At 32.2% G+C, this 72,089-nt stretch overlaps 4 protein-coding genes and 1 long non-coding RNA gene across 7 annotated transcripts; 4 read left to right on the top strand and 1 right to left on the bottom strand.

Moving 5' to 3' along the window:
- Nucleotides 1-6,732: 6,732 nt before the first annotated feature.
- On the bottom strand, nt 6,733-7,693 carry LOC108482632 (uncharacterized). Its single transcript, XR_001870912.2, has 2 exons — nt 7,334-7,693; nt 6,733-7,045 (listed from the first exon to the last, which is right to left on the bottom strand). It is a non-coding gene; the product is annotated as an uncharacterized LOC108482632 (long non-coding RNA).
- Nucleotides 7,694-31,413: 23,720 nt separating this feature from the next.
- LOC108483398 (ATP-dependent DNA helicase 2 subunit KU70) lies at nt 31,414-45,096 on the top strand. The gene is made up of 19 exons (XM_017786771.2): nt 31,414-31,656; nt 31,752-31,829; nt 32,056-32,172; nt 33,059-33,173; nt 33,408-33,513; nt 33,627-33,744; nt 33,870-33,953; nt 34,046-34,104; nt 34,764-34,897; nt 34,985-35,028; nt 39,766-39,842; nt 40,608-40,755; nt 41,877-41,938; nt 42,065-42,125; nt 43,012-43,104; nt 43,183-43,303; nt 43,803-43,905; nt 44,011-44,185; nt 44,632-45,096. Exons 1-19 carry the CDS (start codon nt 31,591-31,593, stop codon nt 44,743-44,745), a joined length of 1,875 nt encoding a protein of 624 aa, XP_017642260.1. The 5' UTR covers nt 31,414-31,590; the 3' UTR covers nt 44,746-45,096.
- A 1,072-nt stretch (nt 45,097-46,168) lies between these two features.
- LOC108481046 (LEAF RUST 10 DISEASE-RESISTANCE LOCUS RECEPTOR-LIKE PROTEIN KINASE-like 2.1) lies at nt 46,169-49,280 on the top strand. Its single transcript, XM_017784220.2, has 3 exons — nt 46,169-47,198; nt 47,814-47,855; nt 47,947-49,280. The coding sequence occupies exons 1-3, from the start codon at nt 46,391-46,393 to the stop codon at nt 49,098-49,100; spliced, it is 2,004 nt and encodes a 667-aa protein (XP_017639709.1). The 5' UTR covers nt 46,169-46,390; the 3' UTR covers nt 49,101-49,280.
- A 5,604-nt stretch (nt 49,281-54,884) lies between these two features.
- LOC108481246 (LEAF RUST 10 DISEASE-RESISTANCE LOCUS RECEPTOR-LIKE PROTEIN KINASE-like 2.1) lies at nt 54,885-59,942 on the top strand. The gene is made up of 3 exons (XM_017784405.2): nt 54,885-55,868; nt 58,567-58,608; nt 58,690-59,942. Exons 1-3 carry the CDS (start codon nt 55,007-55,009, stop codon nt 59,841-59,843), a joined length of 2,058 nt encoding a protein of 685 aa, XP_017639894.2. The 5' UTR covers nt 54,885-55,006; the 3' UTR covers nt 59,844-59,942.
- Nucleotides 59,943-62,350: 2,408 nt separating this feature from the next.
- Nucleotides 62,351-66,251, top strand: LOC108483461 (BES1/BZR1 homolog protein 4-like). 3 transcript variants are annotated; one of them, XM_053031012.1, is made up of 4 exons: nt 62,356-63,148; nt 64,965-65,722; nt 65,794-65,892; nt 66,111-66,251. In XM_053031012.1, exons 1-3 carry the CDS (start codon nt 62,933-62,935, stop codon nt 65,795-65,797), a joined length of 978 nt encoding a protein of 325 aa, XP_052886972.1. In that variant the 5' UTR covers nt 62,356-62,932; the 3' UTR covers nt 65,798-65,892; nt 66,111-66,251. The 3 variants fall into 3 exon arrangements, with proteins under 3 accessions (XP_017642363.1, XP_052886972.1, XP_052886970.1); XM_053031010.1 differs by having other exon boundaries at nt 65,985-66,251; XM_017786874.2 differs by lacking the exons at nt 65,794-65,892; nt 66,111-66,251 and having other exon boundaries at nt 62,351-63,148; nt 64,965-65,726.
- The last annotated feature ends 5,838 nt before the right edge of the window (nt 66,252-72,089 follow it).

Here is a 72,089-nt window from a genome sequence, read left to right as displayed (position 1 = left end):
ATGACACATTGTGTAGCCACGACTTATCACCCACAAATAAACGGTCTAGCAGAAGTTTCAAACCTCGAAATAAAGTCAATTCTGGATAAGACCGTGAAACCAAATAGGAAAGACTGAAGCTTACGTTTAAACAATGTATTGTGGGCATACCATACTGTTTACAACGGACCCATAGGAATGTCCCCTTACCAACTTATATTCGATAAACTATGTCACCTTCTAGTGGAGTTAGAACATAAGACATTTTGGGCAGTAAAAAGATGCAACATGGAGTTGGGCGCCGCAGGTAATTATCGAAAATTAGACATTCAAGAACTCGAAGAGATTTGGTGACACGCATATGAAAATGCCCAAATTTATAAAAACAAAACCAAGGCATTCCATGACCAGAAAATATCTCGTAAACAATTTTCAATTGACCAGAAAGTGTTACTTTATGATCCTACATTGAGAATTTTTTCGGGTAAGCTTCAAACCAAATGGCTTGGTCCATTTTTTATTACTAAAATATTTCTCATGGTGTAGTTGAAACTAAAAGTGAGGAATCCGGGAAATGTTTTAAATTCAATGATCAAATGTTAAAACCCATTTACGAGAACTTTCAAGTACACATGGCAGAGGAATTGTAACACCCTTAACCTGTATCTGTCACCGGAATAGGGTTACGAGGCATTTCTGAACTTATACATTAGCATTTGTACAAAATTGAGTCATAAATTTGCATTCCAAATCAAATCTTTTCAAATTTCATCAAAAAGTCCCTAATATGGGCCTACAGGGCCCAATACATGCTTTGGAAGTGGTTCAGACTAAACTGGCAATTTTGGAAATTTATCCTTGAAGATAGGGGCACACGCCCGTGTGGCTTGGGACATGGCTGTATGGCCAGCCATTGGGGATCCCATGGTCGTGTGGCCAACCCGTGTGGAATTCTGACTTGCAATTTCTTAAGTATCAAATGGGCACACGGCCTGGGCACACGCCCATGTGGCTAGGCCGTGTAGTACATTGATTTTTCACCATTTTTAAGCCATTTTCACATGATTTTGACACACGACCATGCTTGAAACCCGTGTCCTTCACACGACCAAGACACACGGCTGTGTCTTTTGCCCGTGTACTATCCTGACTTCACATTTAAGGATGCAGGGGACACATGTTCATTTCACACGCCCGTTGGCTTACCATGTGTCACACACGGCCTAGACACACGCTCGTGTGTCATACCCGTGTAGATGAAATAAGGCCATTCCTAGCCTCATTTCTCACCCTAAGCCAAATCATTTACCTGCATGAAATCTTACAAGTAGATACCAACCAATTCAACCAATTACCAATATTCAAATAAACATGTTTCTATTATAATTCACAACATATCCATCTCAAAAATGCATTACTAACCACTTTTATGACTTAATTACAACCCAAAATATTAATTTATCATTTGTCCACAAAAGTTTATACATGCCATTATATCAAAATAGGTTTATCATTTTTACCAAAATGAAAATATTGATAGTGTGATGATAGCTCCGACCCAATTCCAAGATTCACGAACCTTGAGCACTATAAAACAGGGAAAATAAACCTTGTAAGCATTAATGCTTAGTAAGTTTATATAACCAAAATACACTTACCATTTATGTTCATCAAGTAATTCATACATTAAGTAGTATGTTTATTAACTTATTCAATTAGCAAATAAGGCCTATACACAATCATTCAACCAATTGATTAATTTCAAAAATATTAAAATGCATAGATGAGCTCATCATACCATTTCTCTTCATATAACTATGTATGTCGTTACCGCTGAATTATTGAATTTCCGGTAGACCTTTCCTTTTCCAGTTGTACACTTAAGGTGTACATTCCTTTCCAATTGGTACACACAAATTATACCTTTCCTTTTTCATATGGTATACACAAAGTATACCTAACCTTTCCGAGTGTACACACAAAGTGTACATAACCTTTTCAAGTTGTACTACTTGGGTACATAAGTCCTTTTCAAGTATTACCTTTTCGAGATATGTTTCCTTTTCATAATGAGATCAAAAGATTATCCTTTCGGAACAACCTTTACTGCAACATATGCAGGATCTCATATACACGGTAATCACCTGTTCAATCGGAAATCATTATTCAAACGGATTCTTGTAATATTTCATCATTTACATGTAAAGCACAAATCATTATTGGTTTATTACTTGTACATACCAATTACAAATCATGATGTACATAATTCAACAATCAATTCAACACATCTACATGCTTAATTTAGTTATACGAACTTACCTTGACAATTGATCGTATTTACTAGTCCGAGACTTTTTCTTTCCCTCGATCTTTTTCTTTGTTCCACACTTCCAGATCTATATAAATAAATTCAATCATCAATTCTATGATTTTTACATTCAATCAAGCCCATTTCACATTTTAGGCAAAAGTACCATTTTGCCCCTAAACTTTTAATTAATTCCAATTTCGTCCTTAGGCTCGGAAATTGAAATTCATGCAAATTAATCCTTATTCCAAGCTTATTTAAAATTCCAATATAACTTTTACAGCACATGTATTTCATAAATTTAAGAATTTTTTCTAAGAATTTCACTACTTTGCAATTTAGTCCCTACACAAGTTTTCACTAAAAATCACTTTGTAAAAGTGGTTTATATATCAATAATCTTTCATTTTCTATCAAAAACTTTCAATTTACAGCATATTCATCCATGGGTAATTTTATAAATTTTGGTTTTCTTTTAATTTAATCACTCAAATAAAGAAATTAAGCTTTCCCGATCTCAAAAATATAAAAATTACTAAAAACGGGACATAGAACTTACCGATTCAAGCTTGAAAAGTTTCCTTTCTCTCTCCTAGGGTTTCCATGTATTTTATGAAGAAGAAGAAGATGATATAAAATGAGTTTTAATTCTATTTAATCATTTATCATACTTTATTTAATTCAATTCCCAATTTAATCCTTAACCATTTTCAATTTTTCCATGGATGACTCATTAAAAATATCTACATATTTTTCATCAATGGTCTAATTCCCATATAAGGACTTCTCACTTTTAATTCTATAGCTATTTAATCCTTATAACTACTAGAATTCAACTTTGACATTTTATTCAATTTAGTCCTTTTTACAATTAGACACATAATTGATAAAATTTTTCGATAAAAATTTTCATGCAATATTCCTATCATAATACCTATCATTTTATGAAATTTAAATAATTTCATTTTTCGGACTCAGATTTGTGGTCGCGAAACCACCATTCCAATTTCACTAAAATTGGGCTGTTACAGGAATTATTTTTCGTGGAGCCGAATGATTAAATTTTCCAAGTCATCGAGCTAACGACGTTAAAAAAAGCACTTTATGAGAGGCAACCCATATTTATTTTTATTTATTTTCATTTATTTAATTTAATTTTGAATTCTAGTTTAGTTTGAAAATTAAATAAATATTATTTTAATCATTCGATCGTGCTATTTTCCAGGAGCAACCAACTTTTACTATAGATAAACGACTTCATTGCATTGAAGCTCACCTCGAAACAGTGGAAGCCAACATCTCAAGCAGCCTCAACATACTACAAAGCGATCACTTCCACCGCCCTCCGGCCCATTAAATATAAACGGGGATTACACTTTCTCCACTTATATTATTCTTTTTGCACATTAGAGGCAATGTAGGCTAAGTAGGGGGAATATTGGATCATACCATACTTTCTTTTTGCATGTGTTTTGCTAAGAATAATTTCTTAATTCATTTAAAAAATAAACCTCTAATTCTTTTATTTAGTTTACTTAAATAAGTGGGTGAATCATGTATTACTATTGGAACAAAAAGTAAAGAGGAGGGCTTGACTGAAAGATTGAAGATTCAATGATTACTGGATAAAGATTGAAGGGTTGCTGGATAAAGATTGAAGGATTTTTATATTGTTACAACACCGTAATTAGTTTAAATTCTAGTTTAAATTTAATTTTTGAATTTTGAATTATTTAATGATAATATTTAGAATTATTTAGTGATAATATTTAGAATTATTTAGCGATAATATTTAGGAAAAATCTAACTAAATTTTAGCACTAAAAGTGTATATAAATACCTAGTAGCTACAACCAATTGAACACAAATTAATAAAAAAATTCCTTTATTTTTCTTTCCTTTCCAGCGTCAATTCCTATACCGTTTCATTCCTTTACTTTCAGCCTTTTTAGTTCAATTACCTTTCAAGGCCCTTTTCCATTCCATTTTCCATAATTCCAATTAAACCATTTATTATGATTCTTTTCATGATTAACTAAACCCTTTTTAGTTTTAGCCCAGTAATTGCTCCAATAAAACAATCGTGAGATACGAGTCTGCTCAAAAAACCTCTCAATGTAGTATTTTCTATCTCTTCGGTATATGGGATAGTACAAGTTCGTCCTTTAAAGTTAATTCAACTTCGATTCAAAAAGTGCACATTGGGTTGGAGTTGTTTGGCATACAGTTGGGAAGACGAATCGGCCGTGCTGTATTCGAATTCTCGCGAACAAATTGGCGTGTCTAAAAGCCAGTTAGATTCTATCAAGGGAGATAGAGATCAAATTTAAACAACTCACGCGGTTGAGGCCGTTGATTCAAGTTGGGCTTTTCAAATCGCAAAAGTGTTGAAATCTTAAATTGCAAACACATGTATCGCAGTTAGAAATTTGTCAAAAGTCAATTTGCAGGTCGTATAGGGATTGACTACATAAGGAAAAGTTAGCGATTAGGACATTCTTGGTCGGTATAACCAGCTTATTGCTTGGAAGGGAAAATCTATTTCAAGAATTGATTCAAGATTTGAGTACATCGAGGCTAAGGCTAAGGCTAAGCTAAAAAAAATATTTTATTTATCCATTTATTTTATTTTCTTAAATTTATTTTTGCATTTTCAAATATGTTTTTATTTTATTTTTCGTATTTATTTATTTTATTATCTTAATCAATTTAAGCCACTCATTTTTATTTTTATTTTTATTTTCAGCGTTTCTACACACAGGTCGTGGGCACGACTGTGACCGCGACAACGATTCTGGTCATGGAAAAAGGCAAAATTAGATAGCCAATCCCTGTGGATTCAACCCTACTGCTCTATACTACTAATTACTGTTATTTTGTCGTAGAAATTTATATTTGGTGCTTTAGACTCCTATTAGGGATATATAGGCAAGAATAAGGTCTTGAAGACCCAAGAGGCGGAAGACCATGTTTCGAACTCTACAACCAATTCCTAGTTCGATGGCGCAATGATGGAGGTGTGAAAATTGATGAGCTCAAAGTAAGGGGTATTGGTGCTGATGGTGTGGGCGAAGGTGATGCCCAATGCTTGACAAATTTGATAAGAAGTAAGGTCAAACATATAAGAAAATTTATTATTTATAAAATAAACTAAAAAAAGAGAAAAGTTTGAATATGATTTAAGTATTGTTTGTGAGGTTTTTTTAAATATTTTATTTATAAAAATATTGTTTTAATAAATAAATTTTATGTTAGAAAAAGAGAAAATGGGTATTCATTTATTTATAATTGTGTTATGTATTTTTATAAAACTTTATGTGTTTTTATAAAAAAATGAACTTTTAAATATTTTAAATTTTTATCTTTGAATTTTTAAGAAGTAAAACTACAATGACAAAATATATAAAGTTGAGAGCTAAATTTATTGATTTTTAGATTTAAAGTTAAATTGATAGAATCTATCAATATTGGAAGGTTAAATTTGTTATTATATTAATAAAAAGGCTACCATTAGTGACATAACATAGGAGCAACCAAAATATTAAATTTCAATAATGTTAGTGATTGAAATAGAAAATTTTAAACTTAAGTGACCAAAATAAAAACACACAATAATTAGATGACTATTTTTATAGTTTGCCCTAGATTTAATAATGGTTACCCAATTTTCCATGATTCTTCCATTTTCTTACCCCTTTCGTGGGGTTGGGACCAGGCGGCAAGACTTTATTTGTCCAATCTAAAAGCCTTTCAACTATGTCATCAATTGCTTATGGCCTTATAATGTGGAACCTTCTAAGCAATTAGAAAACGAAGCTAAGCTATCACTTTTCTTCTTCAAGGATAATTAAGATGGGTCCGGTATGGTCACCAAATTTCCATCACTTTTTGGCCATTTTCTTTTCAATGTTTTGCCCATTTTTCAATCTCTATACATTCAATAATGCTCCCCAGTTGACGGTTATTCTTTTTCTAACCCCTTTTTTTTCTCTTGGACTTTGTTGTGGAATTTAAAGTCTTTCTTTGGATAATTATAAAAATAGTCACTCAATTTTAGTTAAACTTATGTTTTTGTCATTGAATTATGAAAATATTACAATTTGGTCACTAACCGTATCGAGTTATAACGTTTTGGTCACCCGTCCATTAATAGTCGTTACATCCTTAGCGGAAAAGTGACATGGCATGTTAACTCAAGGGTTAATATTTAAATTGACTCTAAATTATAGTTAAAATATTATATTTGGTCCTTTACAATTTTTAACAATAATTCTAAAAGTATTTCATTTTTACAGAAAATGATAATTATGTAATTTTTAAACTATAAAATATATTTTTTTAAAAATGATAATTATGTAATTTCATCCTAGCAATTGGACATCTAAGTTGGCATTTAAAATCGATTTGCACTGTAACATAGGACTGTCGTTAGGGAGGTAACAAAGTTTAACGGCAGAGTGATCACTTCATAACAAAACGATAATGTAAGTGACTAAAATGTAACATTTTAAACATAAGTAACTAAAATGTTGTAAAAGCCCAAATTTGACCGGGCCTTAATACCAACAAGCCCAAATCAAACCAAACACTACCCTAGCCCAAAATTTTACAAGCCCATAACCCAAAAAAGAAAAAAAAAAGCAGAAATAGAAAAAAAAAACCTAGCAGCAGTATGCGCCGCTCCCCACGTGCCTGGTCAGCGCATTCAACGCTCGAGGCTCAACCACTCCCTGGCTTCGTCCCATCGCTTCCAAAGACCTGCAAATAGCGAGAAAAGAGGAGAGATAGCAGCAAAGAAACATAAAAAGGGAAACAATAACCTAGCAATAAAAAGTAGCATGAACAGTAGCAAGAAAGATTCTAAAAATTGGCTATAAAGCCACCCAAAACGGATTGTAAAAGGGAGTTTTTTTGGAGAAATCAAAGAACAAAAAAAATATTTCAATAGCGATCAAAAAGTCAGACTCAAAGTAAAAAGGTGTATTTTCGTTCATTTCTTTATTTATTCGAAATACAAAAAGGCAATAATAACATTAGAAATCCTACCTTGACGCGTATTCGGTCGTCGATGGGGGGTCTCCGGCAACCCAAACGTCGTGGAACCCATTTGGGTTCCGACAAGGTCAGAAAAGGCCACGAAAACGAAGGCGTTTCCTCCATGATTCACACATTTTCCCCTTAATCCCGTTTTAAACTCTCTAGATCTAGTTTTCCTTTTAGATTTTTTTTTAACAAAAAAATGAGGGGAAAAGGTTTGAAAAGGGCATAAAAGGGAGTCGGATCTGTGCGCCCTCAACCACCACTCACGGCGGTATCGCAATGGTGTCGGCGGTGATGGGTTTCAAACCCTAGCTGAAAAGAAAAGTGGGAAAAAGGAAGTTTCTTCTTTGACTTGTTTTCTTTTTTTAAGAGAAAAAATGGCAAAGAAAGAAATGAAACTCATTTAAATGGCAAAGCAAAACGGCATTGTTTTGCTTCAAGGAGATCGGTGAGCTATTTGTCACTTTGATCCTTCTGTTTCTCTGCGACTATCGATTAGATCCCTTCTCCCCTGTATTTTTTTTTTAATTTTGCCCCAGGATTCTTATGTCTGATCCATTTTAGTCCTACATAAAATGGTGCGCAAAGAAATTAAGGGATAATTTCCGGATCAGTCCTCAATTTATTGCGCGCATTTAATTCTAGTCCCTATTTCTTTTCTTTATTTAATTTATTATGAGTTATATTCTAATTTTGTTTAACCTTCAATTCAATCCTTTTATGGTCTCATTTATTATTATTTAAGATTTTAAATTTCATTTTAATTTCAATTTACCTTTTTAATTTCATTTAAGTTTCAATTACGTCCTTTGATTATTTATGTTCGTTTTCTTTATATTTTTTATTGTTTATTATCCTTTTAAATACCTAGGTTTAATATTATTTATATTCTTTTACTTTTAAAATACTTAATATTACTGTTATGTATATTTGTTTTATTTTTGTACAAAATTTTATCATTTGTCATTATTCTTATTTTTTTTCTCGTTGCTTATTTATTTCTTTACTTATTTTTATACCTTCATATTTTATTTATTTTCTCCATCACGCATGTTCCATTTTTATTTTAATCATTTATTATTACTATTACTTTTATTATTATTACTGTTTCTATTATTGCTTTTCTATTACTATTTATGTTATTGTTGGCACTATTCTTTATTTTATTATTATTATTATTTATTATTTTATCATTCCTTTCTATTATTGTTATTATTAGTATACTATTATTATTCTTATTAACGTATTATTATTATTATTTTCTACTTTATTATTATATTATTACTATTGTTATCATCATCTTATTAAACTAATTAATTTTATATTGATTTTGTCACATTATATATTTTCTTTTTGTATTTATTTACATTATTATTGCTATTACATTTATTATTATTATTATTATTATTATTATTATTATTCTCTTAAAATATAATTGTTCATAATCTCTCATTCACGTAAAATTTTACTATTATCATCCTTACATTATTTTAATCCTTCTTTGTTACTTTTTTGTTTTTTGGTACTTTCATGTTTATTTTTATGCATATTCCACTTTCTTTCATTATTATTTTTATGTATATCATGGTTTAATTAATATTAGATTTAATTGATAATTGTCATCGCATACTCGTTGTTTTATTATTATAGATATGTCGTTATGTTATTTATTCATGTTATCATTCTATTATTATTCAAATCACATCATGAGCCATGTTAAAGGTTCATTCTTTACACTAAAATCCAAATGATACGCATGGTTTTAAATATTGCATACATATTTATTTAAATATACAAAAATAAAAATAAGGCAATATTCCGTTCTTGGAAATTCGAGAAAATCGTGCCCTAACTTACTGGGTTTCGATTTTTCTCATTTAATCTAAATAATTGAATATCCTTTTAAAATTTAAATACGTTTATTTTTTAAATCAAAAGGCAAGCTTATTTTCGAGGGTTTAAACTGTTGTGTCCTAACGTACTAGATGTGACATTTAATTACTTCGAGATAAGAAGGCCTTTAGCATCCGCTTCGATTTATTCAAATATTTTTGTAAAACGAACATTCATAAGAAGGGATCGTAAAAATTAAAAACAAGGCAATATTTTGTGTTTGGAAATTTCGAGAAATCGTGCCCTACGTGCTGGGTTTCGATTTATCGTTTGACCGAACAACCGAATATCCTTTTTAAAAGTTCAATGCATGAGTTTTGTAAATCATGAGATGATTTTGGTATCGAAGGTTCGAAATGTCGTGTTCTACGTGCTGGATGTGATATTTTATTTCTTCAAAACAAGAGAATCTTAATATCCATCTCGAGTTATCCAAACATTCATAAAAGGGATCATATTTTAAGATTTATTTTAAAATCTTTTTAACTTTCGACATCAAGACATTGATTAATCAATTAGGTACCAATTTTGGGCTTTACGAGGGTGCTAATCCTTCCTCGTACGTAACTAACTCCCAAACCAATTTTCTCAAATTTCGTAGACCAAAATCGTTGTTTTAGTAAACTAAAATATTTTATTAAAATGACCAAATTTCTAGGTGATCCGATCACACCTAAATAAAAAAGATTGGTGGCGACTCCTAATTTTCGTTTTCTTTTCAAAATATAAAATCGACCCTGTTTTTTAAAAAAAATGGTTTCGACAAATGTAATATAAGCAAACCAAAGTAATTATTTTATAGTTTACCCTTATAAATAAGTAGATATAGATATAGGTTATATTTAGTGTGAAATTATTATCACTTTCTTTTTGTGCGATATAGCTGTTCTATAACTTTTATTTTAATACAAAATTAATGACACTCAGGTTAAAAATAATATTTTTCAAAATAATTAAAATGAAAAATAATTTCAACGCCAAAAGAAAATTATAAATATGGAAAATTGAAGGGCGATAAACTAGAAAGATGAAAAATATGAATTTTATTTTCATAAGTATGCTACGCAAGAAATATGAAAAAATTTAACGAAATTTAATTTTCTTTCCACCTATTGCTTGGTAGTATTGAAAAATGCATAATTTTAAATTACCATACACATCTCTTTCATTTTCTTTCGGTTTATCACTCCAATTTTGAAAGATTGATTTTAATGTATTATGATGAAAAATTATTATCTTTCCTATTTTATTCTCTTTCACTTTTCTTTCCTATCAAGGATATTAAAAAAAAATATTTCTTTCCACTTTTCCATTTCTCCTTTCCCTCCTTCAATTTTCCACTTGTAGAACCCATATTTTGCCCGGGCCTTAAAATAAATAAACCAAATTTTAAAAAATCAAAGTGTCCATTTATACAGTCCTTTTACAAACCAAAATACAAACCCAATAAATAACCAACCCAATCCTAAGCCTACCCAAACCCAATAAGCAGCAACTCAATAGGGCCCAAATTCGAAACACCAGGGCAGAAACCCTAGCGATCCTTAGCGCTGCAAACAGCAGACAAGAGCCCCGCCTAGCACAACCTTCAATCGTGCTGCAATCATCGCAATCGGCGCACCAATCCACCGGAGATCTCGCCACAGACCAGCAAAAAAAGGAAAGAAAGACCGAGTAGAATAAGAAAGAAATCAAAGATTGTACTTTCTATATATGTATTCAGGCTCTAAAATCAAGAATCAAAAACATTGTAAGGGGGGATATACACAAAGATCATACAATAAAATACATCATTTTAAGTCAGAACGGAGGTGATTTATTTTGTCATTCAAATGTTCTTCAACTTTAATCATTTCATTTCCTTCTCTTTTATACATGCAAAACATAGTAGACAAAAACTGATTTGAAAATCAAGAGAAAAACAGTCCACTTTTTAAAATTTCATACGCGAATATTTAAAAAATAAAAATAAAAGATTTTACCTATGATTTTCCTGGAAAGGGGAGGAATTTTGAACCTCCGACCACCGTGTACGGTGGCGCGTGAGGCGCTGCAGCGGTGGCCGACAATTGTCGCCAGAGTTCAGGCCGAGGAGGGGAAGAGCATTCTAGGCTCGTGTCTCTTGTTTTTTTTTAAATGATTTAGAAATGAAATTTTTAGTGTTTTTTTTAGCTTATATAGCTTTATTAAAACGGTGTCGTTTTGTTTAATTCGATAAGCATTAAAACGGCATCGTTTAAACAAAAGGACCCGCACGTCGACCCGACTCGGCCAAAGGATCTGCGTGTTTTCTGTTATTGGGCTAATTGCTCAATTGGTCCTTCCGCATTTTTATCCTTTAAAATTAGGTTTATTTTATCTTTTAATTTTGCTCAAATATTTTGTTTCTATTTTAATTTGGTCCTTGGGCTCTTTTAAAAAAGAAAGCGCATAAACGATGTCGTTCTAAAAGGGGATATTTTTCGTTTCAATCCCTCTCCTTGTGCGCACATTTTAATTTGACCCTTTTTTATTTTTAAATTCCGAATTTTCATCTCGTATTTTATTTCTATTCTAACTTAATCCTTTCTAAATTTTTTTTATTCTAACTTTATTTCTTTTTAGATTATTACTATTTATTTCAATATTTTGTATATATATATATATATATATATTTATCTTAAACCTTTTTATATTAAATTATTTTAATAATATTGTTTCATTCATTATTTTTCAGATATATTATTTATTTTATTCTAAATCTTTTATAAATATCAAAATTGTTTTATTTTTCTATATTATTACTTTTCATATATTATTTTATGTATTATAAGTATTATTTTAAAACTTGTATATTATTATCATATATTATTTTAAAAATTTTATCAAAAATTATGTATTATTTTACATTTATATATACATATTGTATGATATTTCAAAATTTTTTTTATATAAAGTTTTGTTTCATTACTTTTATATATATTATTTTATTATATTTCATAAATTACTTTTTCTTTATCTATTTACAAAGCATTAATTATTTTTAATCATTTCTTTATATCCATATTATTTTAATATCCATTTTTAAAATATCGTATTTATTTTAATTGTTATTTAAACATTTTACTTCTTAACTTACTTTGTATATTTTTTAAGTTTTGCTAGTTTCTTTTTGTATTTTCTTCTATATTTACTTATCATTGTTTTAGTATGTTAATTTTATCATATCAATTATCCATCATTCTATGTTATTGTTTTTTAATCAATTATATTTGCATGAAATATTGGTATGTATTATGTAATTTATATTGCTTTAATTTTGATATCTTGTAACATATTACTTGCATCATTATTTTAAAAGAATTTCAAATAAAAGGTTTTTTCTTTAAAATAAGGCAATATTTTTGTATTTAAAAATTCGGGAAATAGTATCCTAACATGCTGGGTTGCGATTTCTCGTTTGTCTAAATACCTAAAATACCCTTTTAAACAAATTTTCCAAATCACGAGATGATCTTAGCTACGAGAATTTAAAAATATTATGTCCTAACATGCTGGATGTGATGATAGTATTCTTTTGAAACAAAAGAATCTCGATTTTCAATTCAATTTATTCAGATTTTAAAAAAGAGATCATACTTTTAAATCTTTTCAAGGTTTCGACATTAGGACAGAAAATCAATCAATTGGTACCAATTTTGGGTGTTACGAGGGTGTTAATCCTTCCTCATACGTAACCAACTCTCGAACCTGTTTTCTTAATTTTCGTATACCAAAATGTTTTATAAGGTGATCCAATCACACCTAAAAAGGTTGGTGCCGACTCCTATTTTCATCTTTCTTAATGTCGATCCCGTTTTTCCAAAACCCTCTAAAAAATGGTTTCGATAGCTTGGCGACTCCGCTTGGGATTTAAGAGAGTCGAGCCAAAAAATTGATTATTTTATGTCTTAATGTCGGAAGTTTGGAAAATTTAAAATATGGTCCTATTTTTGCTGCATATGTTTGTTATCTTATTGCTGTACATTGCATTTGCACGACCGTTGTGGTCACACCCTTAAGTGGGAGTGAGAAGCTACGTTTTCGTGAGGTTTTCACCTTCGTATGAGCTAGTGGATTGCTGTCGGGATACTGTACCTATGTCTTCGTGAGATTTTCATCTCCGTAGGGCCATAAGAAAATGTGTCCCCCTGAACTGAACTTGGTCTATATGAGCCTATAATGGGTAAAGACCGAGGAATCTGCTGGTTTAGGTACCCTTGCTTTAGAACCAAACTACATATAGTGAACTTTAAGTGCTTGCCCTAGGTAATATGGTGATGACCTTTAGTACCTACCTTTATAAGTGCTTGTTTATTACATCTTTTTATATGATACTGACTTGTTTTTTTTTATTTTGTCATCATCGCATGTCATTCATCATTAAAAGGTGTCGATTCAAGGTTTGATTTCTGAGTTAGGAAGCTTTGTAATGAGGAATAAATATCTTAATAAAGTGGAGGACAACTCTTCCATTTGTGTGTGGTCAGAGAAAACCCAGTTAGAGAAAGGAGATAGTGTCATCGAGGGATATACATTGGAGTTGTGGGACTTTACTCGTATCAGTTCGACATAGAATGATTTTCGGGAGATGAAGGACATTTGGGCCCAGTGGGATAACAAGGTTATGCAGCTGTTCTATCAGAACTATGGAGATCTTCCTTATTTGCTAGATCATTGGAGGAAAGCTTACGAGTAGTTCTATCAAAATTAGATGTCATGAAACAAGAGTTCGAGAGAAAGAATTTGGAGCTTGGGAAGAAGATCGAGAAACTAGAAGAGGAAAAGATGTATTTGAGTCTAGACGTTAACGTCAAAATATTGAGGTTGAAAAAGTAAGGAAGGAAAAGAGGAAAGTCAAAGAAGACCGAGATGATCTGAAAGAGAACTATAAGAAGATACAGTTGTCAATGAAAAAGCTGGGTTGGGAAAGACTTCGGAGCAATGGCAGCAAGAGATTTAGGAAGAGAGAACCAGAGCTCATCATTGAGAGAAAAAGTTTCAAGAGATGCAAGCACAGAATCAAGCCTTAGAAAGGAGTTTGGTAGAAAGCCAGAAAGAGAAGCATGGATTAAAGATTAAAGTAGTTGAACTTGGACGGTCTCTTCATCATTACTGAAGTCATAACTCTGCGATCGAATTAAAGGCAAGCTTGGATAAGATCGAGGAAATAAAGCACAATATTGAAGGGTTAGAAGCAGCAATACAGGACTGTGAGCTACGAATTGCGCAGTTCGAGGTGAAAGAAGAACAATGGAAGAGAGAACTTCAACATCTTCGGGATCAAGTGAGAGATAGAGATCATGTCATGGAACAGGCCTTAGTTCAGATTCAAGAGGTTGCTGAACACTTGCAGGATTTGGCAATACAAGCTAGAACGCTGAGTATAATGTATGAGTCATCATTAGACAAAGGACGAGAGTTAGCATTATTATTGGATAGCGTTAAGACTCTAGGCCTACGGGCGAAAGTATATTTGTAACCCGTTTTATGAAAAGATTTTTGTTCCTTAAATAACGTTTTCTAAAATGAAACTGAATCAGAATCGATACCTTTTTGCATTTATGCATTTGCATTGCATCACACCGCATCATATGCATTTAAATCCATAAAAAGACCCTAATTAGGCAAAAATTATTTCAGAGGGTTAATCGGGGATATGGAACAAAGGTTGGAGAGATTGGAGCAAAGGCAAATACAGATGTAAGAATAGTTAACCAAGATTTAACAAGATATACGTGATCAAATGTTAGAGCTCTAAAGAAATGTAATTAGCTAGCTGGGGCAATTACTAGCCAAAGGGCTTGAAAAGAAGAAAAGCCCAGTGGTCAACATTGAGGATGATATTGAGGACATCGTTTATTCCCCAAGTTTTACTCCAATAAGCGTCCAAACTCGACCAGACGAGGTACCTGTTACTATCAGTCTCCAATAGCATCAGGCCGGTATGGTGGCATCAGTAAATTACTCAGTAGGCTCAGGTTCCAATTTGAGGGGCAATTCAGCCAATCTTATTGCCATTGAAGAAGCAAAGAAGACATGTGTGGAGTTTCTGAAACAGCACGAAGTTTTCAAAAGACGAGAGTGGAGCTCCCAAAGTAATACTTCGAAGGCAACGAAGAAAAAGGAAAAAGAGGTGAAAACGATTACCATAAGCCAGCCAAGAGTTACTAGCCATTAGGAATCCAATTCGAGATTGAGTTCTGAAAAACTCACATCTACGCCAATCCCGATGTTGTATAATGAGCTATATCAAAGATTATTTGACGCACACGTAGTAGCCCCTTTTCATTTAAAACCGTTGTAGCCCTCATACCCTAAATGGTATGATTCAAGCACTCAATGCGAATACCATGCGGGAATCACAGGACATTCGATTGAGAATTACACTGCCTTTAAAAAGGCAATCGAGGGGTTCATTAAGATGGGTATTGTAAACTTTGGTGGTCCCTCTGGAGCAGAAAATCTGTTACCCTATCATCGAGATAAAAGGGTAAATTCCATAAGAGAAGAGGGCATGGGATCCAAGAATGCACCAAGTTCAGGGATTTTAAACAAAACTTGATGTTGGAGGATTTGAATGACGTATCCAAGAAACAAAAATTGTTGAGCCTTTGCACATTTAGGGATGTTTTGAACAACGAAATTGTGGAAGTGATCCTTGTATTTAAAGATTAATCTAGAGTAATGTTTAGAACACACTTATTGTTTTAAAGCCTAGAAACAATAAGGTTTCATTTGTGAAATAGGCTCATGTTCGGACATCATTGTTTCAATAAAACATATCTTTAATGATCAATGCGAACAAATATTCTTTCATTCTTTTACAGATAAATATTCTTTTGACCTTTAAAATTCTTTCTAAATTGCATTCATAACATGTAAATAGTCATGCTTGAATCCATTTATTCCTTGTATGTTCTTTTGTGCCTATCATGGGTCCCTAAATATCAATGACATGGGCAACTATACTACAGATTCAGAGTTCCTTTTTGAGTGTGACATGTGTTTAGAGGAATCTTAGTACTTTGAAGATGACAAAGATTGTAATCTATCTTCTGATTTGTTGGAAATAGTAAAGCAAGAAGAGCAGAAAATTTTACCCTATAAAGAGGTGGTAGAGAATTTAGCCTTAGAGGAAGGAAAGGTTGAGAAATTGGAATGTGCATAACCAGAGAGACAAAACAAGACCTTGTTGGGACTATTATAGGAATAGGAATGTCAGAAGAACACATGCAAGAGGATTTATAATGACTAGGATAAACAAGAGCCTTGGGCACTGTTGGTTCACCATGGAAGGGGACCGCATCAGTTATACCAAAAATGTCGAATTTAATGAGCCAAGACTTATAGGGCGTGTATGTTATGGGCCCGTCAAAAGTTTTAAGTTGACAATGGTTCATCTTTGTGGTTGTCGACTGCTCCGTTAAGAGGGTAGAGATAGCTTCATATGCCAATATTACAAAGTCAATAGTCATCGAATTTCAAAAAAAAAAAACATCATATCCAACTGCACAATGCCAAAAGTTTGCAGTCTTTTCAAAGATAAGGTGTCATACTACAGCACAACAAAGGTTGCCAAAAGAAAAGAAAAAGAAGAAAAATAAATTACAGAAGATGACCGAGACTGGTAAAAATTGGCATAAAAAACTACTGCTTACTCTCTATGCTTACGCTGGGGCAAACACCTTCAATTCCAGTTGTTTCAAAGGTTCCAACCATCATCCTTGGAATGGGTGCATTGTTTGGCTTTCTTGAGCAGTCTAATGTGCCGTCAATAGCTGCGATGGTTACCTCCAAGCGATGGCCATTGATTTCCAACTATGGGGCATCAAGCCGTACAAACTTAAAATGATAGATTCTTTCTTCAAAACCAGTTTCTGACAAAGTGGATGACGGTATCATGAAGGAAGCTCTCTTAGACTTCTATACAAGTTCAAGGAAGAGGAAACCTGATCAAATCATTATTTTCAGGGATGGGGTTAGCGAGTCTTAATTTAATCAAGTTTTGATCAAGTTGTTGAGGTTTGCAAGTTCCTTGATGAGAAGTGGAACCCTAAAGATTATGGTTATTGTTGTACGAAAAACCATCATACCAAGTTTTTTCAACAGGGATCTCCTGACAATGTGCTACATGGTACTGTCATTGACAATAAAGTATGTCATCCAAAGAACAATGATTTTTACCTTGGTACCCATACTGGAATGATTGGAATCACGAGGCAGACCCACTATCATGTTCTCTTAGACCAGGCTAGGTTTTCGGCTGATGATCTGCAAGAGTTTGTTCATTCTCTATCGTATATGTATCAAAGGAACACCACATCCATATTTGTTGTGGCTCCTATTTGCTACGCTCATTTGGCAGCTTCACAGTTGGGGGCAATTTATGAATATTAGGGATATTTCAGAAATATCATCGAGTCATGGTGGGATGTATACTCTGGGAGTAATCTCTGTACCTTAGCTTTCCAGGTTGAAGGATAAAGTCAGTAACTTCATTCTTGTCTGCTGAGAATCATTGAACCATCTTTTTGTAGGGATTGACAAACAATAGCCAAGACTACTGCTGGGGCAATCCCTTTCTTATGGGTTTATGAATCAAGATTTTTCCTCCAAGCTTAGATGGAGTCAAGAATTGAATACCTCTAGTAAACTTAACCTGAAAGTATTCATCTTAAGTAAATGTACCAAAAACGGATGACACAGACTTATGACAAAGAAGGTTCGTCCAAAAGAATTTCATGAAGGAAACCTTGTGCTGAAAGAGATCCTTCCCATGCAAAAGGATGCCGAATTGAGAAGGGTCATATGTTGCGAAGAGGGTTTTCTCTAGAGGTGCACTGATTTTGACAAGAAATGGATAGGAAGAATTTATCTGATCCAGCGAATTCGGACTAGGTCAAGGAGTACTTTGTCTGAAGGAGAAGGGAAGCCAAGGTGAAAACCCGCAAAGGGCACTTTGGGACTTTTATTTAGAAAAAAAAAAGAAAAAACAAAAGAAAAAGAGAAAAAACATATGGAGAGGCCAAGGTGAAAACCCGCAAAGTGCGCCTTGAGACCAAAGGGTTTTTGAGTTGAAAACCCGAAAGGGCAGCTCAAATTTGGAAAGTCATGTAGTGACCTTGCTATACCGGATTCAACGAGAAGTGAAGTATGTTACATATCGAGGCATCAACGAATTACTTTGGATCTTTTAAACACATGTTGAACTCAAGAAAGTCTTCATGGAGCTGGTGTATAGATGCTCAAGCGGCGATATCTGGGGCATCTGATTTCTGTCCTATTTACTATCTTTGGATTCTTTTTCTTGACAAAGATATGTTCTCAGTTTAACCTTTTTGCGTTCCTTCCAATAATTTGTCCAAATCTAATTATCCTCAGGATCAATTTATTTGTCTCTCATTATTCATAAAGCATGTTGCATTGAAATAATGATAGATGAACTAAAATATCTTCACAAACAAAATTTTGCTTCTTACTTTGGAAATTTCTAGATAATACAAGAAACTGAAACAAGACAATTGTTTAAGGAATTCTCATATGTATGGGTTAGAGATACTCGAGAAATTTTCTTCTTCAATCCAAAAGGTGGTTGGACGTTTTAAGCAATATTGATCTTAAGAAAGGAACATTTCATAAACATCTTCAGTGGGTCGTAACATTAGGGGAATGGTACGGTAGACCAAATTGATGGAGAATATTCGAGGCATACGAGCAGAGTATGATTGATATGTCGAGAAGAACGAGGTGGAAAGATCGATAGATAAATGAGTGATGACGTCCGAAATAAGAGTTATTTTTATAAACATTTTGCATTATAACAGGTTTAATTAGGAGCACTTGATTCATTTCGATCATAGCATCCTAATCATTAGGCATGAACTCATACGCATTATACAAGTTATGTTCTTCAAGGGACAATTAAGATTGATGTGCCTTAATTCCCTAAGCAGTAGGGTAATAGGCTAAAGCATAGCAGATCTGACCTTCATTGAAGCAGATCCAATATGATTTGGCATCTCTGTATTAGACGGGGAGCAGATCGAAAACAGCAGATCTGACCTTCATTGAAACAGATCCAAGATGATTTGGCATCTCTGTATTAGACGGGGAGCAGATCGAAGACAGCAGATCTGACCTTCATTAAAGCAGATCCAAGATGATTTGGCATCTCTGTATTAGACGGGAAGCAGATCGAAGACAGCAGATCTGACCTTCATTGAAGCAGATCCAAGATGATTTGGCATCTCTGTATTAGACGGTGAGCAGATCAAATACATAGCAGATCTGACCTTTATTGAAGTAGATCCAAGATGATTTGGCATCTCTGTATTAGACGGGGAGCAAATCGAAGACAACAGATCTGACCTTCATTGAAGCAGATCTAAGATGATTTGGCATCTCTGTATTAGACGGGGAGCAGATCGAAGACATAGCAGATCTAACCTTCATTTAAGCAGATCCAAGATGATTTGGCATCTCTATATTAGACGGACAGCAGATCTGACCTTAATTGAAGCAGATCCAAGATGATTTGGCATCTCTGTATTAGACGGAGAGCAGATCGAAGACAGCAGATCTGACCTTCATTGAAACAGATCCAAGATGATTTGGCATCTCTAAATTAGACGGGGAGCAGATCAAGACATAACATATCCGACCTTCATTGAACAGATCCAAGATGATTTGGCATCTCAGATTAGACGGAAGCGATTGAAGACATCGACCTTCATTGAAACAAATCTAAGATGATTTAGCATCTCTGTATTAGACGGGGAGCAGATCGAAAACAGTAGACCTGACCTTCATTGAAGCAGATCCAAGATAATTTGGCATCTCTGTATTAGACGGGGAGCAAATCGAAGACAACAGATCTGACCTTCATTGAAGCAGATCTAAGATGATTTGGCATCTCAGATAGACGGGAGCAGATCGAAGACATAGCAGATCTAACCTTCATTTAAGCAGATCCAAGATGATTTGGCATCTCTATATTAGACGGACAGCAGATCTGACCTTAATTGAAGCAGATCCAAGATGATTTGGCATCTCTGTATTAGACGGAGAGCAGATCGAAGACAGCAGATCTGACCTTCATTGAAACAGATCCAAGATGATTTGGCATCTCTAAATTAGACGGGGAGCAGATCGAAGACATAACATATCTGACCTTCATTGAACAGATCCAAGATGATTTGGCATCTCTGTATTAGACGGGAAGCAGATCGAAGACATCTGACCTTCATTGAAACAAATCTAAGATGATTTAGCATCTCTGTATTAGACGGGGAGCAGATCGAAAACAGTAGACCTGACCTTCATTGAAGCAGATCCAAGATAATTTGGCATCTCTGTATTAGACGGGGAGCAAATCGAAGACAGCAGATCTGACCTTCATTGAAGTAGCTCCAAGATGATTTGGCATCTCTGTATTGTCAGAGAGCAGATCGAAGATAGCAGATTTGGCATCTCTGTATTAGACGGGGAGCAGATTAAAGACGCAGCAGATCTTACCTTCATTGAAGCAGATCCAAGATGATTTGGCATTTCTGTATTAGACGGGGAGCAGATCGAAGACAGCAGATCTGACCTTCATTGAAACAGATCCAAGATGATTTGGCATCTCTGTATTAGACGGAGAGCAGATTGAAGACAGCAGATCTGACCTTCATTGAAGCAGATCAAAGACATAACAGATTGGACCTTTATTGAAGCAGATCCAAAATGACAGATCTTATCCTTCTGTATTCGACAGAGAGCAGATCGAAGAACTCAAAACTCGGCAAGCCCGAGCAAAATTGGGTCTTTTTTTAGTCTTTGCTCTATTCCTGTTAACACAGCAATGAGCAAAGAGGGGCAACTGTAGAACTCATATTTTGCCCGAGCCTTAAAATAAATAAACCAAATTTTAAAAAATCAAAGTGTCCATTTATACAGTCCTTTTACAAACCAAAATACAAACCCAATAAATAACCAACCCAATCCTAAGCCTACCCAAACCCAATAAGCAGCAACCCAACAGGGCTCAAATTCGAAACACCAGGGTAGAAACCCTAGCGATCCTTAGCGCCGCAAATAGCAGACAAGAGCCCCGCCTAGTACGACCTTCAATCTCGTTACAATCATCGCAATCGGCGCACCAATCCACCGGAGATCTCACCACAGACCTGCAAAAAAGGAAAGAAAGACCGAGCAGAATAAGAAAGAAATCAAATATTATACTTTCTATATATGTATTCAGGCTATAAAATCAAGAATCAAAAACATTGTAAGGGGGGATATATACAAAGATCATACAATAAAATACAGAATTTTAAGTCAGAACGGAGGTGATTTATTTTGTCATTCAAACGTTCTTCAACTTTATTCATTTCATTTCATTTCCTTCTCTTTTATACATGCAAAACATAGTAGACAAAAACAGATTTGAAAATCAAGAGAAAAGTAGTCCACTTTTTAAAATTTCATACACGAATATTTAAAAAATAAAAATAAAAGATTTTACCTGTGATTTGCCTAGAAAGGGGAGGAATTTTGAACCTCCGACCACCATGTACGGTGGCGCGTGAGGCGCGTGCAGCGGTGGTCGACAATCATCGCTAGAGTTCAGGCCGAGGAGGGGAAGAGCATTCTAGGCTTGTCTCTTTTGTTTTTTTTTTTTTAAAATGATTTAGAAATGAAATTTTTGGTGTCTTTTTTAGCTTATATAGCTTTATTAAAACGGCGTCGTTTTGCTTAATTCAATAAGCATTAAAACGGCGTCGTTTAAACAAAAGGACCCGCGCGTTGACCCGACTCTGCCAAAGGATCCGCGTGTTTTCTGTTATTGGGCTAATTGCCCAATTGGTCCTTCCGCATTTTTATCCTTTAAAATTAGGTTTATTTTATCTTTTAATTTTGCTCAAATATTTTGTTTCTATTTTAATTTGGTCATTGGGCTCTTTTAAAAAAGAAAGCACATAAACGATGTCGTTCTAAAAGGGGATATTTTCCGTTTTAATCCCTCTCCTGCTCACATTTTAATTTGACCCTTTTTTATTTTTAAATTTCGAATTTTCATCTGTATTTTTATTTCTATTCTAATTTAATCCTTTCTAAATTTTATTTTTTTATTCTAACTTTATTTCTTTTTAGATTATTATTATTTATTTCAATATTTTGTATATATATATATATATATATATTTATCTTAAACCTTTTTTATATTAAATTATTTTAATAATATTGTTTCATTCATTATTTTTCAGTATATATTATTTATTTTATTCTAAATCTTTTATAAATATCAAAATTTTTTATTTTTCTATATTATTACTTTTCATATATTATTTTATGTATTATAAGTATTATTTTAAAACTTGTATATTATTATCATATATTATTTTAAAATTTTTCATCAAAAATTATGTATTATTTTACATTTATATATACATATTGTATGATATTTCAAAATATTTTTTATATAAAGTTTTGTTTCATTACTTTTATATATATTATTTTATTATATTTCATAAATTACTTTTTCTTTATCTATTTACAAAGCATTAATTATTTTTAATCATTTCTTTATATCCATATTATTTTAATATATATTTTTAAAATATCGTATTTATTTTAATTGTTATTTAAACATTTTACTTCTTAACTTACTTTGTATGTTTTTTAAGTTTTGCTAGTTTCTTTTTGTATTTTCTTCTATATTTACTTATCATTGTTTTAGTATGTTAATTTTATCATATCAATTATCCATCATTCTATGTTATTGTTTTTTAATCAATTATATTTGCATGAAATATTGTTATGTATTATGTAATTTATATTGCTTTAATTTTGATATCTTGTAACATATTACTTGCATCATTATTTTAAAAGAATTTCAAATAAAAGGTTTTTTTTCTTTAAAATAAGGCAATATTTTTGTATTTGAAAATTCGGGAAATAGTACCCTAACATGCTGTGTTGCGATTTCTCATTTGTCTAAATATCTAAAATACCCTTTTAAACAAATTTTCCAAATCACGAGATGATCTTAGCTACGAGAATTTAAAAATATTGTGTCCTAACATGCTGAATGTGATGATAGTATTCTTTTGAAACAAAAGAATCTCGATTTTCAATTCAATTTATTTAGATTTTAAAAAAGAGATCATACTTTTAAATCTTTTCAAGGTTTCGACATTAGGACAGAAAATCAATCAATTGGTACCAATTTTGGGCGTTACGAGGGTGCTAATCCTTCCTCGTACGTAACCGACTCCCGAACCTGTTTTCTTAATTTTCGTAGACCAAAACGTTTTATAAGGTGATCCAATCACACCTAAAAAAGTTGGTGGCGACTCCCGTTTTCGTCTTTCTTAAAGTCGATCCCGTTTTTCCAAAACCCTCTAAAAAATGGTTTCGACACCACTCAACCAAATAAATCCTAAAATCTTGTGATTCAATTCCCTCGTCACCCTTCCACACCCTACTGGACCTGAATACCCTCTCACTGTGCCATTCACATTAAGGGTGAATTTAAATGGATGATTAGGTGCGGTACGTTTAGTTTACTTTTAGTTTCATAATACAATATCGCTACAATAAATATACTATCCATCCAAACCCACCCTAAATTTAATAGAATGAAAGCAAAATCAAGTACAATCCCACCATAAAGATTCAATCACTGCACCTTGAACATTGTTCTCAGTTTAGTCAGAAAAAAGAACCTCATCCATTGAAACAATCTTATAATTAGAAACCACCTTGTTTCTAGCTTACCATAAGGACCACAACACAGTTGAAATACAAATAAGCCACCAACATTCAACAGATTTATGAAAATTAATGTCCAAACATTCTAACAGGAAGCTTCTCAATTGATTTCAATTGGAGTATGTACTGTAACACCCCCTAACCCTAAGCCGTCACCGGAATAGGGTTACGAGGTATTATCGAACTTATACACTAGAAATTATACAAAACCGAGTCATAAACCTATAATTCAATTAAAAATTTCTCAAATTCCATCTTTAAGTCCCTAATGTTAACCTACGAGGCCCAAAATATGTTTAGGGAGTGATTTGGGGCTAGGCCGGGAACTTTGGAAACTTTTTCTTGAAAATAGGGGCACGCGCCCGTGTGGCTTGGGACATGCCCGTGTGGCTCGCCCATGGGGCTCAACATGGCCGTGGGGCCAGCTCGTGGGCAGATCTATTTTTCTCGCACGGCCGTGAGACTAACCTGTGGGCAAATCTGACTGTGCCACACGGCCTGGGCACACGCCCATGTGACTTGGCCGTGTGAAAACATGATTTTTGACCATTTTTGAGCTATTTTCACATACTAAACACACCTAATTCATGCCCAAAACATTTACTTATAAATCTTGATCAAGTAACATTCATCAAACCTTTCAAACTTAGCAAATATTCATTCATTCATTTCATTACCACTTAAAGATTATGCACCACATTTACATTAAAAATATAAAACATTTACAAGAGACAAACACCAAACCTAGTACATGCCACATTACTAAAAGATAGATGCATCACTAAAATTGAGCTGAGGTCGGGATTGACTTGGATGCTTGACTGAACTTCAACTTTACCTACCTTGCGCACGGGAAACAACCATAGCTGAGTATTGAAAATACTCAGTGGTATTATCATAACTCAAATTATAACAACAATAAAATATCATAACAAACATAAATAATTAACAAATCATTCATTCAAAGCATACATATAAATTCATACCAAACTATCATATTTCCATTATATAATTTCCAATAATAGATCCAATAAGTCATCAATGAGATTTCAAATTGTTAGAATTAAGTGACCCAAATTCTTATTTAAATAAAATACGATGGAAAATAAAATAAAAGTAAAATCCATATAGAACTAGACTTCTTTTATTTTATTTTAGAATAAGGTTTTTAAACCTTATTAAACTTCATCTATTTTATATTGATTAGGATAGGGTGTTTCAATCCTACTAGAATATGGCTTTACAAGCCTATAAATAGACATAGTCTATTCCTCTTGTATTGATTAAAATTTTCGACATAGTGAATTTTCTTCTCCTCTGCCCGTATTTTTTCCCGAAAGGGTTTCCACGTAAAATTTGTGTGATCTTCTTATTTTATTTTCATTTTTTTCCCAAATTGGTATCAGAGCTTCCGGGTTATTCATCTCGATCATGGTAATGGCGTCTTTGAAGTACGAAATTCCGCTATTGGATCGCAACACTAGATTTGCGTTGTGGCAAATTAAGTTACAAGCAGTTCTTGCACAGATGGATCTAGAAGATGCCCTGCTAGGGATAGATAAGATGCCTTCGACATTAACAGATGAAGAGAAGAAGCGTAAGGATCGAAAGGTATTAACACAATTACATCTGCATTTGTCCAACGAAATTTTGCAGGATGTGATGAAAGAAAAGACTGCCGTTGCATTATGGAAGAGGTTAGAACAAATATGTATGTCGAAAACTCTAACAAGCAAGTTGCATATGAAGTAGCGTCTTTATGCTCATCGTTTGGAGGAAGGTGCGTCTGTACACGAACACTTAACAGTGTTTAAAGAAATTCTCTCAAACTTGGAGGCCATGGAGGTTCAGTATGATAAGGAAGATCTAGGGTTGATTCTACTTTGTTCGTTGCCCCCGTCTTATTCAACCTTTAGAGACACGATTTTATATAGCCGCAAGTCTCTCACAGTTGATGGGGTTTATGATTCTTTAACCTCGTATGATAAGATGAAGCATCTTGTGGTTAAACCCGACTCACGAGGAGAGGGTCTCATTGTTCGTGGGAGACAAGATCGAATGTCGATGATGATTGTGGTAGGACACAGGAACAGAATCCTCGTGGTAAATCTAAGGGTAGATCGAAGTCTTCAAACAGAGGTAAAACTTGTAACTTCAGTAAGAAGAAAGGGCACATTAAATCTGAAAGTGCTATAAGCTACAAAATAAGATTAAAAGGAGGTCATGAATCAAAGGAAAACAACCAGAAAATTCTGGTAAAGCTGATATTGTAGAAGACTACAGCGATGGTGAACTTCTAGTCGCTTCTGTCAAAGATTCTAAAATAAGCGATGAGTGGATACTTGATTCAGGCTGCACCTTCCACATGAGTCCCAATCGGGATTGGTTTATAACTTACTAAACAAAGGTTCAAGGTGTTGTTTTGATAGGAAATAATGCTTCGTGTAAAATCGCAGTGTTGGAACAATTAAAGTTAAGATGTTTGATGAAGTTGTCGAACACTTAGTGACGTCTGGCATGTTCCGAATTGAAAAGAAATTTAATTTCGTTGAGTACTCTTGATTCAAAAGTGCAGATATACGGTGAAAGTGGGGTTTTAAAGATTTCAAAAGGGTCCCTTGTTGTCTTTGAAAGGGCGAGAAAGATTGCCAAGTTATATGTTTTGCAAGGTTCTACTGTTACTGGTGATGCAGCTGTCGCTTCCTCTTCTTTGTCAGATGATGATATTACTAAACTTTGGCATATGCGCCTAGGGCATATGAGTGAGAATGGCATGGCAGAATTGAGCAAAAGAGGACTTCTTGATGGGCAAGGAATTTGCAAACTAAATTTCTGTGAGCACTGTGTTTTGGGGAAGCAAAAGAGAGTTCGATTCACTAGAGGAATCCATAACATAAAGGAAACGTTGGAGTATATTCATTCTGATCTGTGGGGGCCATCCAGAGTGCCTTCGAGAGGTGGAGCTAATTATATGCTAACCTTTATTGATGATTTTTCCAGAAAAGTTTGGGCGTTCTTCCTGAAGCAGAAAAGTGATGTGTTTTCCGCATTTAAGTCTTGGAAAATTATGATTGAAAAATAGACGGAAAAATAGATAAAATACCTCAGCACAGACAATGGCTTAGAGTTCTGTTCTGATGAGTTTAATAGATTGTGCAAGTCAGAAGGAATCATGAGACACTTGACAGTTCGTCATACTCCACAACAAAACGGCGTTGCAGAACGAATGAATAGAACGATCATGGAGAAGGTTTGATGTATGTTGTCAAATGCCAACTTACCAAAGTCATTTTGGGTAGAAGCAGCGTCTACTGCATGTTTTTTGATCAACCTATCTCCATCCGTTGCCATTGAGAAAAAGACTCCACAAGAGGTATGGTCTGGTAATCCTGCTAATTATTCTGATTTAAAGATCTTTGGGTGTCCTGCATATGCTCACGTTGATAATGGAAAATTGGAACCGAGATCCATTAAATGTGTTTTTCTTGGTTATAAAGCTGGTGTAAAAGGGTATAAGTTATGGTGTCCTGAAAATAGAAAAGTTGTGATTAGCAGAGATGTTGTTTTTGATGAAACTGCTATGCTACCTAACTTATCTCTTAAAGACTCTTCCAATAAAGAAAATCAAAAGCAGGCAGAGCATCAGATTAATACAGAGTCAACTCCTCAAGCCAGTACAAAAATTGAGAATAGAGTTGCATCTTCACTACAATACTCTATCGCCAAAAATAGAACTAGAAGAGAAATTAAACCTCTAAAGAAGTATGCCGAGGCTGATCCAGTTGCTTATGCTTTAAATGTGGTGAAGATATAGATGCGAATCAAGAGCCATCTAATTATTCGAGGTTAGGTGTGAAGGCTCGTAAAAGTGGATGTTTGCTATGCAAGAAGAGATGGAATCACTCCACAAAAAGCAGAACATGGGACCTTGTGAAACTTCCTAAAGGTAAAAAGGTTGTTCGTTGTAAATGGGTGTTTAAAAGAAGGAAGAGACTCGGAGTTGAAGAACCCAGATATAAAGCAAGGCTTGTTGCAAAGGGTTACAGATCAAATTCCGTGAGTGGACTTCATGATGTGTTCTCCCAGTTGTTAAGCATAGTTCGATTCGAGCTTTGCTTGGTATTATGGCCATATATGATTTGGAGCTTGAGCAGTTAGATGTAAAAACCGCATTTTTACATGGAGAACTTGATGAGGATATTTAAATGCAACAACCAGAAGGTTTTACAGTTTGAAAAAAGAGGACTATGTTTGCTTCTTTGAAAAAGTCCCTTTACGGTTTGAAACAAATACCAAGACAAGGGTACAAGAGGTTTGATTCCTTTATGACTTCTCATGATTCCAAAAGAAGTAGTTTTGACAGTTGTGTTTACTTTAAGAAAAACAGTGATGGTTCTTTTGTGTATCTACTTCTTTATGTTGATGACATGTTGATAGCAGCAAAAGATAAATAAGAGATAAGAAAGGTCAAAGCCCAACTAAGTGAAGAATTTAAGATGAAAGATTTAGGACCAGCAAAGAAGATACTTGGTATGGAGATTCTCAAAGATAGAAAATCAAGTAAATTGTACCTAAGTCAGAAGGGGTACATTGAGAAAGTTCTTTGCAGGTTCAATATGCAGAGTGCTAAGCCTGTTAGTACTCCTTTAGCAGCCCATTTCAGACTTTCATCGATTTTGTCTCCACAATCAGATGATGAGATTGAGTACATGTCACATGTTCCATACTCTAGTGCAGTGGGATCTCTCATGTATGTTATGGTTTGTTCACGTCTAGATTTATCATATGCAGTCAGTGCAGTTAGCAGATACATGGCAAATCCCGGTAAAGAACATTGGAAAGTAGTTCAGTGGATTTTAAGATACTTACGAGGCACTACTGATGTTTGCTTACAGTTTGGAAGAACTAAAGATGGAGTCATAGGGTATGTTGATGCTGATTTTGCTGGAGACCTTGATAGAAGAAGATCTCTCACAGTTACGTCTTTACAATCGGAGGTTGTGCAATTAGTTGAAAGCCACTTTACAAACTATACCGCTTTGTCTACCAATCAAGTTGAATACATGGCGATTCATCAAGCTTGTAAAGAAGCTATTTGGTTGAAGGGACTATTTAGTGAACTCAATGAAGACCTTCAAATCAGCACAGTATTTTGTGACAGTTAGAGTGCTATATTTCTTACAAAAGATCAAATGTTTCATGAGAGAACAAAACACATTGATGTTCGGTATCATTTTGTTCGTGATATTATTGCTCGTGGTGATATTGTTGTGAGCAAAATTAGTACTCATGAAAATCCTGCAGATATGATGACTAAGTCACTTCCTATAACCAAGTTTGAGCATTGCTTAGACTTGGTTGGTGTTCATTGTTGAAGTTAAACCCTTAAGGGGTTTTATGGAAGAGGTGGAGAACTTGTTTATTGAAAATTCGTGATGAAGAACTTGTTCATTGAGAATTTGTGTCAAGGTAGAGATTGTTAGAATTAAGTGACCCAAATTCTTATTTAAATAAAATACGATGAAAAATAAAATAAAAGTAAAATCCATATAGAACTAGACTTCTTTTATTTTATTTAGAATAAGGTTTTTTAAACCTTATTAAACTTCATCTATTTTATATTGATTAGGATAGAGTGTTTCAATCCTACTAGAATATGGCTTTACAAGCCTATAAATAGACATAGTCTATTCCTCTTGTATTGATTAAAATTTTCGACATAGTGAATTTTCTTCCCCTCTGCCCGTGGTTTTTTCCCGAAAGGGTTTCCACGTAAAATTTGTGTGATCTTCTTATTTTATTTTTATTTATTTTTTTCACACAAATAACTCATGAACCTTTGATTCATCTCTCAACCACATATAATTATTCAATTCACATTTCAAATATGAACAATTCATGAACCTTTGGTTCATGTCTTCAATCACTTTACAAATTTCAATATTTCCACACAAATTCAAGAGTACTTTACTCTAAGACTCCAAAAACATCAAAATTACTAAGAAAGAGACTTAATTGACTTACCAATTTAACTTCCAAGCTTTCAAACCCTAATTTTTCTTTTTTCTTTTTTTTTCTTCTTTCTTTCTTTCTATTTCGTTTGGTACCCTGTAACTTTTTCTTGTTTTTTTTTTCTTTCTTTTATTCATTCTTTATTTTATTACCTTATTTACTTAATTAATATTTAATAAAATATCTAATTAATATCAATAAAAATATTACATGTGTATTCATACACACATGTACACATGTATTAATCCCACACCATACATTTGTCATTTTCTGAATTAATAGATAAAATATAATAATAATAATAATAATAATAATAATAATAATAAGTAAATATCTTTTACTTAATATATAAGTAAATATATATATAACATACATTTGTAGTAATAATTTAAATACACATGTATTTATTCTTTATCTTACACATGTCACTAATTTGGTTTAATTCTAATTTAATCCTTTATCCTTTCTCTATTCTATGATTAAGTTTTATACTCTATTCAATTTAGTCCTTTCTTACTAATTACTTCTAATTAGAAATAAATTCACCTAATTAAAATCTAATTCAACCCATAACTAGCTTCGTAAATATTTTTAATAAATATTTACGGGCTCATTTTCCTAAGACGGAGGCCCTAAATTCACTTTTCCGGTGCCCTTGAAATATAGGTTGTTACATGTGTTCTATTGTTTTAACCAATAAAATGATTACCTTTTTAAGAAAAAGAGCATGTGACCTTAATTTTATTGTTTCAATGCCTAAATTTTAATTTCTTCATAATTTTTAAAATTACAATCACAATTACAAATAATGTAACTTAAATAAATTATAATTAGAATCAATAATTATAAAACACCTTCATAATAATAAATAATATACACTCGAAGCAAATTAGAATAACTTGAAAGAGAACTCAAGCATAAAGAGATTTGAGCCAAAATAAATATGGAAACAATCTAATACATAATTTACATAGGATCGAAGTTGAGCTTGAAGTATTAAAGTTTCAATTTGGATGGGTGGTGCAGTGTGTTTAATTTAAATTTTTTTTCACGCTACAATATCGTTACAGTATCTAATTACATCGTCATTGCTATTTTTACATTAATCGCAGGTAAACGTACCTTATCATTCCCTCTTAAATTTTAATATTAATACGAGAATTTAGATGCAAATTGTAGATGCATTTGATTTTTTTAAAAAAAAATCTTTCATTTAAGTTTAAAAATATATAAAAATCATAAATTCTAAATTAACAAAAAAAAAATGATAGAATATCAAACAACATGATTTCCTATTATACATAGAAAAAAAGAATCTATAAAGGCAAAGCAGGCCAAGCTTAAGCCTCAAAAACTTTGCCAAAACCTGGTTGTAAAATGTATCGGACCCGAAGCTTTATACGGAAAAGGCTGTCAAGCCCATGAACACTTTGATCTCCAATAGTCAAGATCGTTCCTTTAGCTTGTCCAAGACACCTCCACTCCAAATTTCGAAATGTATTTAAAAAATGCGTAGGAACTGGGAAAGTTAGCAGCACTTCAAAAACCCCGGCAAAAACCTTTGAAACATTTCATCTTTAACAATGGATTTGGACCCAGAAGATGTTTTCAAGGACGAAGAAGACGACCCAGATAACGAATTCTTCCAGGTTTCCTCTCTCTTTTTCTTTCTTTTCTTCTATATTCTTCTCCATGGTTAAGAAACGCGAGATGTAATTGTGTTGTTTTTGTCCAATATTTGCAGCAAAGTGAGAGTTCCAAAGAGTATGTTGTTTATTTGGTCGATGCTTCTCCGAAAATGTTCAACACGACATGTCCTGGTGTAAGTTTTTATGTATAATCAAAACAGATAAAGAATACCCATTTCCTTTTCTTTACAGTTTTTTTAGTAATTGGTTTTCTTTTTTCTTTCATGGATTAATACCGTAATTAAGCTTTTCCGTAATGGATATGTTTTTTGATTAACATGTTTTTCTTCTTCTTTTTCTTCTATTTGAAATGTACTGACTAGCTGTTGATTTTTTATTTTTATTTTTAAATATTGACAGAATGACCAAAAGGATGAAACTCATTTCCACACCTCTGTCAGCTGTATTGCTGGATCACTCAAGACTCAAATCATTAGTAGATCGTATGATGAAGTTGCAATTTGCTTCTTTAACACTGTAAGATGCGATTCTAGCCCTTTAGGTTGATATTATTTATTTTATTTACTGTAGTTAGAGCCTTTGGTCCTGGTGTACAAAAAAAAAAATGGCAGGGGTGGGGCTTTCCACTTAGTCTACTCACAAAATATACTGTTGAACTAGTAGGTGTAACTTTTTAGTTCTATGGTGGCAAACTTAATTGGGTGAAAATCTTGAATTAGATTAGATTTCTTTGAAATCTCATGGCGATCAGTGAATTGTGGGGAAATGTTGGAAAATAGGTGTATGAATCCTCAGTAAACAGAAGTGTACATGGCAGTTCCAATGCTACTTTTTGGATCACTTGGCCATCATTCCTACATGACAAGACGCTATCAGGGCTTTTTGGTAACTAGTTGGTTAATCAAAAAGTTTTCAAATAAAAAGCATTTTCATTTGTATATCTCAATTTGGTTTTGCCACAATCACACATGGAATCAAAAGAATAGGTAGGAATGCACATAGAACACCAAGTAGCTGCCTTTGTTGGTCAATAGTTTCCATCAATGTCGGATAACTACTCCTAGTTTGCTATACTTTCTATAACAACATCAACTAGTAAATTGGGTTTACTAGCAAAATATACCACATCTATTTGCAGGGATTTGACTTATTTTCTATATGTTTATTAAAGGACTCGTCTATTTGCAGAGATTGTACTTATTTTCAGTGTGTTTATTCCTAACAGTTGACATTGGTAAAACATGGACGAGTTTCCATCAAATAGATGAGTCCTTTAATAAATATACAGAAAATAAATACAACCTTTGGAAATAGAGTTGGTATATTTTGCTATATGCTCTGGAAGCCTGCTGCTCTAAGTGCCCATGATATGTTTTCTTACTATCTTGTGTTCTGTCTGCAGAGGGAAAAGAAGAACTTGCAAGATTTAAATGGTGTTTTTGTTTTTAATGTTGCTGAAAGGGAGCACCTAGACAGGCCAACAGCTAGGCTTATTAAAGAATTTGACTGTATAGAAGGTAATTTATATTCAAGTTAATTGCATTATTGGTGATCAATAATGAAGATTTGATTCTAAGCTTTTGACTGCCTGCTTTAACTATATATTGTTGCTACAATACTATTAACTGATCGCAAAGTACTACTTAAAAGTTCATCATATTTCATTAGATTCACTAAATATGATCTTTTATGTTAAAATTTGTACAAATCTTTTGGAGAACCAACATACATTTTTTTAAGCTATTTTGCAGAATCATTTATGAGAGAAATTGGGAGTCAGTATGGTATTGTTCCTGGGTCTCGGGAGAATTCCCTTTATAATGCCCTCTGGGTTGCCCAAGCTCTTCTTCGTAAAGGGTATGGTTTCCTGTTGCATTTGTCTTATGACTAAACGGCGCTTGTTTCCTTTCTTCCTTTGTTTCCCAAGGTTCCTGCATCTGGTTCAGTTTTTGACAGCAAAACTCTTTCAGGTCTATTAAGACAGCTGATAAGCGAATTCTTCTCTTTACTAATGAAGATGATCCCTTTGGGAGTCTCCAGGATGCTGCAAAAAAAGATATGACAAGAACTACATTGCAGCGAGCTAAAGTAAACTAAATATAAAGTTGCACGTGCTTTGTGGTTCAGTGTTATATGAGTGCATTCAAACTGATTCCTATCACCAGATTATGTCACCAGCATTTTTTTTTTACTCTTCTTTTTTTCCCCTCCAGGATGCACAAGATCTTGGAATCTCAATTGAACTTCTCCCTTTGAGTCGTCCAGATTCAGAGTTCAATGTTTCTACCTTCTATGCTGTATGTTTATTCATTCATGTTTTGTTTTCTTGTGTAGATTGAACGGGTGGTTTATACATTTACTTTGGATAACAATTTTTTATTTCTTTCAGGATTTGATTGGGTTAGATGGTGAGGATCTTGCTCAATTCATGCCTTCTGCCAGCCAGAAGTATGTATTTATGGTTTTTTTTTTTTTATATTAATCTCATTACTTTTATGCAATTACTGTTACCATCAAGTGAGCTCAAATTCAAAAGAGAATCATTATCATGCACTGGTATAGATGCGTGCTGGTCAGTGGTCACATGTTATGGAATTGAATTAGATTGTATTGACTGTAACAATGAGCTGATCATGTTCAAAAAAGCACAACACGTAGTATAACTAGCTTTTGTTGTTGGATGCTAATCAGGAGTCCACTCTTCTTTCTTATGACAGAAGAGTTGGCTACTTTCTGCTTACATCTAATTCACTTTTCTAACTGCAAAAGAAATAAATACTCTGCCAGCACTTACACTCCCTTCAAATTTCTGAGTACCTATAAAATAGTTGTTCATTTTAGAAGTAAAAAAGAATGTGATAACCAAACATCATGATGGATTGGTATTTCTAGGCCTTGCATCTCTCAAACACTGTTTATGATCCCTCACCTCATGCATATTGCTCATATTAACTTCCAATGGATTGTTTTCTTCAAAATTGTATTATCTTTAATGATTTCGGACTAGTTATATATATAATCATGATATACCTAAATACAGTAGCAATATTAAAACTTACAGATTTTTATATGTACATTCACGATTCTTGTTCATAATCTAATTTCAGATTGGAAGATATGAAAGATCAACTGAGAAAGCGTATGTTCACAAAGCGAGTAGTTAGAAGGATTGAATTTCATATTGCCAATGGACTGTCAATTGCACTGAATACTTATGCTTTAATTCGTCCTACAGTTCCAGGTAGACAACTCTCCATGTTCTAGTTGAATCTTGAATGTCAGGTGCCATAATATTTAACTCTTTTCCCTCATTTTTCTATGTCTGTAGGGGCCATTACATGGCTTGATTCTGTCACAAATCATCCTTTAAAGGTAATTACAAGTTGTTTTTATGGCTCATGTAGGATATAGGCTCTTAACATTTGGTAATTCTGACGTTTCATAAAAAAAATGGTAATTCTGAAAAAATACATGCTATATGTGACAATAGGCAATAATCATTTATACACACATAAGCATCTGTTGGCTAAGTTTTATGTGGAGTACTTGTTCTATTCTAGGCTTTTATCTTCTTTATGTTCCATCCTTTTCTCCATCTTGCAAACTTTTATATGTTTCTGTTTCTCTCTCTCCTCAGCTTCCTCCTCTTCTCTTAGGATATCTGTGAGTGATTTTAATTAAAATATCTTTTTGCATTTCTGATGTAAATGAATATCTATTTTACTTAAACAGAGTGGTTCTTGTTTTGCTTTATGCATGTATTATGGGCTGCAGAGTAAGATATCATTAGAGTTTTGAATAGTTTTCTAAATGGAGCTTAGAAGAAACAATGTGTTTGCTTTTAAGCTGTATGAGTTGGTTAGTAGTTTTTGCTGAGAAGAAAGTCTGTATTTTTCCTTCAATAAATCCTTGCTTCTCTGCATTGCAATATATTTATATATGTCAGATTACAGTTTACTAATTAAGGAATATTTAAGTGTATCAGATAGGATTCTGTAAATATTTTACTGATTACTATCCCTAACTTTAAGGCTGTTTTTTTAGACAGCATCCCTAGAGTTAGTCTGTTTCCTAGTATAGAGTTTCCTAAGTTAGGCTTACTATGTGTATCAATATTTATGTAATGTCTTATGAATAAAATGGAATAGAAAAAGCCTGTTCTTAACATGGTATCCGAGCCAGGTTTTAGCTCAAATTATGGGATTTTTTTCTTTGTCCGCAACTTCTTCTCATTCCCGATCAACCCTCAAGCCTGTAGAATTTGTTCAAAAGAAACATGGCTGAAACTGTCAAAACCAGCAACACTGGAGAAGGGAATTCTCAAGAATCATCTGTTGAGTTCAAGAAAGAAGAAATTGAGAAGTTGAAGAATTTCTTGGGATCATTGGAAAAATCTCCTTCAATAGGTACTAATGGTTTGGTTTTTCAGGTATATCCTCTTCTCAAAATTCTAAAATCTCGGATATACCCACAAAAGTTCTTGGGTCATTGACTTAGGAGCTACTGCACCACATGACCCACTCCTCACAAAAATTTGTTTCATATACACCTTGCCCTAGTAGTAGAAAGATAACAAGAGTCGATGGTTCTGTGATCACATGGGTGGTCAGGTGATATTGTTATAAACAAAACCCTTACTCTTAAAAATGTCCTTCATATTCCAAAACTATTTACCAATCTTCTATCCATCCAAAGAATTACCAAAGACTCTAACTGTAGTGTGGTTTTCTATCACAATCGATGTCTTTTTAGGAACAGAATACGAGGAGGATGATTGGACATGCTAAGGAAGTAAATGGCCTATACTATCTTGAGGAATCCAAAGGAGAAGTTAGTGCTCAATTCCTCACCATTATCTTTCATATCCGAATCTATTAAAACCAATAAAACCAAATTTGGCTCCATCACCTCGCCTTGGTCATCCATCGTTTAGAGTCCTTAAAATTATGTTTCCTTCATTGTTCAAAGGATTATCTGCTGAAAAATTCCATTGTGATGTCTGTGAACTTGCAAAACATAAACGTACCTCTTTTAGGTAAGCAATAAAAGAACATCCGCTCCTTTTACTCTTATTCATAGTGATGTTTGGGGACCATCCACTATTTCAAATATTTCGGGGCTCGGTGGTTTGTATCCTTTATTGATGATTGTACCGTGTGTCTTGGATATTTCTTTTAAAAGTAAATCGATGTAAGGTCCGGTCTGTCTTTCCAACCTTTACAACATGATCAAAACACAATTTGGAGTGAAATAAAAGGTTTAGGTCGACAATGCCAAGGACTATTTCAATCGGTTTTCTCACCATATTTTCAAGAAAGAGGCATTATACATGAGTCATCTTGTGTTAGCACTCCCCAACAAAATGGTGTTGCCGAAAGAAAAAATGGTCACATTTAGCTATTACAAGAGCCTCTTGTTCCAAAAAATGTCCCTAAACAATACTGGGGAGGTGTTTTAACGCTACTCATATGATAAATAGATTGCCTACAAAAGTCCTTGAATCTCAAAGTCCTATGCAAGTTCTAGCAAAATTCTTTCCCGATTTTAGTACTTCAAGTAACCTTCCTCCCAAAATATTTGGTTGTGTTGCCTTTGTACATGTACATTCTCAAAATAGAGGAAAATTTGATCCACGAGCTGTCAAGTGTGTCTTTCTTGGTTATTCTTCCACTCAAAAGGGTACAAATGCTATCATCCAGCCACAAAAAAATTTTATGTATCGTGGATGTTACTTTTGCGTAACAAAAGAATTTCTTTAATCGTCCTTATCTTCGGGGAGATCTTATTCACGTAAGATAAGGACAAAGAATTCTTTCTTCTTGACATTCCAACATTGTCAAAGAACCAAACACTCACATTCCAGCTCCTGTCCAGCAACCAAACACTCACATTCCAGCTCCCGTCCAGCAACCAAACACTCACATTCTAGCTCCTATCCAGCAACCTGAAACAGAGCCTAATACACCCAAATCACAAAGAGGGATTCAGGACACTACTCGTCCTTTCTTGGTTTACTCAAGGAAGAAGGCACCGTGCAAGTTCAATCATCTTCTCCTCCTATACAACCCGAGGTAATTGCTAAACCTACTATGAAACTACTGAAAATTTAGATGAATTTCCCATTGCTATTAGAAAAGGGATTAGAGCACTGTACAAAACATCCCTTGTACTTATTTTTGTCTTACAAAAATTTGTCCCATAACCACAAAGCCTTTCTTACTAGCCTAAATTCTATCTCCATTCCCAAAACTATATCCGAGGCATTAGAAGATGAGAATTGGAAAAATGCCATGAAGGTTGAAATGGAAGCTCTTGAAAAAAATAAGACATGTGACTTGGTAAAATTACCGAGAGGAAAGAAACCAAATGGGATGTCACTGGGTGTACACAGTGAAGTATAAATCGATGGTTCTTTGGAGAGGTACAAAGCAAGATTGGTTGCTAAAGGGTACACTCAAATGTATGGAGTAGACTACCTTGAGACATTTGCCCCTATTGCAAAGATGAACACTGCGAGAGTGTTGTTGTCACTAGCTGCCAACCGAGGCTGGAAATTACAGCAATTTGACATAAAAACGCGTTTTACATGGTGATCTTGAGGAGGAAGTCTATATGGATGTTCCACTGTGATTCGGTCCAAATACGAGATGTAGTTTGCAGACTAAAAGGCTTTGTACGGACTAAAACAGTCCCGAGGGCTTGGTTTGGAAGATTTACCAAAGTAATGCTCAAGTTGGGGTATAAACAGAGTCAAGGAGATCACACTGCTTGTAAAACACTCATCTTCGGGGGAGTGACTGCTTTATTAGTCTATGTAGATGACATTATAGTGACTGGTGATGACTTGGAAGGAATGGAGAGTTTAAAGAAATGCCTAGTATAAGAATTTGAAGTCAAAGAGCTCGGAAAGTTAAAATATTTCCTTGGTATTGAAGTGGCACACTCTCGGGAAGGAATCTTTATATCTCAAAAAAAATACATAGTTGATTTGTTGATGAGACAGGCAAGTTGGGATGTAAACCAGCAGACACACTCATAGAGATGAATGATAGACTTGGAGATGCACTAGAAGATGCAGCAGTTGATAAAAGTTCATATCAAAGACTTGTGGGGAAGCTCATTTACTTGTCTCATACCAGACCGGATATTGCCTATGCAATCGGTGTTGTAAGTCGGTTTATGCACAACCCCAAAGAATCACATCTTAGAGCTGTGTATCAAATTCTACAAGACTTAAAGGGCACGCCAGTAAAGGAATCCTATTTAAAAAGGGGGAGAATTTAATCCTTGAAGCCTATACTGATGCAGATTATGCAGGGTCTATGGTTGATAAAAGATCAACCTCGGGCTATTGCACTTTCCTAGGAGGCAATCTTGTGACTTGGAGGAGTAAAAAACAGAATGTTGTGGCTAGATCTAGTGCAGAAGCTGAATTTAGGGCGATGGCTCTTGGAATTTGTGAGCTATTATGGCTAAAAATTATTTTGGAAGATTTGAAGATCAAGTGGGAAGGTCCAATGAAGTTGTATTGTGATAATAAGTCTGCTATCAATATTGCACATAATCCAGTTCAACATGATCATACGAAGCACGTTGAGGTTGACAGACATTTTATAAAGGAAAAACTGGATAGTGGCTTAATTTGCACTCCATTTGTGTCCACTGATGGTCAACTAGCAGACATACCTACCAAAGGGTTGTCTGGAAAGTTGTTTCAGAAACTAGTAAGCAAGCTGAGAATGGATGATATCCACTTCCCAGCTTGAGGGGGAGTGTCAGATTACAGTTTACTAATTAAGGAATATTTAAGTGTATCAGATAGGATTCTGTAAATATTTTACTGATTACTATCCCTAACTTTAAGGCTGTTTTTTTAGACAGCATCCCTAGAGTTAGTTTGTTTCCTAGTATAGAGTTTCCTAAGTTAGGCTTACTATGTGTATAAATATTTATGTAATGTCTTATGAATAAAATGGAATAGAAAAAGCCTGTTCTTAACAATATATAAAATATATTAATGAGGATTAGGTAGATAGAAATGCCATCAAGAAGTATGCTGCTTGTGTTGACCATTTGTGATTTGAACTTATTTTTAATGATATGGTGCAGACTGAAAGATCTTTGATATGTGAGGATACTGGTGCATTGATTCAGGAACCTCCTAAGCTCTTTCAGCCGTATAGAAAGTAAGCATGGCTAGTATTTTTAGTGCTTTATCTAACAAATTAAGGGAATAGTTTATGCTTGTTAAACATTGAAAACTTCGTGCATATGTCTGGTTACATGTAAAATATTACAGTTAATTATTATCGGATGTAACCTTATTAGCAGATTGAATATACTATGACATTGTATTTCATTTCTCGGTTACATGTAAACTATTAAAGTTAATTCTTATTGGATGTTGACCTTATTAGCGGATTGAATATAGTGTGACATTGTATTTTCCTTTCTCAAGGAAAATATAACATTTCCTTTTCTTCAGTTTATTAGATTTGCTTCTGATTTTGGGGAAAATTTGGTTCAAGAGGCTATACAAGATATATCTTCATCTTTTCTTTTAAACTCAAAGCCTTTTTCTAATAAAAACTAATTCATCGAGTGAGTAAAGGTAAAGTTTTCATTTTTTGTTAATTGATGATACTTGTGATGCATACTACGGGGAAAACATGGAAGCATATGTCCTTGATTAATGAGAGTAGTTTTCTAGTGTAGAGCATCATGCCATCGTTTTGATGCTTGGGTTACTGGTCCAGCAGGGTTGATAAAAGAAGTTTTCTGATTTAGACGGAACTTCCTGTCACAATTATGGTGGGGTTATTGATGTCTGGGAATAACGTAGTTTAAGAAACTGAAATTTGTTCATATGTTGTACTTGTTAATACTTTGGTTTATTTTTGTACAACTTCTTCTTAATCAACCCCCTCCCCTGTGCGACCCTGCTTTTTCAGTGAGAATGTCAAGTTTTTACCAGAGGAAATAGCTGAGATAAAAAGAATATCACCCGGAAAACTTCGTCTTCTTGGATTCAAGCCATTAAGTTGCTTAAAAGATTACTACAACTTGAGACCATCCACGTTTGTATACCCCAATGACCAGGTTAAGTTTTCCTCAAATGATATAGAAGTTTGTTTCTTGAATTTTTTTGCATCTTCTTTACTCTTGATCTTGTACATTTTTATATTTTGAGTTGTTCACTGTTATTCTTTTTGCCCTCTTTCTTCCTCACAATTATTGATATCAAGAAAACAAAGTGTGATATAGTACAATCCTTTTACATTAGATAATTTTGAATAGGACAGCTTTATCAAAGAATGGATGACAAGGTTGTTGGAAGTATAATTGTAAATCTATTGCTTGATGTGTCTTTTCTGTGAAATGAATGGAACTATAATGCAATCTTGAGAAAATGGACAATGAGCTAATTGTGAACAATGAAGAAAGATTCAAGAAGAGCATGTGCTCCTAAACATAAAAGCCTGTATTAATAAAATGAAAAAGTTTTTCAAAGGTCCTACAGTTCATTCCACAGAACTTCAATATTTAACATGTATTGTTGATTGTTTGACGGATTTGACTAAGGTTTCTTTTTAAATAATAGAATCTGGTGGCTATAGAGTTTAACAAACCAAAATCTGACATATATGTCCTGAGTTTGGTTTTACGTACTTTATGCTTGAATAGATAATGCAATTTCATTGTTGCTTGTGAAATAAAATATGCTCTCCTTTGCTAGGATCAAATGTCAGGTATCACCTCTGGGTCTATACCATTCTGATAATCAGCTAGGTAGTTGTATTAAAGACATCTTCAATTGAGGGCCAAAGATTATAGTATGCACTCATAAAACATATTTTCTATATAGGGGAACGTATTAGGGCATGTGGGTGGTCCAAGCTCAATTCAAGTTTAAAGTGCAGATTAAGAGCTAGTTTAGTGTTGCTTTTGAGAAGTATTTATGTAAAGTTTGGTTTAGTATTCTAGCGTTTAAAAATGTGAAGTACTATATTGTAACTCATTATTAACATTTTGATATATGAAATATAAATCTTAAATACTTTTTAAGTGACTAATGGTATTATGATGTGGATTTGCTTATGATGGCATCTGTTTGTTACTTATTGCCCTTAGCTTTAATGAAACTTGCTTTTTTTTTTTGGGGGGGGGGGGTTTGTTTGCTTGTTTACATTCACTAAAAGTTTTCTGCTTGACCAATATAGGAAGTGGTGGGTAGCACCTGCATTTTCATTGCCTTGCATAGATCTATGCTAAAGCACAAGCGGTTAGTATTTTGCAACTTCATCTTCTATGTGCTGCTCTACTGTTGTTCTTCAAACTCAAGCTCCAAGAAGTTGATAACGTTTCATTGTTCTTGATACTAGTATATGATATTTTTGTGTCATTGCAGTTTTGCAGTTGCATATTATGGGGCCTCATCTCATCCTCAATTAGTTGCCTTAGTTGCACAAGTAAGATATCTGTTGCACTTCAGACTAATGCATCTGGCCTTGTGATTCATGTGAAAGTCCATATTTGGGAAATTGGTCTTCATTGCTTGTTTTGTTATATGTTGTCAACTTCTTATTTGTTTCTGTTTTCCCCTATCACTAAATGCTGAGATAATATAAGCATCATAGTGGACTTCTGCTCTCTGGCACATGACTCAAATCATTCAGTTCTCAACAGTGAGAATATGGTACACAAATATGATGGAAATTTAAAACTACCATCACATGTTGTAAGAGTGTTAGGCTTTGTAATTGGATCTATTGTATAGAGGAAGGTTTCAGCTATTTTTTCTGCTGAAGGTTATATATATGGAGTTCGCATTAATGTCAGCTTCACCAAGGTTTGAGGGGGAGAAATTCTCAAGAGAAAAGGGGAAGGTTGAAAGGCTACTTCTGTTGGACTGAATAAAATATGACATATTTTGATATTTTTAGGATAGTAGACTAAGTTGTAAATATAAATCTGAGGAGTAGAACTTCTATGCTGTTTTATTCATGTTACAATATGAGCAAACTTGAATGCCTCATTGTATCTCTGTGTCATTGTAGTTCTTTATCTGTTCTTGGTATAAACGAAGCCTGAATCAGGTTTAATGTGGTGCATATGTGCATATGTTACGCAGGTGATTGTGGTACTTCTTGACATGTGCAGAGAAATTAAATTTGTTTTATAAGAAACTTGGGGAGAGAACTTTCAATTTCTTTATGACAACGATGTAAAAACGACAGTTAGAATTGCAAATTTTGCTATTCAAAACTGAAAGATACAATGAGACATTTTCATTGCATTCATTTATGTTCATATAGACAATTGTGACAGTTTATCAATCTTCTTGAAATTTCACAGGATGAGATTACCAGTGCTGGAGCTCAAATGGAGCCGCCTGGAATGCACATGATATACCTTCCGTACTCTGATGACATCAGAGATGATGAAGAGGCAAGGACATATTCTTTGAGTTTATGCTAAAAGATTTTCAAGTCATGTTATCACTGATAAAATTGGGGTGTTTCACAGATATTTCCAGATACAGAAGAGGACGCACCTCGAGCTGATGAGGATCAAATTCAAAAAGCTGCTGCTTTAATAAAACGTATTTATGTGAAGGATTTTTCCGCTTTCCAATTTGCTAACCCTGGTAAGCTGTCATTTTATAGTTTATACTTATAAACACTGCCATTCTATTGCTTATAGTTATTCACAGACCGTATGAAAATCAATAAATCATTAAATACACTGTAGCCCTGAAATTTTAGAATGGTTCCAAGTGTGTGAAAAGCATTTTTTTTGTTTTTAACATGATTGAAGTAATGAATCAGAGTACACCTGTTACTCTAGAGTTATATCATGGAAGTACAATTTGCTTATGATACTGAGTATAAACATCTATGGACAAGGTTTAATCATGAATTGATATAATTTCAGTTGATTTTTTTCCTTCTGTATGTTCAAGTGTATGTAATTACCGCTTGTCAAATGGTATCAGTTCCCATTCTTTTCAAGCAATATGAGTAATTTTAAGGTTTGATAGTAATAAATTCTGAGGTATCAGACTTTTTTGGACTGCCAAGTTGTTGATGTCATTCTTCTGTTATACTTTGTTGACTCGGTCACCATGTTATGATAAATTGTTGCAGCTCTGCAGAGACATTATGCAGTATTGCAGGCTCTAGCTTTAGCGGAAGATGATATTCCAGAGACCATTGATGAGACAGCACCTGATGAGGAAGGTTTGACTAGGTAATAAGGATTTGGCTTTATTCTTAAACTCTTTCATCCCGTTCTGGTGGTTTATAAAATCTTTTGGCCTACAAACTGGTCATCATGAGCAATTTTTTGGCACAGACCAGCAGTTGTTAAGGCAGCAGAAGCATTTAAGCTTTCTGTTTATGGGGACAGCTATGATGAGGAAAGTGACATGGGTAAAGAAAAAATGAGCGAGGCCTCTAGAAAACGTAAAGCTATTGCAGAAAATGCAGCTAAGGATTATGATTGGGGTAACCTTGCAGACAAGGGGCAGGTGAGAGGTTTATTTAATTGTTTTCTTTGATTCAACAATGCTTTAAATTTCTCTTAGTCATCGAAATGGATTCTTTTGAACTAAATTTGAGGGTAATTGTACAAACCAGGATTTGAGGCAAAAACACTTGAGGCTTAATTTATTTGAGTGAATGCTATTTTAGAAGAAAATGCTGTTTCACTTAAAGAAAAAGTGTTTATAAACTTCTTGGTAGGGGTGAAGTCGGTTTGGTTCCGATCAGGTTTCTTTTATTTTTTGAATAACTCTCGTTTAGTAAAAATATACTAGTGTTTTGTTTTCTGATTCTATTTTCCCCTGATTTTGGAATGTAACATTGGCATGAAACCTAGTATATGTAGCAAGATTGCTGTTAATTGGGGTACTGAAATTGTGACACTTGACAAATCCAAGGAAGTTTATCTTGCCTATTTATTCCTCTTTTGCAGTTGAAGAATTTAACAGTAGGAGATTTGAAAGTCTACTTAAATGCCCACAACCTTCCTGTTAGTGGGAAGAAAGAAGCTTTAATCAGCAGGATCTTAACCCACATGGGCAAATGAGCAAAGGTGAAGCCGATAAATTATTGAAGTCCAGTATTAGATAAGCCACAAGTCCTACCACATTATGCATGCTTCTTATCGAATGCTAAAACTAGTTTGGAATTTGCATGATGCTACTGTACTTTTCAAGGCTAAACATCTCTTTTTCCATTGACATCAAAGCTTTTATTGCGCATATTAGGTTTCGTTAGCTCATCAAAATTCGGCTTTTGATGATGCTTTGTTTATATCAAGGAGATTAGATTTTATTGTCATTATCACAATGTGTGGACATCAACTAGTATCCATGATCCATTTGTGTACATTTGGCAAAGTTTTGCATATGAAATGAAAGTATCATTTGATCTGGTAGCTTCTTCTACTGTTTCTGCAGCTTATATCCCTCTACCAAATTGTCAAATACTCAAGTTGGTACCTTAATGTTTGATCTTGAACCTTGAGCATTAATGCTATTAAGAAAGTGTACTAATATGATCTGGATACTGTTTGTAGACAAATTTGAAGTTACAAATGATGATTCCAAGCCCTGCAAAGCTTGGCATCTCAGTTTAATTGCAAATATCAAATTGGATGTGATAGCAACTAGGGAATGGGGTCAGTCAGTGGAATATTATATATAATATAATGTGTATCACTCTGCTGCTTCTATTTAGCATAGATATGACCTGGTTATGGGTTTCCTGTTCGATATAGTGTACAATAAAAAATATATATAAAACCAAAAAAACCTGTTATTTTTAAATATTTTATTATAATAGAATATCGATTCAATAATTAAATAGAAAATTAGAGATATTATTCGATTGCCTTTTGACTTGAAAAAAAAAATTGGGTTTAAGCAAGCACCTAGTTTTGGCAATTGTATTTAGACTCAGATTTTAAGATTAAAGCAGTCCAGTTACTTACAATGGCACAAGATTTGTAAACAAAACTGATGAAATATTATATATATACATATATATATATGGGCTATATTATATAGATAGAGATAATAACATAATCTTAAAACATAATTTTATTATTTATAATTTATAATTCTTTTTCATTTTAAGGACTAAAATGATTATTTTAGAGGGTTCAAATACAATTTCATTGTATATAAATTTGTAATTTTATTATTTACAAGAGGATTGAACTGGAATTTTTTATTCTTTGGGAACCAACATCTTTGTCTGCCGCTTAAATTTATCTTTATATATATATATATATTAAATCAATAATTATCGATCCGATCAGAGTGTGTATTACATTTAAATTTTTAAAAATATGTTATAAAAGAAATCACAAATTCTAAAAAAATTAATTGTTTGTTAAAAAAGGAAATCATATATTACATAGAACAAAGGAAGCAATGGCTGAATTCCTTTCTTGTTTCTTTAATGGTCACCTCCCCAGGACCCAGCATCATTAAATACCAACCACAATCCCATTAAGAATGTTTTTCACACATTCAGACTATCAATGATTAAAAAAAAAAAAAAATGGGGGAAAACTTTCTTTTTACTGCTCCCAAGTTATTAGAATCATTAATCACTTCCTTTAATCATAAAAACCTTTCTTCATCACATTCACTGTATCCTTTCTTCCACTTCCCAATGTTAGTTTTTCACTTCATTTACATGTAAAAACTTTTTACCAAACAAACATGCCTCTCTTTCTATCTGCAACTTCATGTCTTCCCCTGGTTTTCTTCACCATTATCCTTTTGTCAGTTCAAGTTCCACCGTTGTTAAGTTCAAGCAATGAACACTATTTGGGCTGCAGCAAACAGTTCCATTGTGGGAAGATAAAAAATGTTAGCTACCCTTTTTGGGGAGGTGACAGGCCTGAGTATTGTGGTCAACCAGGGTTGAAGTTAACTTGCCTGGAAGATGAAGAAACCGAGATTACAATCATGTCTGTAAGTTACAAAGTCATTGAGATCAACATCAATTTACAAGCTTTCACTGTTGCAAGAATTGATTATCTTCAATCCCTTTGTCCCCGAACCCTGCTCAATACCACCTTGAACTTCAACCTTTTGAGTTATGCTTGGAACCTTGAGAACATAACATTGTATTACCACTGCCCTTTGATTTCCAACATATCCTCAGGGTTTCCAAGTCTGTTTAACTGCAGCACCAGCAATGGAACAGATATGGTGAATTACTATGTTATAGCATCTGTTCTGGGCAACCTGTCAACTGAAGTGAAAGATGGGTTGAGATCTTGTGATAGCCATGTGATTGTTCCAGCTTTTTATACTGCAGTTGAGACAATCAAGAGAAACCCAACTCCAGATACTTTGGTTTTGCCTCTTGGTAATGGATTTGGATTGAAATGGGATGCAAATATAGCTTCCAAATGTGAAGACTGCAATGATTCTGGGGGTAGGTGTGGGTATAATAACAGTTTGAATCAGTTCACTTGTTATTGCCCAAATCATACTGATGCATCAACTTGTCTTCTATCAGGTATGCAGTAAAAACACATTTTCTTTGGAGTAATTAGAGTTTTTGGATCAAATTAATCAGGTTTCTTGGTTTAACTGCTTCATATATGCATTTAGAGAGCACTATATAAAAAATTTTCTAAAACCAGCGACTTTTTCAACCATGTGAGGTCTTAAAATCTAGGTGCTTCCATCCCTTTGATATATTAAAGTTGTGAGCTCTACATGGATTCCCAATGCTTGGTAGCATAAATTAAAGAATTCAAAAGAAAAAAAAAAGTGTTGAATCAGCTGTCTGCATATGAAATATACTTTAGGTGAAAGGCATCAACTTTAAAGCTGACAAATTTGAACATATGTTATTATTCTAAAGTAACATGCTTGCTTTTCAGCAGGAACAAGGAAATATAGCCAAAGAAACAGCTATATCTTTACTGCTAAACCCCCCCCCCCAACTTTGCTGGCACTTATGGATAATAAAATTCTAAAATTTAGAACATAGTATTTGCAAATTACATTTCATTTTTTATTAAATTTTTTCTTTAAATCCAAATACATATCAGATATGAATATAAAACACGAATAATTTAAGAAAAATGTACGTCTAGGTAACATGATTGTCTATTTTATGTTCCAGGGTCGTCTGCAGGTACCAGTTTGAAGATTAAGCTAATCATAGGTAATAAACACATTCTTATATCTGTGTTTATAAGAATGAAAAATCAACTAATATTTCTGACTAAAGAAAATTGACCTTTCATTTAAAACAGGGTTTACAGTGGTAGGGGCCACTGTTATGGTAGTTTGCTTGATGGTGTTTGCCTTGAGGCTTAAGAAAGGATCGTTGTCAAGTGGAATGCTGAAGAATTTGCAGCGAAATAAAAGGAAGAACAGTGAAAGGATTGAGGCATTCATCATGAGATATGGTTCAGATCTTGCTCCGAAGCGGTATTCTTATTCGGACATCAAGAAAATCACCAAGTCGTTCAAAGACAAGCTTGGCGAAGGCGGATTCGGCAGTGTCTACAAAGGTAAGCTACCGGGTGGACGTCTTGTTGCAGTTAAAGTCTTGAGTGAATCTAGGGAAGATGGAGAGGAATTCATTAACGAAGTGGCGAGTATTAGTCGAACTTCTCATGTTAACGTAGTGACGTTTCTTGGATTTTGTTATGAGAGTTCGATAAGAGCTTTGTTATATGAGTTCATGCCGAATGGATCGCTGGATAAGTACATCTACCACCACAGATCACCAGATAAAAGTTGTATACTGACCCGGAAAACAATGTTTGAAATAGCTGTCGGCGTTGCACGAGGGTTGGAATATCTACATCGAGGATGTAACACGAGAATTTTGCACTTAGACATAAAACCTCATAACATCCTTTTAGACGAAAACTTTGTTCCCAAGATTTCGGATTTTGGTCTTGCAAAGTTATGTGAGCGGAAGGGAAGCATTCTTTCGTCGATAACCGCACGAGGAACGATAGGATATATTGCTCCAGAACTATTTTGTCGAAACTTCGGAGGCGTTTCTTACAAATCCGATGTTTATAGCTATGGGATGATGGTTCTTGAAATGGTCGGAGCGAAGGAAAACATTCATGTCGGAGGGTCTCTAACAAGTGAAATGAACTTCCCTTCATGGATTTACGAACATCTCGAACAAGAAGCATTCAATCTTGAAGGAATTACGGTGGAAGATGAAGAAATAACTAGGAAGATGATTATAGTGAGCTTATGGTGCATTCAAACTAATCCATCAGACCGACCATCAATGACTAAAGTGCTAGAAATGTTACAAGGAAACCTTCAATCACTAGCAATTCCACCAAGACCTTTCTTGTTTTCTCCTCAACGATCGCCCCCAAACTCCTTGTCGGCAATATCATTTTTTGCATCTTCCATTACCATGAATATCGAATAATAAGGCTGCAGTAAAATTTTTGACTTCACAAACGAATTAAGATTTTAGAAAGTATTTTCTTTTTTACTTTTTAAAAACATTTAGCCTCTTTTACCTAATAGAAAAGTTTTAATGTATATTTCGTTCGAGTTGTTTATCAATAAGATCAGGTTCGGAATGAACCATTGTATGGTAAAACAATCAATATTTGTTCAAGTTTAGCTTACTTCGATATATGAGCTTCAATTTTTACTCAAGTCCTTTAATATTTGCAAATGATTAACACAATCCTACCATATTAAAGAAAATGTTTAATTTATACTAATTTAATCTTATTATTTAATATTTTAATTAAAATTTTAAAGATGAACAATGAAACATATTTTTATATTAATATTATAGTATTATCTATATTATTTGTTAAGTGTTTTATTGAGTTAGTGTTACCCTCAACCGATTACCATCTCAGTCGGAAAATTACGAAAATGCTCTTTGGTAAGTAAGTTATAATTTTCAAGGGCATTTTAATCTTTTATTTTAAAAAATCAATAAAAATATGTATAAGATAGGATTTGAACTCGGACCAATCAAATTTATAAAACTTTAAATTTACCACACAACTAAAATTTTATTTTAATATGTAAAATTTATTATCTCTATTAGTTGTATATATTAATAATATTTTTAATTGAATTGATGTCACAAATTAACTCGACATTAACTCACAATTAATGACAACATCATAATAAATAATTGTAGTGCATTTAATATTGTTAATTTGATGTATTTATGTTGTTAATTTCATGTACTATTACGTTTAATTATTTTAAACCATATATTTTATTATTTATTATATGTTCGTTTTAAAAAGTATGTGTTTTAAATTTATAATTTTCACATACATAGGCGTATAATAAGATTTCCAATATATTATTATAGATTTAAGTTAGATTTAAATTACATAATATAATACAATAAAATAATATATTACAATACTTAAAAACAAATTTAGTAAGGTTAGACTAACGCCATGAATATTAAAATTCAAGCCTCGAACATATTTTATATTGATTAATTTCTTTTTTACTTAAATCCATTTTTCTAACTTTGAAAATTTATCAATAGGGTAGATGCCTCCAAAACTAATTCAATAATAATATCTTATTTTGCCCACATTTTAGTCCATAGATTCAAGATGCCTTGGTTGTCCAACTTTCCATGGTTCTCGTTACCCCTTTTCTAGGTAAGCATGAGTTAATATGTTTACTTTTTTTTTTAAAATAATTTTATTATAGATTTTGATTATATCTGTTTTTTTATACAATATTTAGAATTACTCGTAGTTCATCTCCAACCCATAAATAAGAAAATCATGTGCTTCAGTATAATCAAACTTACGTCCTCTTACATTTATAACAATATCAATATTAATTGCACTAAAACTTAAATCATTAATATGTATAATTCTTAAATCGTATTTTTCAAATTCTACAATTAGTACTGTTTTTATATATTCTAAATTTTCTCAATTATATTTTTAAAATAATTTTGAAAATCAATATTGATTCGAATAATTCAACACAGGCAGTGAAATTTCTTAGAACATGGAATGAAGTTGAAAGATTTCTTTATTAATTTCTGGAAGTAAATATTTTCCTTTGTCCTATCACTCTCAACAAAACACCACTTGAAAATAAGAATATTCAACCATTTTATTTTCCACATCTAAAAATAAAATAAAATTAATAGTAAAGTTGAATTCAATGGAGATAGAATAAATAGAATAAAATTTTGCCATGACTAGAAATTAGTTGGGAACATGACTAGGTAAACTGTAATTAAATACATAAAAGAAGAGGTTTTAATTATTCTAATATTAAAGAACTAAATATAATCAATAGGAAATGAGATAGAAAATAGAAAATCAAAATTGTGAATAAGAAATCAACTATGTTAGTCTTGGTATTAGAATATATCATGGATTATATGACATATTGTAACACCCCTAACCCGTATCCGTCGCCGGAATAGAGTTACAAGATGTTACCGAAGTTTATAGAATAATTACACATAATTTCAAAAATTTTCCTATGTTCATAACAAAACTGTCCACCTGAGTCATAGTGATTAAATTATTTATATCTTAAGCTACAGAACTCCAAATTGAGAACCGCTAATTTTCTCTGAAACTAGACTCACATATCTTCTTACCATAAAAATTTTCAGAATTTTTGGTCTAGCCAATAAGGACAATTTATTCTTTAAATTCACTCTTGTTTAACTGTCCAACAGTCCTAACCCCTCTTCACAAAAATTTTATTATCTCTTAGTACAAGATTCGAATGATGTTTTTGTTTATTTCTTTTGAAAATAGACTCATCAAGGATTCTAAGTAGAGGTGTGCATGGGCTGGGCCGGGCCAGGTTCGGGCCGGGCTCACAAAAAAAATTAGGCCCATTTTCTAGGCCCGAGCCCGACCCGGACCGAAATATGGGCCTAAAATTTTATCCAAGCCCAGCCCGAAATAAAATTGTTTAGCCCGGCCCGCCCATATTAAATTTTTTAACTTATTTCATTAAATAAAAATTTTAAAATATATTAAATCATCAAATACATTTAAAACAAATATTAAAACAAGAAATAAATAAAAATATATTAAAACAATACACAAATTAAAAATATAATAAAATTGATTATATTAAAATTAAAAATAGAATATAAATATGATTAAAAATAAAATATATATATATTTAGTATATAATTCGGGCCGGGCCGGGCCCGGGCCAAAAAAATTTACCAGAGCCTGGCCCATTTTCTAAACGGGCCTCATTTTTTTGCCCAAACCCATATTTCGGGCCTATATTTTTACCCGAACCCTCCCATTTTCCTCGGGGGCCTTCGGGCCGGGCCGGGTAGCCCGGCCCATGACACCTCTAATTCTATAATTCTAAGCATATAAATTATAACTCATATTTATTTTTTACAATTTTTAATGATTTTCTCAAATCAGAACAGAGGATTTCAAAATCATCTTGACTCTGTTTTACACAAATTCAAATATCTCTTAATATAAAATTCTTTTGCTTACAAAGTTTTCTTTATATGAAACTAGACTCAATAGAATTTAATTTCATATTTAATTCAACCTCTAATTCAATTTTCACAATTTATGGTGGATCTTCAAAGTCAAACTATAGCTATTATGTAAGACTATTTTAGTACAAAATATTAATGACTAAGTTGATAACACCTTTATTTCCTTTCACTACAATATTTCCTATCACTCCCTTTGAAAATCTAAATATTTTGCACTAAAACAGTCTTACATAATAGTTGTAGTTTGACTTTGAAAATCCACCAAAAATTGTGAAAATTGAATTAGAGGTTGAATTAAATATGAAATTAAAACCTATTGAATCTAGTTTCATATAAAGAAAACTTTGTAAGCAAAAGAATTTCATATTAAGAGATATTTGAATTTGTGTAAAACATAGTCAGAATGATTTTGAAATCTCCTGTTCTGATTTGAGAAAATCATTAAAAATTGTACAAAAATAATTATGAGTTATAGTTTATATGGTTAGAATCCTTGATGAGTCTATTTTCAAAATAAATAAACAAAAAACATCATTCAAATCTTGTACTAAGAGATAATAAAATTTTTGTGAAGAGAGGTCAGGACTGTTGGACAGTTAAACAAGGGTGAATTAAAGAATAAACTGTACTTATTGGCTGGACCAAAAATTTTGAAAATTTTATGGTAAGAAGATATGTGAGTCTAGTTTCAGGAAAAATTAGCGGTTCTCAATTTGGAGTTCTGTAGCTCAAGATATAAATAATTTAATGACTATGACTTAGGTGAACAGTTTTGTTATGAACATAGGAAAATTTTTGAAATTATGTGTAATTATTCTATAAACTTCGGTAACATCTTGTAACCCTGTTCCGGCGATGGATACAGGTTAGGGGTGTTACATTTATTAGTATCAGAGCTATAGTTTAGCCGGTTCTCGGACTAATGTAGCAAATATGAGATTAGCTATACATGCCATTATTTATATTTGATAGTGTGATATCTCCTGACCATTTAAAATGTGTTTTTTTTTATAGTAAATGTCTTCCAATCGAGCAAGAACTAAACCTGAGGAAGCTGAGAGTACAGCTCAAGCTTCCGGATATCGAGCTGAATCTAGTAGTAGAAGGCCTGAGTCTGAAGGCCGAGGTGATCAAGCTAAAGCAGCTTTCTTTGAAATGATGAATGAATGGTTTACACAGTACATAAGAACAAATCTGAATCTTACTGTTATACATATTCCTTTCCATTTATAAGTCAACTATAGTAATCCAAAAACAACTTCAAATCATATTTTTTATCTTAAACTGTAATTTAAATACAAAATAATTAACAATAAATAATTGTCAATCAAATATCTGAAGAAAGTTTTTAAAATTTAATTCATCAACAATGTTACAAATTAAAAAGATCTGAACCTAATCAACAAACTCGACTATGTAGTTCATTTAAATAAAATTATTCATTCCCATAACTTAACTCCATCGCCTTATATCAATCAAATTATGTTAAATTTACCGGAACTAGAGTTATAAATTTATCATGTGACCTATTTCTTTTATATATTCTTTTTAATTTCTGTACTATATTTTATACACACTTGTCATCAATTCAACCCTACTTAGGGTCTATTCTGTAGTGTTTAAAAAAAACACTTTTGGAAGAAAATCTATGTTAAATAAATTGTTTTTTGTTGAATTTTTTTTCTTTTCAGAAGCTAAAATTTTTAGTTTTTCTCTCCCAAAAGCACTTTTAGTGCTTAATTATTTTTTCACCCCTACAATAACATAGTACTTTTTCTTTTTTGTCTTTGCTACTTAATTACAAATGTGTTAAAATCATTAATTAAAAATAAAAATATTTTTAAAATACTAATTACAAATATTTAATGGTTACATTTAAATATTTAAAATATAATTATATATTCTAATTAAATTTTATAAATAATTAATATTTATTGCTTAAAATACTTAAAATTTGTATTTCATATATTAAAAGATTAACAAGTTATAATAATTTTTTATATTCTTACTAAACTATAATAATATTAATTAATTTAAATATTATTTAAATGCATATTTATTACTTGATAATAACATGTCTAAAATGGACATTTTATTTTTCAAAATCACTTTTTAACAACAACGCTAAACACTCAAATTTTAAATCAAACTTTTCATAACTACTTTTTAAAAGTCTTTTTAAAAATATTGCCAAACTAGCCCTTAGTATCAAATATTTTCCCATAAAATATCATATTTTACTAAAATTAATATCATACACCTTAAAAAAATGGCATACAATCATGACCAATCTTTTCTTCATAATCTACCAAAAAAAAAATGTCAAATATGCACCCAAAATTATGTAAGATACATTAAATTTAATTTTATATCTAAGAGATGAAAATTGTAATTAGATTAATTATAAGCATTAATATTAATGATTGAAATAAATATATAAATGGGGAATGCAGAGACTAAGTGGCTTACTTTGGTTTCCAGTACTGTTCTTGGAACTTAATATCCTTGCTGACTTAAATTAATAAAGCTGCACCATTTTATACAAGCAATTGAACAATATCCTTAGTTCTCACTTTTCCTTTTCGATTATTTGGGTTGGAAACATATATACACTCACTAACTTTTCATGACTTTTATAAGATTCAATAATGGCTAACCAAGTTTCCATGACACTTCCTTTTCTTACATAGTACCCCTTTCTTTCTGCAATCTGAAGTCTTTCAATTTTGTCCTCTTAAAAATATCAACAAAGGACAGAACCATTCAAAAAATGTTATTATTTATTCATAATATTCTAATTTCTTGATGTAACCTTTTCTTTTTTGGTTAGGATGAAAATATTTGCCAAATTCTCTCTCAAGCTAGTGCTTTTACCAAACAACATGGCTTCCTTTAATATCCCTTCAACCTCATCAGCCCTGGTTTTTTTCATCATCATCATCCTTTTATTAGTTCAAGTTCCAACCTTATTAAGTTCAAGCAATGACAACTATATGGTCTGCAGCAAACAATTCCATTGTGGGAACATAAAAAATGTTAGCTACCCTTTTTGGGGAGGTGACAGGCCTGAGAACTGTGGGCAACCAGGGTTAAAGTTAACTTGCCTGGAAGATGAAGAAACCCAGATCACAATCATGTCAGTAAGTTACAAAGTCATCGAAATCAACATGGATATACAAGCTTTCACTGTAGCCAGAACTGATTATCTTCAAAACCTTTGTCCCCAAACCCTGCTCAATACCACCTTGAACTTCAACCTTTTGAGTTATGCTTGGAACCTTGAGAACATAACATTGTATTACCATTGCCCTTTGATTTCCAACATATCTTCAGGGTTTCCAAGTCTGTTTAACTGCAGCACCAGCAATGGAACAGATATGGTGAACTACTATGTTATAGCATCTGTTTTGGGCAACCTTTCAACTGAAGTGAAAGATGGGTTGAGAGCTTGTGATAGCCATGTGATTGTTCCAGCTTTTTATACTGCAGTTGAGACAATCAAGAGCAACCCAACTCCAGATACTTTGGTTTTGCCACTTGGTAATGGATTTGGATTGAAATGGGACGCAAATATAGCTTCCAAATGTGAAGACTGCAATGGTTCTGGTGGTAGGTGTGGGTATAATAAGAGTTCGAATCAATTCACTTGTTATTGCCCAAATCATACTGATGCATCAACTTGTCTTCTATCAGGTATGCAGTAAAAAACACATTTTCTTTTGAGTCAGATTTCTTGGTTTAATTGCTTCATATATGCATTTAGAGAGCACCCTTTTTTTCCCTGGAAAAAAACTAGAAAAATTTTCTAAAACCTGCAGCTTTTTCAACCGAGATCAAAATCTAGGTGCTTCCATCCCTTCGATATATATCACAATCGTGAGCTCCACATGGATTCTGTTTGCTGGGAAGTGGTTTTTGATGGGCATAAATATGAAGAATTTGGATTATGTTAATATAAAATCAAAACACAGTATTGAATCAGTTGTCTGCTGTCAGTCAATTTGAAATATGGCTTAGGTGAAAAGCATCAACTTTAATGCAAACGAATGCGAATATGTTATTATTCTAAAGTAACATGTAACATGGTTGCTTTTTATACGAAAAAGAAAAAAAGTAAACTACCTAACGTTACTACACTATTAATAAATAAGTTTGTCTTAAAATTGTCAGAATTATTTAAAATTTTTTTGAAAGTTTTTATTTAAGTATTTAGGTAGGCTATTAAATTTTTCTTTATAAAAATCTAGTTAGGAAGCTCTAAATGATAATTTGATGATTGGTATAGTGGATCAGTACTCATTGATGAGTAGAACATAACTTTAGATCCAAGTCGATCTTATGGTCAATGTCGGAGATTGGAGAAGAAAACTATATCAATTTTGGTTCGTAAATTCTTGATTTTTCAAGTTGTTTCATCAAAAAAACTAAACTGTAAAAGAGAAAGGGGAGAAGAGCTTTCGATTGGTGTAGGCGGTGCAAACAAAGAAGGCCATACAACAACAATTTTAATAGCCTAGTCTTGAATGAAAACTTTTGAATAGTTCAATGACTAACTTGTAACTTTTTGAAGTTCAGTGACCAAAACATAAATGTATTAATAATTTAATTATCTTAGGTGTAATTTAACTAAAAAAAACAAGAACAAGGAAATTGCTTAATATCTTAATAATTTAGTAATAAATTGAACTCTTAATCGAAAATAACATCCAATTGAACTCTCAATTAAATATAAACAATCAATTAGGCACTTGAAAAATCAATTTTGAGTAACCCCTAACTGTTAAGTTCTCCATGTGACAAAATCTGGTAATTTCCTTAAAAATGTTTAAAAAAATTAAAAGAAATCTTTAAAATTAAAAAAAATTAGAATTTTGAAAAAATTAAAAAGAATTTTAAAAATTATAAAAAATTACTAAAACATAAAAATTATAAAATTATAAAAATGCACGTGTTTTTATTATAATTTTTTTAAAAAGTATAAAATTTTAAAAATGTAAAAATTATAATATACTAAAATAATAGAAAATTATTAAAATTTATATAAAAATTATGAAAATTTAACAAATTATAGCAAACATGTTATGATTGATCAATTTACTGATATCATCAATATAAGCATTAGTGCTGTGTGGGAACATGGTGTCAACCCTCAGAACCTAAACTTCTAGCCTTCTGACGTTAATTAAATTTTTATTCTTTTCTCGATGGTCAATTTTTATATGGCACCTTAGCAAACTATGCAGACACTTTCTCATAATTTTATATTATTTTCTAAAAAATTAATATTTTTGCAATTATTATAATTTTAGAAAATTCTAATTTTAATAATTTTATATTATTTTTCAAATAAATTTTATAAGTTTTGAAAGTCTAACTTTTTATTTTTTAAAAATAATTTCCTATTATTTTAACAGTTTTTATATTTTTACTATTTTATAAATTTTAAAAATTCTATTTTTTTACATTATAAGTTCTTTATATAATTTTAGATTTTTTAAAGAATATTTTTAGATATTTTAAAGGAAATTATCATATTTTATCACATATCAAATTTAATAGTGTTAGGGCGAAAATTATTTTTTAAAGGTTTAATTGATTGTATATATTTGATTAAGAGCTCAATTGGATGCTATTTTCAATTAAGAGTTGAATTGATTATAAAATAATTTTAGAGGGCTTTTTGATATATTAAGCAACAAAGAAACAACTATATCTTTACTCTTGAAATACCCATTCTGACCTTTTAATTAGGTTAAAATATTTATAACTTTTTTGTAGTTTTATAAATTTAAAATTTAATTTTTGTATTTTTATTTTTAAGAATTTAGCCCTTCTATTTTTAGATTTTAAAATTAAGTCAAACATTAACACGGTTAAAATTATTTTATAAAATTCAATTCATTAAAATGTTATTTTTAGTTATATTTCTACCAAGTGAGTAATTTTTTTAATTTTAAAATTTCACACCAAAAATTTAATAAAAAATAGTATTAACAATTGAGCTTAAATTTTGAAAAATAAAAATAGAGATTAAATTTTAAAAATAAAATATATGGATTATATTCTAAATTTGTGAAGAATAAAAGTATCTATAAACATATTTTAGCCTTTTAATTGTCAAACTTGACATAACTTCAAACATAGGTTGATTCAGACTTAGCTCGATTGACATGGGTATTCTTGTCAATGCAAGAAGACGTGGTTTCGAGTGCGTTGAATTGCATTATTCTCCTATTTATGGATTCGAGAGTGTTATGAATAGTTCTAAATATTGTGTCAAAAAAATAGATCCTAACATAATTGTCTATTTTTACTGTGGCATGGTCACTTTCTTATAGAAGTTCCTGAATCAGAAAGTGGAATTCTAAATTTCTTGGATTTAATGTTACAGGGTCATCTGAAGGTACTGGTTTGAAGATTAAACTAATCATAGGTAAATATACTGACTCCTTTATATCTCTATTTGGAAGAATGAAAATAAACTATTATGAAATTGAACATTCCTTTAAAACAGGGTTTGCAGTGGTTGGGGTTACTGTTATGGTAGTTTGCCTTGTGGTGTTTGCCTTGAAGCTTAAGAAAGGATCGTTGTCAAGTGGGAAGCTGATGAATTTACGGCGGAATATAGGTAAGAACACTGAAAAGGTTGAAGCATTCATCATGAGATACGGTTCAGAGCTTGCTCCAAAGCGATATTCTTATTCAGACATCAAGAAAATCACCAAGTCGTTCAAAGACAAGCTCGGCGAAGGCGGATTTGGCACTGTCTACAAAGGCAAGTTGCCCAACGGTCGTCTTGTTGCAGTTAAAGTCCTGAGTGAATCAAGGGAGGATGGAGAGGAATTCATTAACGAAGTGGCGAGTATTAGTCGAACTTCTCATGTCAACGTGGTGACGTTTCTTGGATTTTGTTATGAGAATTCGATGAGGGCTTTGTTCTATGAATTCATGCCGAATGGATCATTAGATAAGTTTATCTACCAGCACGGATCGCCGGATAAAATTTGTATGCTAAACCGGAAAACATTGTTTGAAATTGCCGTTGGCATTGCTAGAGGACTAGAATATCTACATCGAGGATGCAACACCAGGATTTTGCATTTGGACATAAAACCACATAACATTCTTTTAGACGAAAATTTCGTTCCGAAGATTTCGGATTTCGGTCTTGCTAAGTTATGCGAGCGGAAGGAAAGCATTCTTTCATCGATAACTGCTCGAGGAACAATAGGATACATTGCTCCAGAACTATTTTGTCGAAACTTTGGAGGCATTTCTTACAAATCCGATGTTTATAGCTACGGGATGATGGTCCTTGAAATGGTTGGAGCAAAAGAAAACGTTCATGTCGGAGGGTCTCTAACAAGTGAAATGAACTTTCACTCGTGGATTTACAAACATCTCCCACAAGAAGCATTCAATCTTGAAGGAATCACAGCAGAAGATGAAGAAATAACTAAGAAGATGATTATAATAAGCTTATGGTGCATTCAAACTAATCCATCAGATCGACCGTCGATGACGAAAGTGCTAGATATGCTACAAGGCAATCTTCAATCATTAGCAATTCCACCAAGACCTTTTCTGTTTTCTCCTCAACAATCACCCCCAAACACCTCATCTACAATATCATTATTTGCATCATCCATTACCATGAACACCGAATAACTAGACCGCGATAAATTTTTTTTATTAAAAAATTAACTTCTTTTACCTTGTAGAAAAGTTTTAATTTATATATATTTCATTAGAGTTGTTCGGATCAAATCAGATACGAATCAAACTATTATACCATAAAATAATTAATATTTATACAAATCTTATTTCAACTAATATTAAAATCTAAGTCGGAATCATATTTTAAATGTATCCAACTATTTATTTCAAAATTTATTTTAAACCTTCTAAAATATCCAAATAGATTTTCGGCATATTTATATTTCATCACAGTTTGTTAGGGTATAGGGTTTGTGATAAAGTTGTTCTCATAATAGCTTCATTGTTTATATATATCGCTGTCATGTATTTATTTTTATCTTACATGTTTTAAGAGTTTGATCTCTTCAATTAATCTCTGAATTATTTATTTTGATTAAAATTAAATTAGATGATTCCCTGCTAAAATTCAATTGGATTGCCCTTTTTTACTTTAAATTATTTTAATTTGTTTAAAAATAAAGGATGAGTCACAAGTAAATTATTAGTCTTTGAATCTATTGATCAAACCATACTGTTTTTCACTTTGACTTGACAAATAATTAATAATATGAAAAATCATTTACTGCACTATTACTAGATTTTAAAAATTTCAGACGAGAAATATTATTGTGTCTTGAAATATTATTAAAAAAACTGAAGTTATATATTAAATCTTATTAATTTGTAGAGTTAAAACTTTTTATATTAATTACTTAAGTAAATATTCGGATAGAAAAGTAAAACTTTAATCTGAAAAATAAAAATTATTTGCACAATAAATTATTCTTTTATGCTTTAATTGATAAAAGGATTTCTTCAATTTTAATATTGAATAAATTTATCTCTTTAAAAATATTTTAATCCCCATCAATTTTAAAAGTGAACTTTTAAAGATATTTAATTGTAACATTAATATTTTTCGTCAATTATACATAATTTTAATTTGTATGACATCTTAAAGTTTTCAAGTTTTGCTTATTTATATATATATATATATATATATATATATATATATATTTGAATTTTGTATTTTTAAGAAAATAGATTTTTTAAATTAAGTCTAAATTGATAAAATATATAAATATTGAAACTTTATTTATTATTATATCAATTAAATTTATGTATAATTGATAAAAATTTTAATAGAAACTTGTTTAATACATTTTATTCTTTTAAAAATAACAAGTAATTATATGCTATTTCCTGAGAGTAATGTCTATTTAATATCGTTTTAGATTTTTGATGAAATTTTAGTTTAATATCAAAATTAAAATTATCAAAGTTATAAACTTAGGTTTGAGTTTTACTCTCAGCATGAATTTTATATTTCAATTATTAATCCATTTATATTTATACTAATTAATTATAATTGTAATTATTTGTTATTATTTTATAATTTACGCTCACATAGAAAGCAAGGTAACAAAACTGATAAAAGTCACAAGACATACCAACATAAATTTGACTTTTGACCAATCTTTTCCTTTTTGTCCTTTTCAAAGTACGAAAAAATAAAAATAAAAATATGACCAAAAACACTATTGGTTAACCAAAACTGAATTTCAAGTCAACAAAAAATCAGTTTTATTGAAAATATCTTAAATTTGTGATAATGATCCCTTTTAATTAAAACCAAAAAAAAGTCCATCTTTATCTATAAATAAAAATAAAAATAAAGACGACGTTTTATAAATAAAAAAATAAAACTGTATTTTTAAGTGTATATAATAAATAAGCAAACAGTAAAAATTTTCAGCTATAATTTTCGTAAATAAATAATGAACCAAAATTCCTAATTTTATATATATATATATATATATTGTTATATACTTTTATTTTATTTTATTTAATGGGAGATGGGTCCCACCTTATCTATCGTCACGCTAAACTGCATGATCACGTGAAAGGGAGCAGAGGTGGGAGGGGTCCCCCCGAGTCCGCATCATCTTTTGCTGGACGCCCACACATGGAGACACAGAGATCGGTCATATAACTTTTTGTTTATTTATTAATTTTTTTGGGTTGGGCCGGTGGGAGTAAACTCGCACGTGCGCCGGACTTTTGACACTTGTGATATTATTATTATCTTGCTTTTCTTATTGGATAGTCATCGACGACAAAGACGGTTGCTGAACCGATTATAAGAATACTGGACACGTGGCTTCCAAACGTCACACTTTGGTCACGCAGTTAGAGAGACAATAACGCTTAACATGTTGCTTTATCATCTGCAGTTTCACTTTTTCCAATTTGTCCCTCATTTTTCTTAAAATAAAAATTAATTGAAAATTTTCTTTAAAATATAATAATTTTTAAAAAATTAATTCCAAAATTTAATAATTATTCAACAAATTAATATCTATGGACTTGTTCAACTAATGCTTAAAAAATCCTCTGCCTCTATTTTTTTTTCTTTAAAATAACTTTTTTGAGTTGATGTTGATACAAATTTTAAATTATTTATATTATTAGCAAAATTTTCAATGATCAGTGGCAAAGTTGTAGATTGAGAAAAGATCAAGGGCGATGATATCCAATAAGTACAGATTTAGCTGACCACCTCGCAAATCCATGTTAATTTCCAAGCACTTGTTCATTTCATTTCAAAGCTTTTTCTATCAAACATACATCTTCTGTTTTTCTTCCCGGGTTTTCAACTTTAACAACCCAAAACCATTCCCGGTTTCCCGGTGTACCCATTAATCCGTCGATTCGATTCCACCTCCAACTAGATCTTATCAAATCTGCTTTCACTGTTCGCCACCGATTCACCCATCTGTAAGCGCCGCCTTTTTATATCTCTAGTCGCCGATCTAAAATTTCGAAACTTAAGATCCTTCTCCGATCAGCTCACGATTGAAACGGCGTCGTTGCAGCAAAAAAATCATCGCTTTTAACTCCACACACACGATTCTTATTTTCTTTCCCTTTGAATTTTTTGATTAATTTTACTCAAATTCATTTTTTCTGTTTTCCTTTTAATAGGACAAAATTTTTTTCTATAAATTCAATAATTCTAGCATCGATTCTTCTTCTTCTTTTTTTCCCTTTAATTGGAAATGACGTCGGGGACGAGGCTACCGACATGGAAAGAACGAGAGAATAACAAGCGGAGAGAGCGGCGGAGGAGAGCAATAGCAGCGAAGATCTTCGCTGGACTTCGGATGTACGGTAACTATAAGCTTCCGAAGCACTGCGATAACAATGAAGTTCTCAAAGCTCTTTGTAACGAGGCCGGTTGGACCGTCGAACCCGATGGAACTACTTATCGTAAGGTAAATTACTATCATCACTTGAACCTTTTTTTTCTGCTCTTTGTTAGTTTATTGATTAATCTTCTTAGGGAAAAGATAGAAGATAATGCCAATGGAACGGTTATTATTTTTTTTGAAAATGAAATCTCACTGAAAATTTACGTTTTATTAATAGCTTGTTTGAACTCTAAGATTGCTTGTTTTATTTTGCTTGTAATTTTTGAAATATCGAGGCAACGGAAAATTGCTATTTCGGAATTCTCTCTTTATCGATTTGTCTTGGCGTATTTTAGCACGAAGATCGTAGTTTTTAAAATTACAAAAAATTCCAATAAAACTGCGGTCCGTATGCTAATTTGTGCCGCTTTTTGCGGTACATGTTAATCAACGGAAGTGTCCCCGTTGTGCTAACATACGCCGATTCCGGCGGGCTAATATTGAAATCGGAGAAACAGGAAGATCTGCTGCCAACGGTTAAAATACACGGCTCGAACCGGAGTTAGTGTTATACACACGGCATCAATTTGCTTTTTAATTCTTTTCACTGCTTTTGTTTATTTAATGTTTCTTCTTGTTTGAGGTATTAGTGTTATTTTGTATGCTGGATCAGGGCAGAAGCGTCATTTTATTAGTCTTCTCTTATTTAGATCTGGTCAGCTCTCTTTTTTTAATATCTTTTTATTATGTGTTTTTTTACTCTCACTTTAGCCAACGCGTGAGCCATGAAGTACCAACGAAAGATTCTTCTCTTTCTTTGATGACCGTATTCCATATAACTTGTAGTTATTCCAGATGAGAAAGAACATGGGACTGATCATCACACTTAAAAAAGAAACCCAATTTGCATAGATCTCGAGGAAAAAGACCTAACTACCCTTGTTAAATTGATGATTGTGACTGTAGTTTTTGCACCATGTGAATTGACAGTGTGCTCTGATATACTCTTTTTTTTTTCTTTTTTAATTGCTAAGTAACAAAGAGTCACTCGTTTGCACAGTTCCCGACTTTGCCTAACTTTCATTTTCAGTTGTTCATACAAGAATTTGGGTTTTCTTCAGACTTGGCAATCCGTTTGTGTTTGTATTTTTTTAATAATTGTGTTTAAGCCTTTAAGGTTTTATAGATATAATAATATTTTTATACGCAAATAATTGATTTTATATAGATTCTGGCACATGTTATGTTTTTTATTTATTTTGTTTGTTTATGGTTGCTTGGCTGTATTTACAAATTATCACACCTTTTGGCCAATTTATTACCCCATTTTTACTTGTTTTGATGTCTTAGCTTGATTACTCAACTAATTTAATTAGTACGGCCTACTATTGTTTAGAACTCTGAATCAGATGACTATGTCTAAGACTGCAGCTTAAAGGGGGAGTTGAGGTTTTTATCATGCATAAAACAAGGGTTTTTGCTTCTAAGCAAACTGAGGATTTAGCAGAGAGATGAGGTTTTCAGGGTAGATATTGTGATTTGGATGTCTGATATGTGAACTGGTGGAATAACATTGTGTAAAATGACACAATTACTAAAGCTCAAATTTGCTGATATTGTTTACATATGAAATGTTTTAAAATGGAAAATAGGATTATTTTGATGGAAAAGCAAAATGAAGGGGTGAATATAATGATGCCCTAGTGTGGTGGAATTAATGACATTCATAAGAACTCGAATTACATGTCTAATCAAATGATGGAATGAGTTTTGGTTTCTGAGATGCTATTTGTTTAAATTTCCTATTTCCTGGGTTGAGCATACTTTGCAGTTATGGTAATTTTATCGCTGCATGTGATTCTAGGAATTTAGGGCACTGATAAATATCTAATTTCTGCAGGGTTGCAAGCCTGTGGAGCGCATGGATATAGTAGGTGGATCTGCAACAGTGAGCCCCTGTTCATCTTACCACCCAAGCCCCCGCGCTTCTTACAATCCAAGCCCCGCATCATCATCTTTTCCAAGCCCAGCTTCTTCTTCGTATGTGGTTAATCCCAATGGTGATGTGAATTCTCTTTTCCCATGGCTCAAAAACCTCTCATCTGCATCCTCATCAGCATCCTCTTCCAAGCGTCCCTATAGCTATATTCATGGTGGTTCCATCAGTGCTCCTGTCACCCCTCCATTGAGCTCACCGACTGCTCGAACCCCACGAATGAAAAATGATTGGGAGGACCAATCTGTCCTTCCAGGTTGGAGTGCACAACAACATTCTTTCCTGCCTTCTTCAACTCCCCCTAGTCCTGGTCGTCAAATTGTTCCTGACCCAGAGTGGTTTTCTGGACTTCAAACCCCTCATAGCCGACCAACTTCTCCCACATTCAGCCTTGTCTCCTCAAACCCCTTTGGCTTCAAGGAGGAAGTTTTAGCCGGTGGGGGTTCCCGCATGTGGACTCCCGGGCAAAGCGGGACATGCTCACCGGCAATAGCTGCAGGTTTAGATCAGACAGCTGATGTTCCAATGTCTGAAGTTATTTCCGATGAGTTTGCATTCGGAAGCAATGCAACAGGGCTAGTAAAGCCATGGGAAGGAGAGAGGATTCATGAAGAATGTGGATCAGATGATCTAGAACTCACTCTTGGCAGTTCCAAGACTAGGTGAGTTTGTAAGCTCGTTGCATCAGTTAGCTAAAATTGACCATTTTTTAACCTTGTTACCTTTACTGCAGATAAAAGTCCGTGTGAGAAAAGAATCACTGCCCTCTTAGTGTGAACTTTGATCCCATATTTATGCTCTCCGGAAAAAGAAGGGAACAAAAGGGATCGAGGTGAGCCCGAGTCTGAGCCTTTACTCGCTCTTGTTTTAGTTTTCATTAATTTTTGAAAATTTAACTCTGAATTATATATATAATATATATAGTTTGTACTGAAGGCACCGAGGTAGTTTCATAGCCTCGTGATCGGCGGCCCTTCTCTATTTAGATCTTAATTTTCCCAAAAGGAAAGAACCGTTATACTTGTATGATTGTTCTTGGTTTTTATTTAGGTTTGCCATTAGAAGAAATGCCTGAATGACTGTTTCTCAATGGCGGAATCATTTGTGAGAATTAGGATAGGTTAAAGTTTTACCATTTTCTCGTTGTACATCGCACACATTTTAACCTTGTCATTTTGTCACGCTTTTGAATATCCAAGTCCACTTCTTCTTCTTTTCCTTTATTATTATTATTATTGTTATTATTATTAATTCTTTTTTCTTTTTTAAATCCATCTGTTTACAGTTTTTGTTGACCACACCACTGTGATTTCTGCTAATGCAACTATTGGAATTGCTTTATTACGTCATGTTTTTTGTTTTTATATTCACAAAACATGTGAATGTAGGAAGGGAAATGATTTCAGCTACGGATGCAATTTTCAGTGCTATCGCTTAATATATATATATATAATTTGAAATCAAACCAAAAGAAAAGGAAAATAAAATAAAATAAAACAAGAGTGGGTAAATTCAGATTGGGTTTTTTTTTGGATTCATATTATTTTGGTTGGGTTTTATAAGTATGAATTGTTTTAAATTTGGGTTTTCTCGAGCTTTAATTTTTTTTAACCCGGCTCTTTTGGATATGGATTTTAACATATTCATATAATTTTTGAATTTTAAAATTATAAATATTTTAATTTCAATTATAATATGATAGCACATTTTAAATGTATTTTATTAAAAGAATAAATTATATATATTTAATAGAAATATTTTATATAAAATAATTAAAGTATTTATTATATGTAGAATTTGATAATAATCTTATATGTATATGAAATTTGTAAATATATTTAAAATTTTTATATGATATGCATAAATTTTACATATTTGAATTATTATTAAAATATATATAAAAACACGGGTATTAAAAATTTTAAATTGATGAAAATATTTTTGTAGTCTCTTGTATCTTTATATTGAAAATTAAATATTTTTATTTTTATTAGATTTATAAAATTAGATATTCATATACTAAAATAAATATTTTGAAATCCAAATGTTTTATTCTAAACCCAAATGTAATAAAATATAGATAATTATCTAAACTCAAAATAAATTAATAAATTAATTGTGTTTTATAATTTCAAGTTCAAAATGAAATGAAATATTCAAATTCAATTTGTAAAATTTAAAAACACAATTTAAAATCTAATTTAATAAGAATAATATTTCATTAAGATGTCAAAATTTTTATAAGATTTTATATATTACCAATTATATGTATGTATTGTAAAATACTAGATTACAACAATTACTGGTACTATAATGTGTATTAATATATTATATAATATTATATTGTGTATACCAGAATCTATCATATATTATTACTTATAATTAATAAAATATACATCATTATATCAAATTAATAGAAAATGACATACATTAGAATTACGAGTATTATTAACAATTTAACTGATTTTATATATATATATATATTAGATAATCATATAATACCATTTTATTATGTAAAGGCTACTAATTTAGATTGTATTCTCAATTGAGATGATAAAAACATCAAATTTATTTAAACTTTATGTGGATGACAAATACAACTATTTTGATAAATTTAATAATTAAATTGTTAAAATAAGATATATATATATATATATATATGAATAGTTTTAGTAATAATCATATACTATATTATTATATTATGAAATAGTATATTATTTATTATAGTTAATGATTAAAACCAAAGTAAAAGATTGAATCAAGTCAATCGTTAACTTAGTTTTGATTTTAGACAGTTATAAAATATATTACTAAAGTAGGCAATATTATAACATATACTATAATAGTAATACATGATATATTAATTATTATATATATATTGTTTATTATTATATTATGTAATGTTATATCATATCATATATAATATTGTAATATTTTATTTGTATGCATTAAACATTGTAATATTATGTAATATTATATCTTTTACTATAATTTATAAATAGTATTACTAGTAGTATATTATCTATTATAATTAACCTTTAAAATTAACTTAATAAACCGAATCAAAAAATTCTATAATTCAATCAATTTGGTTTAATTAAGTAGATTTTGGCTTTGGACCAATTAAAATTTTATACGCATCTAAATTTGAATATATTATATCAATGCCTAAATTCACTCTCTAAAACACAAATCCCAAATAAAAACAACACATTTTCAGAAATCCAAACCTAAAATATAATTTTACCCAACTCAAATTCATAAATATTAAATAATTAAAATTAGGAAGAAAAGAGTCCTACTAGTTTATAGATTTGAATAATAATTAATTTTATATCTTTATTTTTAAGAAATATTTTATATATTTATTATACATATATAATTATTTTATTAAAAATATTTTATATTCATATATTTATTAAATTAAGTGATAAGAATTATGAATAATTAAAAAATAATTTATATAAAAAAAACCCTAATTTTTTTTTCTCCAAATCGTTTTCATCTTTTTATTTTTGCTTAGCGGCGGTATTAGCCTCTAAGCTAGCTACCACTTACCTTTTTCTCCTGCCCATCAACCCTCTTTTTCTTTCTTTTTCTTATTCACTCCATGCGTCTTCTCTCTTTTCAGTTTACAGATATATTTTATGGGTATCTTTATTGTCTTCACAGGTTGTGATAAACAGATGATGGTGCCTATCATCGTTGAAATACCATCAATCATTGACAACCTGCAATTTTTTTTAAAAAATGGGTAGCTCTTTATTGACTTCTTAATCTGTTTCTGTTTTGAGAGTTTTAAAATAATAAATGATTTCATGAGTCGGTTTGGACTCATGTTATCTTAAGTTTTATATTTTTTTTGTTTGTTTTTTCATTGTTTAATAAGTATTCACTTTTAGAAGTTTTTGTTTACTCTTGTAGTACGCTTTTTAGTCTTGCTTTAGCGAGTAATTTTAGGGTTGGTTTTGTTGTCGTCTCCTCTAGTTTGATGGATGCTTAGTTCTTTTGCCGATTTATACCAGCCGCTTTGGACCATCTAGGGTCGATTTTCTTATTGTATTAAGTACTTGCAATCACTCCTGATATGTCGTGCTTGAGTTGTGATAGAGTCGATTGTTAACATGTCATAATGTTCTATTGATGTTGAAACTGAAACTTTTGTTGTATTGATGGAGTTTATCATTTAGCGCGTACAACAAATGCTTATTATTTTTTTTCCTGAATTATATGGTTTTATTCATTTCATGAATTAATTTTTAATATAAATATGTAATATTTATGAAAATATTTTCATAAAAGAAATAACTATAATTTAATTTTTAAGTAATTTCATATAATTATATTAAGTATTAATGCTTATTCTACTTGTTCAATTATAGATTTAGGTATTTTAGATTCGAATTTTTTGAACTCGAAATGAACGAGTTAGAATTTATTTTTTATAAAATTAACTCAAAAATACTCTGATATAATGGAAATTACAAGTACAGCATGGAGTATAAACTGTAAAAATGCCAGACAAATGGAGAAACACAAACTCTACTTTTTTTCCATGCAAGTTCACCGATCATTTAAAAAAAACAGAGAGACCTTCATTTATTCTAAGCAAAGGTCCTATTTTTCCAAGCTTTTACAATTCTAATCATGAGAAGAATGTGGTGACTTTGGGAAGATAGTGAGATCCATAACACCTCAAATTATTTATTTATTCTAATCTCTGAATCTGACAGGACTGAAACACTTTAACATACTTTCCTACCATATATAGTGGTAGTTTCAAGCTTTGCAAGAGCACATCGGTCTAATTTCTTTCCATTGTTAAATATTTGTTGGATGGATGTTGACTCGTACATGTTAAAGAGGATGTGGTCTCCGACCGGGAAATGGTCGACGGCTCATCGCGAACGGATATCCGCCATGTCTTTCTATGCTTGCCCTAATTGCTTCTCTGCCTTGTTCTATCAATGAAGGCTTATCAGTACTGCTTCGAAAATTATAGGCTTTAGGCTGTTCTTCAGCCACCAACTTTACCATAAAAAACTCAACAACCAAGCGAGCCCCAAAGCTCCAAATCAAGAACAAAGCAAACAGTGAAATACAGAACAATACTTTGAAACTAGCCATTTCAGATCTCTAATCAGCGTTACTGATCTTCTGCATGAACCCTTCAACGCGGGTCCTATTTATAGCCCTTTCTCCACCACGTTCTGTATGATAATAAATAAGTGAAGTTATTTGGTCGGATTAAACCTTACTTAGGCGTTGCAACAATATCAAATCGGGTGAGTTGGAATCATTAATAAAAAGTTATCGGATGTGGATCCCCTTGATTACCTGGTTTTTAATTTCTATCGAGTTTAATTTTTTTATCAATAGCTTACTACGAGTCTCCATTCTATTGGGTGCTTAATCGAAACTCCACTTATTCTTTTCCCTTCTGATAAAAGAGAGAAAAATAAATAAACCAGCAGCTACACCCAGCACCATTCTTACCTCATGTATATATCATCATTCTTACCTCATGTATATATCATCATGCAGAGAAATTTATTAATGATAGAGTTGAATATCTTGAGTTAATTGATCTGTGTCATTTTTCTTTAGACAAATTTTAGATCAAAATAGATAATGTCTCATTGTTCTGGTGCGAGTTTTATTAGCAACTAGTGACACATAGTCTATCATGTTAAAGGGAAAATTTTAAGGAAACAGTTTAGGCAATCTTAATCTTCCTTCTGCCATATTTTTATCAAATTAATAATGTTAAAACAGGGCCTTGAGTTAAGCAGCTTTCTTTTTCAAGCTCTTCTGATCTTGAAGAAATGAGAAAAAGGGCAACCAAAAAAAAGGGAAAGAAGAAAAAGAGAGAAAGGGTAAATTAGCAACGACCCACTGTTTGGCAAGAAAGAATCAGAGAGAAAATGGAAATCCAGACCACACTGCTTTCCAACAAATGGTGATGCAATCATGCAAAATGCCAAGGCCCCTGACATGGAACACTTCCTTTTTCCTTTTTGTCAAAGCGCTAAAAGATTAAAAACTAAATGGATATTCTTGACTTAATCTTTATGCTAAAACAAAGTTAATCTTGGATTAGTGGGGCATTAGTTTTATCTTCAAAGTCGGTAATATGCTTTCGCAAAGCTGAAATAACTAAGTTTGTTGGTTAATGTTCACCTTCTTCAGTAGAAAAGAAAAGATTATCTTTCCAATAAAATGGTGCCCCATTATTTGACCAAGCATAAAATATCCTGGAAAAAGATGGCAATGAAGCCTATATATACCCTATTCATGCACCCCCAAGCTATGCAACTATCAACCCTCATAGCACATTCCATTACAGCTCAAGTCATTATTTTCTTTCCAAATCTCTAAATCTCATGGGAGCAACATTTTTACAGTTTTATTTTCGTTTAAAATTTTCTACATTTGGTAATTATATTATATCATAATTAAATTCATGGTAGGTTTTAGGTATGATTAATTGGATTATTAGACAAAAAAATCATCTTCACTATTGACTAATTTCCACAATCATTGAGCAATACAGTGAGATATGACTTCATTGCCACTGAATATTTAGTCAAATGCATGGGATAACCTATTTTTTTCAATGGATACCTTTTTCTTTACATTTTCTTCTTCTGCTTGGGTATAAAATTTCAGTGCTTTCATAAACCTTATTGAAGAAGCATCGTCCCCTTTTAATCAAATGACGAAATCTCAAAAAAGTAACGAAGTCTATTGGCACAATTAGTTAGGTAAGGTCGGCTTCTTTAGAGAAGGATACAATTAATGCCCCACTTGATCATGTTTTGGTCATAACCTGTTGGATTGGACGACTGAATCTGAACCACTTAGGGTTACAATATTTCATAATTAAAATCAATCACATACTTATGACCGCTAAAGATTTGCCCATTGTTGAGTAGTTGGAAAAGTGTTGATGGATTTTAATAGGTTTAATATTAATCAACATTAATCTTCAAGCAAATTATGAAATATGAGATGACATGATTAAATTAT

Source organism: Gossypium arboreum, chromosome 1, assembly GCF_025698485.1.
Source record: "Gossypium arboreum isolate Shixiya-1 chromosome 1, ASM2569848v2, whole genome shotgun sequence".
Classification (NCBI taxonomy): domain Eukaryota; kingdom Viridiplantae; phylum Streptophyta; class Magnoliopsida; order Malvales; family Malvaceae; genus Gossypium; species Gossypium arboreum.
This window is presented reverse-complemented; position numbering and strand designations above follow the sequence as displayed.

Coding starts and splice junctions, on each gene's coding strand:
- LOC108483398 (XM_017786771.2), top strand. CDS start 31,591: ATGGATTTGGACCCAGAAGATGTTTTCAAGGACGAAGAAGACGACCCA. Junction 33,514..33,626: donor CAAGCTCTTCTTCGTAAAGG/GTATGGTTTCCT, acceptor AAACTCTTTCAG/GTCTATTAAGACAGCTGATA. Junction 41,939..42,064: donor TCTATGCTAAAGCACAAGCG/GTTAGTATTTTG, acceptor GTGTCATTGCAG/TTTTGCAGTTGCATATTATG.
- LOC108481046 (XM_017784220.2), top strand. CDS start 46,391: ATGCCTCTCTTTCTATCTGCAACTTCATGTCTTCCCCTGGTTTTCTTC. Junction 47,199..47,813: donor ATCAACTTGTCTTCTATCAG/GTATGCAGTAAA, acceptor TTTATGTTCCAG/GGTCGTCTGCAGGTACCAGT. Junction 47,856..47,946: donor GAAGATTAAGCTAATCATAG/GTAATAAACACA, acceptor CATTTAAAACAG/GGTTTACAGTGGTAGGGGCC.
- LOC108481246 (XM_017784405.2), top strand. CDS start 55,007: ATGAAAATATTTGCCAAATTCTCTCTCAAGCTAGTGCTTTTACCAAAC. Junction 55,869..58,566: donor ATCAACTTGTCTTCTATCAG/GTATGCAGTAAA, acceptor TTAATGTTACAG/GGTCATCTGAAGGTACTGGT. Junction 58,609..58,689: donor GAAGATTAAACTAATCATAG/GTAAATATACTG, acceptor CCTTTAAAACAG/GGTTTGCAGTGGTTGGGGTT.
- LOC108483461 (XM_053031012.1), top strand. CDS start 62,933: ATGACGTCGGGGACGAGGCTACCGACATGGAAAGAACGAGAGAATAAC. Junction 63,149..64,964: donor ATGGAACTACTTATCGTAAG/GTAAATTACTAT, acceptor TAATTTCTGCAG/GGTTGCAAGCCTGTGGAGCG.